Below are 63675 nucleotides of genomic sequence, written 5' to 3' on the forward strand. Positions count from 1 at the left end.
TAAACTCTCAGTTTGCTTAGATAATAATTAGATTTACCTTGTGCACATTAGAGAGTTACTTAGCTTGCTAAACTCTTCGTCCAACTCTCAACTCTTTCCTGTTTCAACACAAAAATTATAACATCTTAGTTTTCTAATCTTGTAATTAGCTACTAATTAGGGGTGAATTAGTAATTAGTCAGTGATTAGAAATCTAGATGATTAGTTGATAATTTGACTCCTTAGAATGTTGAATGGACAGATATGGGTGCAAAAATCGCCTTTTGAGACAAAGCATGTGTGTGCAGTGAGGATTTTCCTCACTATGCCGTGCGCCACGACACAAGGCAACGTATGGCACAGAAAATAACTACTTAAGTCATGAATTGGCATGTGAGTTCAGAGAGGAAAGAGAGAAAATCACAAAAGGGAAGAGAGAAGGAGGAGGGATTAGCTAGGGAAAGCTTTTGTTGGAGCTTAGAGGGCATTTTCAACTAGTGTCTTATTGAGTAAGCTTTATACGACCCTTACCTTCAATTCTACTATCATTTCTCTATGTATGAGTTATAGAGAAATTGAATCAGGAAAATTTAAGGAGTTAATTTCTTACCCTATAGTAATAAAAAGGTTCTCAAGAGTTGAATTAGAGCTTTACAACTGATTTAGAGTTTAATGATAGAGCTTTAAAGCTTTAAGCTCTATTTAGCCCTAAATTAAAGGTAAAATGGGGTGGAAATGGTATAAGGGTGACATTACTGTCGAATAGCATCAAAATTAATAAAACTAGATTTTGCAGTAAAGTGCAACCTAAGTCGTCTCCCTAAGAGTCAACAGAGTAACTATTTGAATTATGATTATGAAAAGGTAAATAATGGGGGGTTTTTTATGATGAAATTAATTTAAAAATAAATTAAAATTAAATAAAGGAAATTCAACTGAGAAAATTATCAAGAACAAGCAGCGCAATCAATCACAATTCAATCACCTAAACTTAATCTTCCTCATCTATAAATTAAACTAATTCTATTTAACTTTATTATTCTAGTTTTATTATATATTTCTCAAATTATCATTCAAGAATTAAACAAGAAATTAAGTTATAGATTAATTGAAATCTCCCTTAACCCACAACCTAACAATTGTTCTAAGTAAGCCACACCAGAAACAAAGCATGAGTAATTACTCAAGCCAAGCCAAATTACTCTTTAGTTACTATATCAATCGATTACAGTAAGTAAAACCTCAGGTAAAATTTATAACCCAAAAATTATGAAGTAAAGCTACTCTAATCAGCAATAACAATTAAAGCATAAAATTTAGAGGTAGAGAGAAAAAAGAGTAAATTGAAATAAAGCTAAAACAAAATCTTTCCTGAATATCAAAGACTCTGATTAAAGTTTAGAATCATGGTTGGTAATTGATCACACCAAAAATATTAGTTTTTCATAAAACTAAAAATCAAATAGCATAAGATGAGAAATTAACAAGCCATCACTGGAGAAATTGAAGAAAAAGATGAATTGCAATCGCTACTATCAAACTTTTGCGTCATATGTTCCTTCTTTTATATATGAAAGTGATGCATCTCCTGTGCATGTGCGGCTAGAAAACCTAATAATCTAATAAAATAGTAAAACTACCATAAATAACTCTAATTGAAAACTACACTAAATAACCTAAGATAAATTTAAACAAAATTTTAAATATTTAATTCTTGATTTAATCTTCAAGTATGCCCATATTCTTCTTATCTAAAATAATCTTTATTAATATCTTTCAAATTGAATCTAAAAAAATATGCACAAATAAGATAAAATTAAATAACAACTGTGCAAAAATATTAAAGATATTATTTATATTCTAAAATTAAATATTTAGTTAGTTAAAATCCAAAAAAAGAAGATTGGCTAGTAAAATCAAATATTATCTAATTAAACTTAATTAGCCTCAAATAAATATAAAGTCTAAATTAAAAAGATAAAAATATATAAAATTATCATTTTATCAAAGGGTGAAATAGGATTATTTGAAGTGATGTAAAGTAATAATTGGGTAGTACTTAACTTAGATAGACTAAGTGAAAAGTAATAGACTGCTAAATATAGCTGTAATAGCAATTAAGTATTTTTGGTCAATTGTATTAATTGATATTGTACCAAATGTGTGTAGATAGGCATATTCCATGCTTAGAGTGAGAAAAGAGCTTAGTAGAGATGAGTTAGTGATTGAGGAAGTACCAGGGGTAATCGTTTTAGTGACAGAAGGGTTAAAGTAATTGAATAAGTTTCTCTATTTGACTATTTATTGTAACTGTGTCAAAGTATGTTATTTAGTATATAAAAATTATTTTAAACTAAGCATGTTTTATGGCATTGTGTGAATGTTACATGAAAAGGGCTTTTGATCAAATAGACAAGTGAAAACATGAGATTTTATACTTTATATATATATATATATGGTTATATATACGCGGAGAGATGTGGATTGTATGAAAGCATGATCATAGAAGAGAAAGTTCACTTGTACGACGATGTAAATAAAGATCATATGGCATTATTCTCCTTAGTGCCTGACGAGATACGGTGTTAGAGAATTGTATCTCTTTAGTACCTTCAAAGTGTGGTGTTGGAGATTATCTCCTTAATACCTTTTGAGGTGCGATATTGATGATTGGACTCCTTAGTATCGATGTGATGTGGTGTTAGAGTCAATGACACCCTATTGTGTGTATTGGGAGAAACTATAGTCCAGAAGTAAGATAGAACACCTTTATCCAGGCGATTCTACTACTAAAGGTGAGCTCAAGGCTAATGAGAGTTTTTATTAGTCTAAGGCAAGTCTAGGTTTTCAAGTCGGGTGATTTAGAGATTCAGTCAGTAGTGATCATGCTATACATTAGAAAAGTGGTGAAAAATAGTGAATTATGGTGAATAAAGTTGTAAAAGAGGAAAAATGATATGTTGATGTGATTTAAAGTAAAACATATGTTATATGCTAAGCTTACCTATATATAATGCTATACTTGTGTACGGTTACATGTCATAGTTGATAGTATAGAGTTATTCTATTACTGATATTATATCTCACCCCGTAATTACTTTTTTATAGGTCAGAGTAGTGATCAAGGCAACGAAAAAGAGTCAAGATCAGCATAGTGGTGCCATAGTTGTGAAATCTTTGAGTTTTGTGTAATAAACATTACTCTTGTGTATGTTATATATATATATATATATATATAAGTTGCCATAGAGATTGCATGCATGTTTAAGTTGAGATTTGTGGAAATTTGTAGTTATTTTGTGAATCTTAGCCTATATGTAAAAATATGTAGTGAAGTGATTAATTGGGGCTAAATTTAGTTATAAATATGTTGTAAATGGGTAAATTTGAGATATTGTGATGAAAAAGGCCAAGTGGGCCAGTTTATGCTAAATAGTGCAAAGTATGTGTTTGTGAAAATAGCTAAATTGTGATATATGTGTGTATATATGATATAGAATGTGGTTAATCAGGTGTATTAGGTTCTTTTGGACTAAGGACCTGGTTCAAAGCTTAAAATGGTCTAATGAGATAATGTGGTTGAATTGAGCGCTTAAGTATGCTAAATTTTTATAAAAAGTAACTTTTTACACTCGAGTATTTAAATTTTGATCTGACCGTTAGATTGTATTCAAATCTATTTCATTAGTTTGCTTAAGAGTTAAGCTTTATGTGGGCAATTGAATTACTCCATCAGTGTCGTATGTGGAAATGGCATACGTTGGAAGTTTATCTTGTGTGTTGTCAAATGACAACTGCAGAAACTAGCATGTATGTCATGACACATGGCACAGAAAAGGTCAGAGCTCATGGCTTTGTACCACAAGCCACGGCGCATGTGGTACATGCTGCGGTGCATGTCCCAAAATCGGACCTTATTTCTTTATTTTAAAGGTGCAATGATTGATATGAATGTATATAATTTGTTCTCGCTATGTATAGCTTTGCTATGTTAAGATTTTGATAATTTTGTAAAATAAATCTTGGGCCTAAGCTTTTCAAACATATATTTGAATGTACGGTTTGGTACATATGAGTGGTGATTTTATTAATCCTTTTCTATATTTAATGGATATAGGAAGGGTTACAAAAATGGTGGATGGCAACCTTAATCAATGCTTAAAAAAAAATTTTGAACCTAAACTCTAATTAGGATGGACGAATTTTGAGATCTACGTACCTCACAGGTTACTCCTCACTATCGGAGCTGAGAAACCTGCAACTCTTAGAGGTTAGAAACCTTCCCTCATTTGTCTTTACTCTTCCAACTCTTAGATCATTTCTTTCATTTTGATTAAAGGTAAAATTATACTTTTACTCCTAACAAAAATTACAACAAGGTCCCTAAGCCTATAGTGCATTATCAGAATTTATTGAGCCCGAAGTGCAATTTTTTGTATTTTAAGGGCCTTTAGTGCAATTCTCCTTAAATAAAAAGAGTTCTGGTAACTTCCATATGCTGTACTGGAACAAACATTACAATTATTTAAAAAAGTAATAAATATTTAATGATAAAGTGAATAATCATCTTCTTGACTTGATGAATGTTGCAATTTATGGAATGGAAGAACGTCTCATTTTCTAACACAACCATGCAAGTTTGCACCAAGCAATAGAAGATGAAGATGGATAAAGAATGGCTTTATGGCTATCAAATCAAACATCATAAAGAATTCACAATCAAAGTTCCACTGGGGTGGTTAGTTATATTAGTTTAATATAACAAACAAGATCGAGTCACAACATGTAAAAAAAATTAAATATTATAGTTTTAATCATATCATTCTTTTACTTTATCACAAAATTAGCAAGTAGTACATCATTTTAACCCTAATGATTATGTTGACTACAAAGTACATAAAAGCCTGCAAGCATGTAACATCCTGATTTTTATATAATAAAGAAATTGTGGAATTTAGGTTTTGAGGAAAAAAATGATAATAATAGGAATTTATATTATTTGAGGTTATTTAGAAATGATATTATGGTTAGGTATTTATTATAAATTTAAAAATTTAAATTTAAAATCACATAAACAATATTTAGTTAATATAATATATAAATAATTTTTTTTATTGTGTGTTAAAAAAAAAGAGAAGGTAGAAGGAACAAAAAAAAGGGGGGGTGGAAGGTTGTTGTTTCTAAGTCCCACATTGGTTAGATGAGGGAAGAGAAGAGGTGCCTTCATGTATAAAAAGGAGGGGGTGTGTGCATTAGGAAGCATGAGAGGCTAAGATACAATTTAGAGGAAATTGCAACTTTTGGCCTAAAGGTTTTGAATAATTAAATTCGAACCTATAGTTTTTTTTAATATAATTTTGGGACTTACAATCCTATTTTTATATTATTTTTCTCTCTTCCTCTCACGTTGCTCGGCGTTTTCTCGCAAGGGGGGATTATTTTCTTTTTCTTCAGGTATGTTCTAGCTTTTCTGTTTAGATTAGCATTTAAAAATTTATTTAATTACAAAGTTAATTTTATAGTTATTTTCTAAATAATATTAGCTTTCTAGTGATATGATTATTTTGTAGGATAGAGTAAATATTTTGATTAGGATTTTTTTATAGGATAGTTAATCTGATGATATGATGGATTAAAAATATAGGTTAAAACTCTTAGGGATATAATAAATATTATAGAATATTTTCTTGAGGTTGAAACTCATGTTTAAGAATTTTTGAGTTAAAATCTAGATCTATATGGTTGAATTTATGTGGAATCTGAGATGCAGGGATAAACCTATGATTATTAAATATTTATTTAAGTATGAATAGGTACTTTTGAGGTTATAGAAAGGTGATTTGAGGCTTCAGGATAGTTGACATAAATCTTAAATTAGTGTTAATATGGATTATAGATCTAAGACTTTCTAACTCTTTAAATTAGAGTTATTTATTTTAATGTAAAATTCATATATAGTATTGTGAAATATTATGTAGATTATATTGACAAAGATAGTGGTGAAAAAGGAGTTGTGAAGGGGAACTTGTTATTCAGACACAAGGTAACCATTATTAATGTGTTTGATGGGTGTGTTTGTGAATGGTTATGTGTTGTTTTGTTGTTTAGAGAAATTATGAATTATGAAAATAAATATTATATATACTTGTTTGAAATTATTGCCAAGTGGGTTAAAAATTTATTTTTGTTTTATCATGATGAGATATTATTGTTCGGATATATTCCTGTTTGGATATTTGAATGATGCATGACTTGTCAGGGTATTTTAATGTATGGTGTTAATGGGAATTTTTGTTCGGTTAATTATTACCACGTGGTAAGCTCTCATTGGACCCAATGAGTGGCGTATCGCTTGGTCCAACTCACCTATGGCCGGGTGATTTGGCGTCCGAGCATGGCGAAAGGAGGATATAAGGTGCAGTCATGCAAATTAAATACTTTTTGGTTTGTTTGAAAGTATTGTTCGGTTAAATGTTTTGTGTGTGCCCACTTAGCAATCGCATGATTAGTTACATCCGCATGCATCATTACATATTAATTTTTAGTTACTGGGACTTTTAAGTCTGCATTCCCCGTGGTTAATGTAACACCCCCTCAATTTACAAACCGATTTTTCACAAATTATTAAAACATTATCATGGTAGAAAATTTTCTTACCATAATACATTCAAGACATAACACAAGTCTTAAAATATCCAAAAAGGTAATTAAAACCATGAGGGACAGACATAATCCTCATGGCATGATATTTCAGAATAAAAAAGATAGATCTTAATCTTCTTGGTCATAAATACTTTTTAATAAAAAGGATTAGAGTTTACATGCTTCACAAAGAAGATATGTCCTAAGTTGGCACAAGATACATTGTATAATTCAAAATAAGAGGCAACGTAAAAGATGGTGTCTCATACACCATAGTTACACCTCTGGTGCTGTCTCGGCCAGACTCGATCCTGTAAAAAAATATTAACCACGGGGAATGAGACTTAAAAGTCCCAGTAATCAGAAATTAATATGTAATGATGCATGCGGATGTAACTAATCATGCGATTGCTAAGTGGGCACACAAAACATTTAACCGAACAATACTTTCAAACAAACCGAACAAGTATTTAATTTGCATGACTGCACCTTATATCCTCCTTTCGCCATGCTCGGACTCCAAATCACCCGACCAAAGGTGAGTTGGACCAAGCGACACGCCACTCATTGGGTCCAATGAGGGCTTACCACGTGGTAATAATTAACCGAACAGAAATTCTCATTAACACCATACATTAAAATACCCTGACAAGTCATGCATCATTCAAATATCCACACAGAAATATATCCGAACAATAATATCTCATCATGATAAACAAAAAATAAATTTTTAACCCACTTGGCAATGATTTCACAGAAGTATATAACAGTATTTATTTTCAATAATTCATAATTTTTTCAAACAACAAAACAACACATAACCATTCACAAACACACCCATCACAACACATTAATAATGGTTACCTTGAGTCTTGAATAACAAGTTCCCCTTCACAACTCCTTTTTCACCACTATCTTTGTCAATATAATCTACATAATTATTTCACAATACTATATATCAATTTTACATTAAAATAAATAACTCTAATTTAAATAGTTAGAAAGTCTTAGATCTATAATCCATATTAACACTAATTTAAGATTTATGCCTCATTTAACTTCTCAAATTCTTTTCTAAAATTCTTGTATCCTAATAAACTATTTTTTTAATCCTCAAATCACTTCTAGTATCATGATTTCATCCTTCTATATTCTAAAAATTTGTCCAAAAATAAATTAAAAATTTTAAAATTATCCTAAAGCCTCAAATCTGCTTTTTATAACCTCAAAAATACCTATTCATACTTAATAAATATTTAATAATCATAGGTTTATCCCTACATCTCAGATTCCACATAAATTCAACCATATAGATCTAGATTTTAACTCAAAAATTCTTAAACATGAGTTTCAACCTCAAGAAAATATTCTATAATATTTATTATATCCCTAAGAGTTTTAACCTATATTTTTAATCCATCATATCATCAGATTAACTATCCTATAAAAAAATCCTAATCAAAATATTTACTCTATCCTACAAAATAATCATATCACTAGAAAGCTAATATTATTTAGAAAATAACTATAAAATTAATTTTGTAATTAAATAAATTTTTAAATGCTAATCTAAACAGGAAAGTTAGAACATACCTGAAGAAAAAGAAAATAATCCCCCCTTGCGAGAAAACGCCGAGCAACGTGGGAGGAAGAGAGAAAAATAATATAAAAATAGGATTGTGAGTCCCAAAATTATATTAAAAAAAAACTATAGGTTTGAATTTAATTATTCAAACCTTTGGGCCAAAAGTTGCAATTTCTTCTAAATTGCATTTTAGCCTCTCATGCTTCCTAATGCACACACCCCCTCCTTTTTATACATGAAGGCACCTCTTCTCTTCCCTCATCTAACCAATGTGGGACTTAGAAACAACAACCTTCCACCCCCCTTTTTTTTGTTCCTTCTACCTTCTCTTTTTTTTTTAACACACACATAAAAAAATTATTTATGTATTATATCTTAACTAAGTATTGCTTATGTGGTTTTAAATTTAAATTTTAAATTCATAATTAAATACCTAATCATAATATTATTTCTAAATAACCTCAAATAATATAAATTCCTATTATTATCATTTTTTTCTCAAAACCTAAATTCCACAATTTCTTTATTATATAAAAATCAGGATGTTACAGTTAATATTTTTACAGGAGCGAGTCCGGCCGAGAAAGCACCAGAGGTGTAATTATGGTGTATGAGACACCATCTTTTACGTTGCCTCTTATTTTGGATTATACAATGTATCTTGTGCCAACTTAGGACATATCTTCTTTGTGGAGCATGTAAACTCTAATCCTTTTTATTAAATGCATTTATATGTCCAAGAGGATTATGTCTGTCCCTTTTGATTCATGATCTGATTTGAATAACATGCTATGAGGATCATGTCTGTCCCTCATGGGTCTAATTACTTTTTGAGATATTTTAAGACCTGTGGTATATTGTCTTGGATATATCATGGTAGAAATTTTTCTACCATGATAAGGGTTCAATGAAAAAAAAAGAAAAAAATGATTTGTTGAATTAATGATTTGCGAAAAAATCAGTCTGTAAATTTGAGGGTGTTACAAAGCATCCATCTTAAATTTCACTCTTTTACATTACTGTTCTTAACGAATAAAATGCAGTAATTATATATAGATTATCATCTTAAAACTTAGACCTTATTTTTTAACAAAATGGAAATAATATAGCTGCTACTACTTGGGAGTCAGAATAACGAAATAGCCAACAGACAATCTCCTCAAAGCATGCCTTGAAAAAATATTTTGTTTTTGATTGAGCATGTTTTAATTTCTAGCAGGTTTCTTAATTCTTATGCTTTGCTAGCATTTCTACTCAAATACAACCTGGTCAACATTTTATTCATTAATTTGTAAACTCCATAAATCGTCAAGGTTTTAAAAACTGGACCGGCCAGTTCAACCAGTTGAACTGAGAACTGGCTCTTGGTCTGGTTTGGTTGACCCCTAAAAATCAATTTTTATGGAACTGGCCAACAATCGATAAAACTGGATAAAAACCAGACCAGTTTCCATGAGAAAACCGAACAAATTTTAAAAAAATAAAAAAATAAATTAAAATTAAAATTAAAATACATCTTTCTTGATATTTAAATGAAAAGCTTTACTTATAACTAATATTAATTATGTATTTATCAATAATAAATTATATTACCAAGCATCTGTAATATATTTTAAAAAAAAATCCATATTTAAATGTATTTTTTATTTAATTATGATACATAAATTAAAAATATATTAATTTAATGTTAGCCGATTTGACTTCGGTTAGACCACAGTTCGACCAATGAACCGTGAACTAATGCCTCATCTGGTTCAATGACCGGTCCAATTTTTAAAACCTTGCAAATCATTAGACCATCATTATTACATGTTCACCATGATCAACTAGAACAAAAATGTTCATAAGCACCACCAAAAGTGAATCCTATTTCAAACATTCACAGCAACACATCTTTCAAGCTACCTAGCACTGCCATGCCTCACTCTTCCCCTTAAGAATTTTGTAGCACCATCTACCTTCTTTCACTAGAAGCCACCTTTTTTAGAATAGATCGCTTACACTCTTTCTCATTAAGCCAATGCCTTCTAGCTTGGCCTTCCTCAATAATTATTGGCTCTTCTACTTCTTTTCATCTTCGATCATACAAATCAGATAAAGAGGGTCGATGAGATCAAAAGCGAGTTCTTTGTTTTGCCCTTCATGTTTCAGGTTCGAACGTTCTCAACTTTAAATCCATAGAGGGATTTAAGGACACACTTGATTTCAATATTAGGAAGCTGAGTGAATAGTTTGGGAAGTGAACTACCCTGCTTCCCAAGATAATACTCTTCATATATGTTACTCTAAGGTTTGCCTTTCATTAAAAAAAAAATCATTGTACTATTATGTGTTAAAAAAAAGGTCATCATTTTTGTCAAGAAAAAAAATGAATTTAAAGGGGTTATGATTGAGGTTGAGATTAATATTGGGATTAAGATTAAGAATAGAAATAAGGCTCTAAGATTATATTTGATAGATTAATAATTGCAAGGAATAATTTATTTTATTTTATAATTAAACATAAATTATGAAAACACCATGATATACTATGTAATTAATAAAAAAATCATAACCTTAAAACCCGTCTTCTCTATCGTGATCGAACTAGCCCTCCTTCCCCTTATCTCCAGCTTGTTCCTCCGTTGCCACTATCACTCTATTGCAAACAATTGTTGCCTTGCTAGCTCCAAGTCACTAGCATCAATCTTGTTCGAGAATGCTGACTTCAAGTTTGCACATGGGGTGTGCTTCTTTGCTCGCTATCGCTTTTTGCTTGTTTGCCACTATCACTCTCAACTCCAAAGATGAAGGTTTGAGATGTCATGCAACTGATGGAGTCATAGAGATGAGTGATTGTGATGAGATCAATAAAGGAAATGGTGAAGAGCGCTTTGTGAGGGTGATGGTGATGAGGACTCTACTAGGCATGTTTAAGGCAAAATTCACAGGGACACTTTTGTCCAAAAATTATTATAAACAAGGATAGTTTTGTCCCTAAATTTTTCAAACCCAAGATTAGTTTTCTAATACCATAAGGAGTAGGTTTGAATAATCTCACATAGGTAGGTTTAAGCAATCCCAAGTTAGACCCAATCTCTCATAACAAACACATGAAATTGATCCTTTCCCAATACCAAGATCAGGCCTAGACCCAGACCCAACTCTTCATTTCTTCCTACCAAATAGGGCTTATTGTGGTGTTCTTATGGTGGTAGGTTGATGATTTGGCTGATCATTTTTAAGCACTAAATATTTGACATGGATGATAATGATGACATGGATGATAATAAGATGATAAATAAGACGATAATGATGACATGTTTGAAGATAGGGTGTGCTTTGGATAAACAATTTTTGGTTTTCATAAAGTATTTTTGTATTTTTCTAAAAGCCAAAAGTTGTGTGGGTAAATTTTTTTTTTAAATGAAATTACATTTCAAAAACAATGTGAGAAAGTGAGTGAAGGTAGATTTGCTTAATATGACTTGGGGACGATTTAGGAATATGCATTTGTGCTAAGATATTGATTATAAAACTCTTTATATTAGTATCTTCAAGGGTAGTTTATTTTATCAAAATAATTTAAATTATTTGGTTAAACACACCTAAACTTTATACATTTTTAATATATCTTATATATTTTATGTGAGAGTTATTTCTTATCTCAAACATTTTCTCCACTACCTTTTCTTCTTTTTACTTAGGCTTGTATATTTTTTTTTTAGTTTAAGAGGCCTTATGTCTATTCAATTTTTTCTTTTTCTCTTTTTCTTTTTTAATCTCTTGTTTTTTTTTCCTTTTTTTGATCCTTGAATGGCTCATGGTACTATATTAAATTATCTTTACATTAAACATGCTTGATGGTAATTTACTTCAAAAAATAGTTTAAATTATTTAATTATATATACACCCTAACCTTTATACATTAATATTAACGAGGGAGTTAAAATATGTATCAATTGTGCTGACATGTATGATGAACTTGAATGATGAGTGGATGTGATACATATTGATGTGGATAATGACGTGGTGCTGAGTCGAATGTTAACTGGGTGGACTATGACAATGGGGAGGAGGATGGTGAATCAGATAATTGTGGCGATGTGACATGATTGATGACAGTGATGGGAGAGATCCGAGTGTTAAAATAGGTGTGGTTGTCCTCTTGGGTAACGTTTGTCCTCACTTTTTCGTTTGAAGAAATAACAATAAAATCTTACTAAAATATGTAAATAATAATTTAATTTTTTAAAATTTCATAATTTTTATAAATTTTTAAATATTTTTATGTTATTAATAAAATTATATAAATTATTAAGATATTCTTGTTAAAAATAAATGATTCATTCTTCTTATATTCGTAACAATGCAATGATAAATAAAAATTTAATATACGAAGTTATAATTTGATGTTGCATTGATATAAATTTAATAAAAAAATTGTGAATCATTTATTTTTAATAAAGGTAATTTAATAATTTATATAAATCATTAATGATAGAAAAGTCCCTAAAGATTTCAGAAAAATTATGATATTTTAAGAGACTAAATTATCATTTATATATTCTAAAGAGATTTTATTATCATTTTTTCTTTTCATTTTGACAATTTTTGGCCACAACAGCCTGCTCCATCGAAAGGGTTTAGTTTTTGTACTATACTCGATTCAATCTCATTTATAAGTTAGATTTTAAAAAGATTTATTTAATCTCATTTATAAATCATAGTATAATTTTTTAGATAATATTTAAAAAAAATATTCTTCATGAGAAAGAAAAATAACATGACATCACTTTTTTATATTTATTATATAACAACATATTTAAAATTCTACATATTTTTATTTTTTGTATTTTTTTATATTAATATTAATGAGATTGATAGAAATAAATTAAAAAAAGATCGGAGGAGTATTTTTCTTTCTCTCTCTCTTTTCTCTTACTTAAAAATACTTTTTTTTACATGTAAGTTTTATTAATTTTTTATTACTAAATGAGGTATGCAGCAACTTACAATTTAAATAAGGATTAGAGATTTAAGATAAAAGATTAGCCTAAGAAATTTAAGGAAAAAGATTCAGACCCAAGTTTCGCAACAAAATTTTCACTAGTTAACCAAGGAAAAGAAGACTTAAAAGAAGGGAGAATGACCGAGAGAATTTAATTTAGGTCTCAAGTGTTAAATTTTAAAAATTTATAAGTTTAACTTTCAATTTTATAACTTTGTAGTGATGGATTTACAACTTGTGTTCTAAATTTTAATAACAAAAATAAATTTATTTATTTTTCAATCATGTTTAAATTTTTAAAAAAATTCTAAATTTATCACAATAAAATCACAAAATTGATAAACAAACTTACAAATTTTTAAAATTTAACACTTAAAATTTAATTTAAATTAATCAATCTTTTTGAAACTTATCTTTTTAAAAATGATCTGTAGTTCTCTTGAAAAAAAAAAGGTGAGTGGAAGGTGCAGGGATTGTCCGTCGCATTATGCAATGCATTTGCCAAGCACGAATGAAGGTGCTTCCGCCTGTGTTGTTAGAGTTGAAAAAACGAGTTGAACCTACAGATTAGCTCATTTAACCTGCACAATTTAATAGGTTGGGTTGAAAAAATTAATTCATTTTTAAAAATGAGCTGAGTTAGCCCAACTCGCAAAAATAGCGAACTAAAACGGACTAGCCCGCGAGCTAGCATATTTTAAAAAAATATTTTTTTATTTTTTAATTACATTATATTTTTTTTATAAATCTACAATAATGATAACATTTCTTAAATATATAATTTATAACTTTTAAATATATTCTTTACATTTAAAATATAATGTAAATTCTTTTTATAATTTACAAATAAAATTTTTGTTATAGTTTGTGAAGATGATTTATTAGTTTTTATTGAAATATTTTGAATATATATTATTTATTAATCTCATAAGATCTATTAATTGAAATTATAAATATGAATTCATTGAAAAAATAATATGGGTTTATATTCAAATTTTTTTTTCTTAGTAACAAAGATAGCACACCTAGATGAGAAGATGATTAGTAGTAAAAATCTAGCAAAATAAATTTGCTTGGTTAAATTTTATGTTTATTTTATTTATTTACAAATTTTTTAATTGCTAATTTGCTTTAAAATATGAAATAAATAAATATATTTATATTATGTAAATTTTAAATTATTAAAAAAATTTGATAATTTTTTGTAGGCCAGTTCACGGGTTGGCTAGCCCACTAGAAATGGGTTGGGTTAGATTTTCTAGCCCGTTTTATCTAGTGGGCTGGCCTAACTCAACCCGCAAAAATGCCAGCCCATGCGAGCTGGCCCGTAACCTGTTTTTTCAGTACTATGTGTTGTGTACCTTGGTGAAAGACTAGCGCACTACAATAAAAGTGTTTGACATGAGCATGACAGCTATATAAAATGTCAAATTTTAAAACTTTTGGAACCCAAATTTTAAACTACAAACTTTCAATTTTAGTGATTTAACTTGAAATTTAAGAGAAGACCTTTCTAATAAATAACAATGGAACTGGTTTTCCTTTTCTACAGAGCAGAAAAGGGGTTATTCCAAATTTGTATTGTTAAATTTGATTATTTAAATTTGAAAATTTTTAAAAGCATAAATCTAATTTAAATGGTTTAAATTTATAATCAAAAGATAATAGAGAGAAACATACCCAAAATAACAACTCCTTATTCCATGTTTCGATAAAGAATTTGAAACCTAAAACTCATACTAAGTATAACTTAACACTTTAAAAACTTGACCTCTCATTTAAGACCAAAACGTAAGTTCTTACAACTAGTGATGAATCCAAGGGAGGATGAGCAGGGGCTGTGGCCCCACGTTTCAAAATTTTCTTTGTAGTTGGTGAGTTAATCTTTATAAAAAAAAAAAAAATGCTAACATCACCTTTAGTTTCCTTACTTATAAATAAAATTTCAGTTACCACCCCCCATAAAACAATTTATGGATTCGTCCCTGCTTACTACCAAGATCACACAATTATCAATTAAGCATGAAGGATCTATCTATAAGATTTCAACCTCTTAGTTTCCTGACTCCTCAAAACGACAATATAATTTTGAAAAACATTATGGAGTCAATCAAGTTGAGGTGACTAACCTCAAGGCAATCCATGCCAAGTTGCTAACATCAAAGAAAGGAGCACATTAACCTTTCACCCCCAATTTCTGGAGAATCAGAAGTCAGGTGTTACATAGCATAAGGCACAAGCAGAACAATACTATGCTTAATCATTGGGAAGTATATATAAAAACACTTACGCTCGTTTGGTTATTAAAATAAAATAAAATAGAATATATTAAAAAATCAAAATAAAAATGAATTAAATTTTCCTTCCCCCTATGATAAATATAATAAAACTTATTAATATATATTACAAATGTAAGAATCATCACACTATTCAAAAATTTCATAAATCATGATTCTCAACCTCATGAACTAAATTACTCATTTCTCTTATGAATATGCTCACATATCACCCTTGATCATCTATACTTCCTTCACAATCTGCTCACTAGTGCTTTTCACTTGTGAAATGATAAACCATAGGGGTGAGTGAGACTCACTAATCTAGCAAACCAATCATCAAAATTAAGGATATGTACATGCAAGTGGTTCTTAACAACACATCAAAAATTATAACTTGCATATATAGCCATATGCAGGGACAAATCCAGGATTAGATACAGGGGGAAGAATTACAAAATAAGAGAGGGATGAAGGGGCTAAAAAGTCTTAAGCACTTTTATGCGAGTAAAATACATATAAATTAAAGCAAATTTGTCCACATATACTAGACTAGAGTTTTAAAATCGATCTGCTTAGAGAGATGCGCAATCTCCTTGGTCGTGCCAATCCCAAACTTAATATAACCCGACGATTAATTAAATGGCCAACACACAATTATGAGACATACATGCCATCAACCTATTTCAAATTAAAATAGCTAGCACACAACTGCGAGGTATACATACTATTCAGTCGGGGTCACATGTGGCAGCCAAACAAAAACACAAGGTATAGGGCCATTGACAACTTTTTAAATAGTAATATGTTGTAATTAATATTAATTAACAACCAATTATACTATTCATAATTTGTGCTTGGTAAAACTTGTGTAAAATTTTATGCGGTTACAAAAAAATTGATCTTATTTTATATATTATACTTCCTTTACGTTTTATTAACACATTAGTCAAAAGTACAATTGATATTAAAATTCTTTATGAATTTAATAGTCTTCCCTTAATTTATTTAATTGATTCCATCCATAATTTTTTTCTCTTCATGATTAAAGTGAATGAAAACAAAGGTATAATTGTTGGCAAGGAAAAAAAAATTAGGGTATAATTAAAAAATAGTAATTAATGTTGCCCTCAACTTTTCAAATAATAATCTACTGAAGTAGCAAATGACATGTCTCATGGAGATTATTAGGAACTACATCAAATGGATTACTGATTCGGAGCAATTTGGAGCTCTTGGATTCTGTGATGTTACAATGGTTTTTATTAAAAAAAGACAAGCTAAATTGTTCATGCAATCTACCAAGAAAAATGCTGCTCCAAAAATAATAGGTCATGATATTAATTGTGTCTTGTATTATTATAGTAATGTTTTCTTGGAACTTTTACCTTCTTTAAGTTTAGGTGCTTGGAATAGGTCTTTTGTAGGTGCTTATTCTCCCAGACTAGCTGATCTTGTTTCTCTTAATTAGGTTTCTTTCAGCATCTTTGTTTCTTATAATAACAATAAGAACAACTTTTCAAATAAAGGGTATATTGAGTATTGGCATAGTGTTGGCATGACAAGAGATGAATGTCAACATAATTTAATTGATATAAATTTAATTGCAATTGGCCAAAAAAATAAGATTAGATTTGCTAGCAAATGAGTCGTATCAAATAATGCTTTTTTTCTGAATGAATTTCATTATCATGTCCTCGTGTGTTACAAAATGAAGAGGCCAAAATATATACCCCTCCAGGAAAGTTCGAAGAGAAATCTGGATAACAACCTAATTCCATTGACTAGCAGTCCAGGTCTATTTTGAGAAGAATTCATGCTTTCTATCATATACAAGATGCAAACATTTTGAACATAAAAAAAGAACCAATTTCATGCCTTCCACATCCTCTGGCAGTTAGACTTTATGACACCTTCTTCTTAAGCTGGTAGGGGTATTTCTGGTATATTGAAATGCTACTAACCACAAGTGGAAGAGCCGCAAGGCAACATATGGAAGGTGGCTTTCCTTCAAAAATAAACTGCAATAATGCGGTAACTAGAAGAGCAGAAACAATGACAAATCCCTGTAACCACATCAGAACCAGAGCCACGGCATAAGTACCTTCATACAATAGTAAGTATTAATTTGTTCTGCCAATTACTAAGCTTCTCAATTGTTTAATTGTTTTTATAAGTTATCTAGCAGCAATGTTACACGTTTAAACCTGCATTACATAAGAAAGCATAGATATGCAGTTTAATAATTTCAACTTTATGCAACTGCTTCACCAGTAAGGTCCAGCAAAAACATCATTAAAACAGTAATCATGGACACAAAATTAAAAACCTCATAATATGATTCCTCCAAAATAACCAATTTATTACCTTTCTAACACCACCAGCATAGGTTGTAATTAAGCCTACAAGAATTCCACCAAGAGCATTGGAAATTACTGGGATCTGAAATGAATAAATAACAATATGTAACATAAATAACATAAAGTTAGATAGCATCAACAGAAACCTTGACAGTCATAAAACACATCCTGGACATTGCATTGCAGCTGAATGCAAATGCTTAACCAAGGGGACCAAGATTTGAACTTTTCAAGTCTTCTAGACCTATACCAGGGTTGTATTGACTTTAATACATGCACAAGCATGACTCAAATATAAATGCTTAGAAACACAGAAAGAATGTTACCAAAGTTAAAGGAGTCCAACCATAAAAGAACCCCTTTTGCCTCATGGCTTTGCCATCTGGAGATTTCAAAGTACTGATAGACAAGCACAGACTCCCAACAATAGACATCTCTATAGTCATCAAGTATGACGAGTGTCTTTTAACCTGTGATCAAATGAATGAATACTACAAGTATAAACAAAAAACATATAAATAAAAAATCTGAAACTACAAAGTTCTTGTAACCTGAGAGGCCCATTGACACAATGCAGAAGCCAACCCAGATAGCACTGAAGCAGCTAATACTGGAACAATTCCATAAAATAAAATCTGATCAGGATTACCACCAGTAGAACCTTTGTTAGAGCTTTCGCCAATGCTTAAAAGAACAGCCGCAACTATCAGCAAGAATAGAGCTCCAAGTTGTTGAATTGATTGTTTCTGCCTGTATAAGCTATTATAAGATGCCTTGAACACCCATAAGATCTCATTTAATACCATGTGAAGCACTTCTTATCTAAATTTTCATGCCTTTGCTAAAATCTACTAACAAGTATAATCCACATTAACTGTGTGTAAAAACACTTTAATGTCCTCTCTCACTACAAAAAGAAGCAAGTGTTTTCTATAAAAAAAAAAAAATTACAATAAGTCGTTAACCGATCCAGGCCATAAGCACAAATCACTTTTATATAGAAGCCCACAGGTCACAAAAAGATGGCCGGGAAAAAAATTAGATGAAACAATGGAACAAAAAGGCATCCTTACTAAAACTACCTTAGGCATATAACAAATCCCTATCTACCCCAGCTCCCTCCACCAAAAGAAACAGGGAAAGGAAGAGAAAAGGCAGACAAATAACTCTGGCTTTACCATCCCTTAGTACTTCCTATCCTTAGAAATGGAACTGTCCTTCAACCAATCCAGACTTACTGAGCTAAGGCCATATTGTATGAACTGAACCCAAATTAAGATAAGAACCAAGATACTAAGCATAAATAAAATACACAGGAGGTCACTAAACACCCAAAAGTCCAAAACATTATATGAATTTATGGTTTATAAAGAGGGCAATAAAGCAATCCTATAAATGAAATACATGTCTGGATGCCAATCCAGCAAATATCTCAAAAACCATATATTCTCTTCTTTGGCAAAAAACCAGTTACCCATTTCAAAGAGAGATTACCATTGTCTGCCTCAAAAATCCTTATCTTATAGCAACCAATGAGAAAATATGCTGTTATGAAAGTATACAACCATAATTATATGCTTATCACAACTTATAGTGACTGATAAACAATATGTCACTTCCAATATGCAAGCACTATTCAATCAAACCATATACCAAACTAACATAGATGACAATTAGTGTTCCTTCTTATGCACATTTGAACATATGGGCTAGGTCTAGAAAAGCATAAATATTAAGGATGTTAATCCCAATGACATGCCTTAATATTAAGTAAGTAAATAATGCAGTGAAAAGTATCTTTGTCTGATTCAGCATTGTGAATGTGAGTGAATCAAGATTCCTGTAAGAAATTTGCAACAAGCTATTTTGAAGAGCATAGATAGCTGCAGGAAGTCCTGATGCAGTCAATGCACCAATCAAAGTCCATTCTTTGCATGCTCTCTTTAAAGTACCCTCTTTTGCCATGAAAATTACTGCACATATAACCTAAAAAGCATAATAAAAGAATACTTGAGTAATGAGAGAAGCAATGCACAGTACATGTGTTCTCATCAAAGACAAATTTGATTAATGGTTACCTTTACAACCTCACATGCCAAAACTGATGAAGTTACAATGACTTCATTTCTGTGAAAAGGGAAAAATGAAGTTAAAAAGACATGTTTATATGACCATTTACAATAAAATGTTCCTGCTTCATGCACAAGGATATGACTAGAAAATTAATTCCATAGTTAACACATTAATTCCCCTCAAGAATCAAGTAAGAAGCATATGCTAATGAGTAAACCCCAATCAAAATGATTTTGATACAAAAACAAACTAATCATTCTCATAGAAACCAATAGCACTTACCATGCGTATAGCTATAAGATACAAAGAAGGTAAGGATAATGGCATGAACTAAAAATTTCAATACACTTACATGAAATAGCACAACTCTATGGATAAACCCAAGGGAATTCCTTCCATTGTGAAGAAACAGACTAGTAGACAAGAATACACAAGTGGGGTATTGGTTTCTCAGTCAAACTCTGAGAGGCCTTGATTTCAGATAGTTTCTCATCCAAGTAATCATATGGCCATCTACATAAATATTTTAGGATATCATACACTCAATATAAGGAATATGAATGCAGCTAATATGGCTTTCTAAATCCAACTTTTGGGGGAAAAAAACTCGATCTGGACCTTACTAGGCCTTCTTCAAGTCAACAAATAAAAGAAAGAAAGCAATGTTTCAACTTCTAAAACCCCCTTTGTTTTTCTACAATTTTGCTTAAAATTTAACCATTGGAAATTGAGAAATACACCTATAGCTGTCTAGTAATCCTTTTATACTTTTTAGTAGATTACTAATTCAACTGATTAAGTCGATCTTGTCTTTCCAATGCCCCAGATTAATCTTGCCAACAACTACTAAACTAAATGACCTGCAAGATACTTAATCTGTTAACATAAGGGAGAGTCAATAAGCCTAACGGGAACATCATTATAGATATAAAACCCGTCTCTATCATTATTGGATAGGCATCGAAAATACCATCTTAATATGTCAGACAGAAAAAAATAACGAATAAACCATCATGTTCAGGATAAACTGAATATGCATTAATTGGCGTCCGTGTATAATCAACAGAAATGCATAGTAACCCATATTCTCGTTGGATGGAGGAATCCAGAACCAAATAGTAAATTACAGAAAAGTAATCAAGGCAATTGAATTCTTAGAAGTAACTTGGTAAAGAGACCTGATAAACCATTTGGAAATCAAAGGTTGAGCTCCATATTGCAGGGTGAGAAGGATCGAATAGAGCCAAACCCTTGTACTCATCCCGCGCGAGCCTTGTTGAGCGGTACCTCTGGACTTAGGTGCCGCCATTGCTGGCGACGACAAATACTAAGGTTGACTACTTCTCTCAACTTCGAATTTCTTTTCTTTTCTTGACCCTCCGGTTTTGATCTGATGCGATGCCAATCTCGTTCCCTTGACGAAACGCTTTCTTACCACGTGTGAAATCTAACGAGGCTTATAAAACGGCGTCGTTGACAATCCGCAGGTCGAGTTTGAGGAATGTTACTGGCTCGTCTTGTCGTCATGCAAAAACAAATTATAATTAAATAAATTAAAAAGAAAACAGATCCAGTTGGCAGCCGAAAAAGTCTCAAAAAAAAAAAAGAAAAAGAAAAAGCAGATTAAACGCGTGACGTTGCTAATTTCTTGACGCTGGTTGGAGCCTAACTAATGGGAACTTGTGAAGATATTTTGCTCTCACGCCTCACGGAGGCGGCAGAGTCGGTTGGTACAACGCAATCGTTGAGGTAGATTCAACTTGAACAGGATTTTAAGTTTTAGCCTTCGGTTTGTTTATTTTTTCGACCAGAGGACAAAAAATATACTAAACAAAGTAACAAACCAATTTTTTCTGTTGGCGCAAATATTGCAAAACATCTGAAATGTGATGTCCGGAAGAAATTGGAGAGACACTGGAGAATCTACAACGGAACGGAGCGTTTGATGTCGTGGCATCGTTGAGGAGGTAGAGGACAGGGTAGAATAAAAAGCTTCTGTGCCACCGGATCTTGATTGAACTGGTAATGAAATTCTTAAATTCAAACTTTAAGAATGTACGAACATTGATGATAGAATTTTCACTAAAAAAAAAACCCTGACCTAACTCAATCTAAATTAGTCTAACATGTTTGGATTAGTTTTTAACTTAAATTAGAACAGACAAAACTGAGGTTAGAACATAAAAAGCTTAAAAAATATTATTTGGATGAGCAAAAAATTTCAACTGCAGTTAGGATATAAATGAGCATTTTTTCCCACGCTATGATACATAGCTTCTCCATTCATGTTGGCATTCAATGCTTTCTCTCGCTTCTCATCTACTAACTCCAGCTCCTGTTTTGCTTCATTTATTATTTTCTATTCATTTATTATTTTTATTTTCTGTTCATTTATCTATCCACCTGAGCTCCAGTGTTAAATGCCAAAAAGTATAAAACATTAACACTTATTTTTATTTTATGTTTATTTATTATTTAGATTTTCCATTATATCATTTTCCCTCAACTTTATAGACGTATTTTATTTAAATTTAAGTTGTACAAAACTAGAGTGCATTTTTTTTTCAAAAAAGTCTTGCTTTCAATGAATATATATATATATATATATAATAACTACTTGTGTATATATAACATAAAACTAAAATTGTATACAACTTTATTTTTAAGTTTAATATTTTTTATTTATTAATTAGTCAAAGAATATATACAAAAAAATTCATGTTTACTTTTGTTATTAAATATTTCAATTGAATTTTAAATAAATTTATCCAAACAAATTTCAGTTTATCTATCTGACTTCTAAAAAGAAAATATCTAAACATAAATCACATTATATTAATTGATTTTTTTTTAATCTCAATTGTTAACTTTAGTTAAATTCTAATTTTAGTAATAAATTTTTTAAGTCAAACACACACTAAATCTTATCAAAATATAATTATAAGAAGGTTGTAGTTTTTTATCAGAAGTGAACGGTCATTCAATGATATTGTACATATCCCCGTGTACAATTTAACTAGAAAATCCCCCATGTTATGCATGTGGTTAAAAAATACTTTATATTAAAAAGAGAGAATATAATAAAAAATATAATGTTTAAAAAATATTATTAAAAAAAATTTTTTTATTAAAATATCTTAAGTTTTGAGGTGCTGAATTTTTCTCAAATATATTTTATAAATTGAAATAGAGGTTTTACTTTGATCTATGAAGAGGATTATAAATTATATTCTTACAGATACACACAATTATAATTTTTTATGTTATAATAATTATTAAAAAAACATATAATAAAACATTAAATATTAAATAATCTTTTATATTGTAGAAAAACAGTATTTTCACTGTACGAGGAACATTAATTTTAATGCAGTTTACAAAAGGTAAGATTTCGAAACATCCAGATTAAAGTAAAATGCTTAGTATTCTACGAGAAGTACATGTATTTAAAAACTATGTTTAAATTAAAGAATTTTAATGCGACTCCATCTAAATTGAGAATAGTGCTGAAAGGAAAGTGGAGCCTCAGGAAGCAGTGTGAAGGTTGAAGGAGAGCAAAATCACATTCATTTTCCTCCTGCATCAGATTCGAGGAATGTATTTTCCTCATGTTTAATTTGATTTTTTCTAGATTTAATCTCTTTTTTCAAGCTTAGCCTTGCCGCTTGTAATAAAAATGATGATGATCATGATCATGATGATGACGTTCATCACATGGGCACGGCAGGCAGGTTTGGTCATTTCAAGTGGACCGTGGACGAGGAGAATCTACGGGATTGTTTGAAATTATTTTTATTTTATTATTTTAAAAATTAATATTTTATAAAATATATTTTGAAAATAAAAAATAATAAAAATAAGTATTTTTTTATTATTCCTTATTTTTTAAAATAATAATTACAGAATATTTAAAAGTTGTTTTCATTTTTTTATTCTTTAAAATAATATTTTATTTTTTTGTTCTCTAAAATATTTTTTAAAATACATTATCAAATATATTTTTCTTGTTTTAAAAAAAATTATTTTTAAAATAGGTTTTTAAACAGGCCCCACGTAACCGGTCTGGTCCCACTGCCCCTGTGTTTCATGGTTCTTAGTGTTTTAGCATGTATAACAAAGGACTTGGTTTGGTTGAGAGAGATTGAATGAAATAAAATGAGCCCCCGTCCATTTAAAAAAAAAAAAAAAACAGAGACAGTCCACTGGAGAATAAAATGAACTATATTAAAATCACCAAAAACAAAAAAAACTCTTCATTCACTCAAAAAAAGCTTTCCGTTTACCGAACAAAAAATAAATAAATAAATAACCCTTCACATGTGGTTAGGATGAAATTATAAATATATAAAAAAAATGAAATTATATCAGCTTAATTAAAAATCTTGAATTCGAGCTTTGAGAATGTAGAAACATTGATGATAAAACTTTTACCTAAAAAAACCCTAACTTAGCTCAATCTAAATTAGTCGAAATCCCATTAAAATTAGATGAAGCATGACATTGCTATAAATAAACAAGAAATGAAATTATATCAGCTTAATTAGAAGTATTGAATTCGAGCTTTAAGAATGTAGGAATATTGATGATAGAGCTTTCACTTAAAAAGATTTTGATTCAGCTCAATCTAAATTAGTATAAATCTTGTTAAAATTTTCTCAGCTCGACATGGGACATACCTAAGATACTGAATATCAATGGTAAAGAAAAAGGCTTTGGTGAGATCATCCCTTGAGTTATCGATTCATTTTTGTATGTCACATAATTGTCTTTCCTCAAATATTTCCACTTAACATTGTTTATCACAAGAAGTGATCCATTGAGTAATTGATTGATATTTGCATGTAACATAATTGTCTTCTCTCAAAAATTTTCCGCTTAACATTGTTTATCATAAGAAATTATTAGCTCTCTTATAGTTAATATCCCTTCTCTTATATATTTCATCCTAAAAAAGGTTTTTCAATAAAAGAACTTGTGACGTTTATTGACCAGAATTTAATCTAAAAAAAAAAAGTTAGTTCCTTATGACACAATGAATTAAAGTTGAATCTTTATTAAAAAAAGTGTCTACATTTAATATCTAATTATTTTAAATAAAAATATTTTAATGTTTAGTGATGATAAGCAGCATCAATCCCTTCTTCCTTAGAGATAGAAAGAATGCTGTCCAATTTTTTCTTGTACCTTTTTTCACCAAATTTTTTTTTTGGGGTAACTTCATCAAAAAAAATATTTAATGTAATACTATACATTTTTCTGTGCATTTTACAATATCTAATAAATGAGTCACATTATTCAAAATTTGTAGATAATATGACATGTTAGATATTTTATATTGATTAAAATTTATAACTAATTGGAGTATTTATAAAAAAGTTAAACAATATAATTTATGTTCAGTAAAAAAATAATTTATTTTTTCATAAATACACAATCCCACCTATTTTGAGTGATGATAGCATGTTTTCAAAAATCATATTGAGATTGAGTCTGGACTAATTTGAATTGAGTTGAGTCCCGTGCATAGAAGTTTTCATTGGGGTAACTTTTTATGTGTATGACTTGGACTCAAGGTTTTCCTTAAGGTTCAAGGTAAAAAAGAAAAAAATGGTTTTGCTTAATGAAAATAGGCAATTAGGCATCAAAATAGTTGTTGCTAAATTTTGGAACAAAACAATAACTAAAATATTCACGATAACACCAACGTTGAAGACTATAACAACAATGTTTTCTGAAATTGTTCATTTTGGCAAAATTTTTCCTTCAGGCCGGCCCATTAAATTTTTGAAAGTTTTCGCCTGAAAATCCTCAAAAAAGTGGGCTATAATGATCCGTAAAGTTTTCTCCTCCAAATTCTGTCAGAAGATCCAAACCCAAGGCCCAAAAAGTTTAAGAAAATAATTTTAAAAAATTAATCATTTATTTCCTATAATTTTAACTTAATTATAATTTAATTTTTAAATTTTGATTTGTTGTAAGTCAATCATTATAATTTTAACTCAATTATAATTCAATTCCTAAACTTTATCTTTTGTAATTTAATCTTTATAATTCAACCACTTAAATATTAATCACATATTTTAAAAAAATAAAATTATAAAGATTAAAAATATTTTAAGCCTTTAATATTTGTTTAAAGATTAAAAATTTAATATTTATAATATTTTAAAATTTTAATATTTATAACATTAGTAATAACATTATAAAAATTAAAATTATGTTAAAATTTATTACTGATATTTAAATTATTAAACCCTTTTAATCTTTATAATTTTATTTTTTAAAATATAGGGATTAATATTTAAGTAGTTGAAATTATAGAGATTAAATTAGAATCGATAATTCATGCCAACTTAAACTTTTCTAAAAAAATAATTTTTAATGTTTAAGCCTATTTAGACTACCTAAATAGGCCTGAAAAAATTTAAACTAAGATCAATCAGGTTTGGGCTTGACTCAAACACCCGAATATTTTTTAAAAAATATAAAAATATAATAAATATTAATTAATTCTTTAAATTTTATGTTATTTATACTAAAATACCATATATTTGAGTGTATTACTATAGTTTTTTTAAAAATAACAATATTTATTTTTTCATATTTTTAATTAATAAAATATATCAAAATAATATTTAAAATATATTTTAATATTAATTTTTATATTTTAAGACCCATTTTTTTAAAAAATGTTTCGAATCCTATGAATTATTTGCACATCTAAAAGAATATATTTTTTATTTTTTATAAAATAATATAATTAATTTTAAATTAAAAATAAATTTAAAATAATTTTAAAAATAAATTTAGGGCATATATGAATTCTCAGCTCTACTAGATAAATATAATCAATAGAAAAATATTTTTAAATAATTATTTAATTATTGTCTACATCAAAATTTTTAAAAATTAAAAATAAACTAAAATAAATACTCTTTGTATGTAGGAGTTAAACAATATAAAAAATTAAAAAAATAATTTCATAAAAATAGTATTCTATGCATAATTAAATGATTTTTTTATATAATGTAATGATAGCTATTTTTTCATATTCTTAAAAAATAAAAAGTATAACTTATCTAAAAGTTATTAAAAAATTTGAAATAATCAAGACAATGATTTTAAATTAGTGATCTAACCATGAATTGAGATCAACTTGATTATAATTAAAATAATTTAATTTAATTTAAATATATAAAATATTTATATATGACTATGATAAGAGTAATATTTAAACAACTAAGATATTAATTTACAAGTAAAGAAAATATTTATGAATAAATTTCACATGATAATAGAGCTACTTAAGTACAAAGTTGATAAGTTATTATTTTTTATTTTATTATTTTAAAGTTAAAAAAATATCTTATACTTAATAGAATTATTTAAAAATTAAACTTAATTAAAAAAAATAAAAAAATATTTTTAAAAAGTTTTGGGTATTCCAACCAACCCAAATAAGCCTGAAGCCTGAAAGTGTTACGGTCGAATTTAGTTATATGAGCTTTTTAGAAAGGGTTTGATACTTTAAGCCTGATCCAAATAAGCCTTGCTCGAATAAGCTTAGCCTGCCCAAATTATCAGCTCTAGATTAAATTACAAGAGGTAAAGTTTAGAAATTAATTTACAACTTAGTTAAAATGATAAGAATTAAATTACAATGAGTTGAAATTTAAGAACTAGATTATAAGTAGGAGTATACATGGGCTAGGTCAGGTTGAGCTCCACCCTAGCCCGACGCTTAACCCTATGTACACATTAGGGTATCGGGCTATCCTAACACTGAGGTCGGGTTTTGGCCCAATGCTTGAAATTTTTTAAAAAAATAAATACAAAAAATATATTAAACAATACAAAATATAGTTGAAATTATTTAAAATGGATTATTTATAAAAAAATGTTAGAATTTAAAGTAATAATTTTTTAAATTATATATAATTAAAAATTATTTATCATTTTCATATGATATAAATAAAAAATCAATTTTAAATATTTAAATGATTAAAAAATTGAAATTATAAAAGATATTCATGATGAATATAAAAAATAATATAATACATATGAAAATTAAATAAAATAACATTATAAAATAATTAAGTTTTGACAAAAATAATAAAAAAATAAAATAAAATAAATATTTTGGGCCAGGCTAGGGTTGATCCCAACCCAATGTCTGGCCCAACTAGCCCAATTAGCTTGGGAAGGACCAAGCTGACCAAGCTTTCAAACCATTTGAACTGCCCTAGTTATAAGTGGGTTAATATTACATAGATTAAATGATTAATTTTTTTTACAAAAAAACAAAGCTTAATCAAATGATTTTTTTTTAAGTAAAGGAGATACTATTATTCAACAGAATGAAAAAACAAACAAAACAAGATCACTCATATCTAACGAGGAGCACATCTTTCACCAACCAATGCCTAATAGAAGAATGGTACGGTTAGTCAAACATATAAAAATTAAAATGGAGATCATGGCCTTTTCTAACAAAACGATCAATAGTACAATTCAAATGCCTGTACTCAAAGCTAAGAGAAGCGTTGCATTTAGAAAACATCTCACGAGTTTGAAGAGTAATGTCCTGAAATAGGTAGTTAAGCAAGTTGTACCTTGTAATAAGGTTGATAGCATGACAGACTCCATTTTTACAGCCAAGGTTCCAACAAAGTTCGAACCCAAAAATAAAATCACAAATTTCAGCAATAACAGCAGGATAGTTAGGCAATTTGCTACAATAGTCTCTTGCCCAATAACTTGCATCATCTCTTATTACTCCTCTGCAAGCAGCAACTTGATTATCTAGAACTGAACCATCCATTTCAACTTTAAACTCCAAAATCTCACAAAGCCTCTCAGTGGATTCTTCCATGTGTATTTCTCCTCCAGAGTGTATTCTGTCAGTTAAAGCTCTATTCATGGAGACCTTGAAGATGTGAGAGGGTAGAGGCATTATCTTTATAATATATTTTTTTTTTATAGATATCCTCTTATTGAAAGTAGTTTGATATACAATTAGGTATTAAATATGAATGATTCTTTTAAAAAATATTTAAATATTAATTTATCAATGCCAGAACTTAACCCTTCTTCCAGACTGAATCTCCATTCATTAGTTATCATTACAATTCCCAAACAATTCGATACATAACACAACCCCACTTGATTTGTTTATAAAAAAGAAGGGTAAAGAGGTAAAAATACTTACAAAATGGTCAACCACAGACATCCAATATCCTAAAGTAAAGAAAATAGCAAAAATACCTATAATGTTACATGAATGGGTGTAAAAGTCACCAAACCATTAACTATAATCTAACGCTGTTAACTTTGATCATTAAATGCTAACTGTATATGTCACGTGTCAGTCTTTGCTGATGTGAACTGATAAAGGGAAAAAAATATCTACGAAATCGTTGGCCAAGAGCAAAAATACTTATAAAATTATCAAAGTTGGTACAAAAGTGACCAATCCATCAAATCTCTTAAATATTAACCGTTTAACTAACACCTAGGAAAAAGCTGATCAATTTTTTTTCCTAATATGGATAACAAAATTCACAAATAAATTTTTACAGATGTTGATCAATCATTATATGAGTACTTATAATATTATTTTAGTAAGTGCAATAGTGATCAATCTGTCAAAATCAATACCACATGGTTTCTTTCCATCACCATGTATCTTGGCCCTTTCTTTCTCCCTCTCCACTCATTTTTTTTATCTACAAAACTTGAGATTCAATATAGTGAAATAGATTGTACAAAATTGATGATCGAGACTAAACACACTTAGCTTAAGAATATTGTCACAATTTTAAGCAATTGCATTTATGATAGGTTCAAAATTTTCAAATAGTTTTTGCCATTTCTATAAAGAAACAAGCGATTTAATTTGATATTTGGTTAAAATGACATTTTTTCACATAATATTCATACAATGACCGATTAACTTTCAGAGAATTTTATCTGAAAATATTTTTTATCCATATCAATGAAACAATGGTCAACTTCTGCTTAAATGCCAACTAAACATTCAACATTTAAGGGATTTAATAGATTGATCACTTTTACACTAACTCTGATGATGTTATTGGTATTTTGCTCCTAGCCAACAACTTTGGGGGTATTTTTGCCCTTTTATTAGTCCATATTAGCAAAGGCTGACATGTGACATGCACAATCAGCATCTAACGGTTAAAGCTAATGGTGTTAGATCAAAGTTAATGGTTCGATCACTTTTGCACCCATCTACATAACATTAAAGGCATTTTTAACTTTTTTTTATTTTAAGATATGTGATGCTCGTGATAACTTTATGGATATTTTTGTCTATTTATCCTAAAAAGAAAACCTTTTTTTTTAAGCGAAAAGGGCACCATATTATTCAAAGAAAACAGTTTTTCAATGTGAAAGACAGATTTTTAATTAACCAAATGTTCATGTTTATTATCAACTTTCTTTTTTTGGGGACAAAAACAATTTTTTTTATGTTTTCTCCCACCGAAATTCAAATCTCCCACCGTATGGTAAGATTCTCCCTTTTTTAGATCCAATAAAAAGTAAGATTCTTGGCAAAAGAAAAGAACAAGAGAATCTGGAATGAAATTGGCTTCTGACAAAACTGAAAAACCCTAAAGAGAAGATTCCGTCACTCATTTTATTTAAATATTTAAATAAATATCATAATGCTCCCGCGATAAAATTATTAATTATGAAGGGACCAATTATTAATATAGAATCTTCTGACTAAAGTCAGAATCTAGGCCTCTGTAAAATATAAAAACAATTATCGAAATTCCTTGCATGTCCAGTCTTTTTTGTAAGCCGCCATTTACCCATCCTCTCCAGTCTCCTCCACCTCCTCCCTCCCAGAGAAGCCGCCATGTGTGGAATACTTGCAGTTTTGGGATGCATTGACAACTCTCAGGCCAAGCGTTCTCGTATAATCGAATTGTCTAGGAGGTGATTTTTTTCTAGTCGTATATTTCATTTCTCAAAATCTGTGCTTGGATTTCTGAGTTGAAGTAATGAGTTTCTCTTGCTAGCAAATATCTGTTGTTGATCCATGGCTCCGAGTCCTGCGATGCATACATTAAGATTTGTTGTTCTTGTTTTTGAAGGATGTATGCTTTTCTTCTTTCTGGCTGGACGTCTTAACTCCATTTGTTTCTTAATTAATTATTTTACGATGAGATGGTCGGCTTTCTAAATTGTCGCTTGAAACTGCAGATTACGGCATCGGGGTCCTGACTGGAGTGGTTTGCATTTCCACGAAAACTGTTATCTTGCCCATCAACGGTTGGCCATTGTCGATCCTACCTCAGGGGATCAACCTCTATACAATGAAGACAAGACTGTTGTTGTTACTGTAAGTTTATTTACCCGATTATGTTCATGTACTTCTGTATTTTTTTTATTCATAATAAAATGCATGGATTTCTCATTCGGTGCATTTTATCCATTTCATAGACTTTAAAGATCCTTACGTATACATCCATGCCATTACTTCAGTGATTACAATGGTCTGCTTATAGATGAATCCTATTTACACGCTTATATCATCTGTATGGTCTAATGTAAGGTCTGTACTTTGGAAAATGGGATTGTTTCTTAATTTTTATGCTGAGAGTTGGTGGTCTTTTTTCTGTACAAGAGCCATGAGAAGATTTCTCTAAAAGTCATCTTTTCAGAATGTTTAAGGTTATCAAACACAACAAAAGCATTTGTTTTGTTTTTGACACCTCCAATCCTCCATTCTTGTTCTTGTTCTTGTTCTTGCTCTTACTCTTTCTTAGATAGTTAACTAATCCATGGATCTTTGTTTTGCCTTAACCTTTCCTGTCTGAATTTTTTAATTAGGTAAATGGGGAGATATACAACCATAAAGAATTGAGAAAAAAACTGACTTCTCATCAATTTCGCACTGGAAGTGACTGTGAAGTGATTGCTCACCTTGTAAGTGTTCAAGACTTCAGGAAATCTAGTGATCCTCATGTTATGTCCTATAAATAATGAATGAAGATGCTTTGTTTAATGCGGCTTGTCTTACTATCTTCCCCCTTGTTTACTTGTGACAACCTGTAATCATCTCAGTATGAAGAATATGGTGAAGACTTTGTTGACATGTTGGATGGCATGTTCTCTTTTGTCCTTCTAGACACTAGAGACAATCGCTTCATTGCAGCTCGTGATGGTATTGGGATTACCCCTCTTTACATGGGCTGGGGTCTTGATGGTATGTGGCTTTACTTTGTTATAGAATGAATAGATGCTTTAGTAACCTTGATCATCAATATTGTAAGGCCATATATGGGAAATTCCGAAATTTTAATAAAACAGTCATGTTAGTGTTACAACTAAGATGTCATTATTAAACAGACAGAAGTAATATTATATAGGACAAGAAAATGGCCCTAATTTGAGGTGGATTCATCTAATAGGTTGCATATTTTTACTTTGACTCGTATTTGAACAATTAAAGCAAAAGTTCAGTAAATGAAATTGACATTTTGGCTTTTCACTTTAATCTGGTTGGTATATCCACTCTCTAGGTCTTCAACTTCCCTACAGTTCAATGTGGGCTAATTCAACAGCTAACTGAGAAATTGTTTGCAATGGGTTCAGATAATGAGCATAATAACTATATTTTCAGAGACTAAATTGAAGTAAATCATAAATATGTGCCATGACCATCTCAATCTCCCCATCAATTGAGCTCTTGGCTCTATACAGTAACTCGCCCAGAAATTTTACAGTTTAAGTGCTGCACTTATTTGCAAGAAAATCTCTATACACATGTTTGTGTAGTACCATTTGAGTATTTCATTCTATATTAAAATACTCTGTGTTATCTTCCCTAGTCTTTTAAGACTGGTGTTTTGTTTTTTATACTTGAGAAAGTAGTTAAACTGACATGATTGCCCTAAGTTCATAATGAATTCTCTTATATTTTAGTTCAATGTTAATATTGAGATGACCTCAAAATATCCACAAGGACTCCTTAGTCCTCACATTTTGAAAGATTTGATTTTTCTTCCAAGGCATGTAACTGAAGCATCTCTATCACCCTCCCCCCCTCTCGCTATATTATTCTTTATGAATAGTACTTCTGGAATAATATCTATTCACCTTGCCCAAATACTACTTCTGGATGGAGGATAATGATGTACCTAACACAACTAGTTTGACGAAGCTTCTTCACTGTAAATTGGCAAGTTGGTTTATATTTTTTATAATTTGAAGTTTGAACAAAGCATGTGTCTTGTATACTGAAGGCTTAATTTAATTTCAGGATCTATATGGTTTGCATCTGAAATGAAAGCTTTGAGTGATGATTGTGAGAGATTCATATCTTTTCCTCCTGGGCATTTATATTCCAGCAAACAGGGTACTCAAAACTCCTACGTCGTCAGCTATGTTGATGAATCTTGTTATTCTCATCCTTTTCTTGTTTTCGCTTTGATTTTTGAGATACTATTTCATTTATATATCCTTTCAAAATTGTTGCCTTCTCAGGAGACCTAAGAAGGTGGTATAACCCACCCTGGTTCCCCGAGAACATTCCATTAACTCCATACAATCCTATGGTTTTACGTGAGGCATTTGAGAAGGTAAGCTACCATGTTCTGTTGTACTCAATTTGCCTAAGAAATGCTTTATACTGTTTTGATTCCCTGAAATTTTGACATTTTAAAAATTATACCTACATGTATTGACAGTGGCTTGCCATTTTCGCTAGAACCTGAATCCACTAAATTTCCTGGGGCAACAATTTAAGTGGAGGACCTTGAGATTGAATCAAGGAAAAACTGAATAGTCATGCAGAATCACTGTTTAATAAGCAATAAATGCATTCTCAATGAAACTTTGTTGTGCCCTTTTGAGAAAATATAATTGATATCTACAAAATATTTGAAGATTTACCTATGAATTTATTATCACTATCTTCTTATACCAGCACTGGAACTCAAATCCCCTGGATTTCAACTTTAGGGGCTCACTAGGACCAAATATGCTAGCTTATTTATTATTGGTATCTGTTGCATATGATAATCCCAGGACCAAGTAGGGTGGTTATTAATGGGAGGAATTTTTGGCTTACATGCGGTAAAATTGTTTGTTAAAGTGATTGTTACAATGGTGTAGTACAGGGTGTTGGGCGATAATAGTTCTGAAAGTGGGGATAGTGTTTAAAAATTATATGTGCGGCTTTGTGAAGGAGAATAGTCTTTCCTGGTTCCTTTTGCTGGTGCATATGATCATCCCAGGACCAATAGGGTGGTTATTAATGGGGGAATTTTTGGCTTACATGTGGTAAAATTGTTTGTTAAAATGATTTTGTTACAATGGTGTAGTACAGGGTGTTGGGCGATAATAGTTCTGAAAGTGGGGATAGTATTTAAAAATTATACATGTGGCTTTGTGAAGGAGAATAGTCTTTTCTGGTTCCTTTTGCTGGTTCATGTTTAATGACTTTTTATCTTGGTTTTACTTTTATTCCATACAGGCCGTTGTTAAGAGACTTATGACTGATGTACCATTTGGAGTTCTATTGTCTGGAGGACTGGATTCATCACTGGTTGCTGCTGTTGCCAACCGTCATTTGGCTGAATCTGAAGCTGCTCGTCAGTGGGGATCACAGTTACATACCTTTTCTGTTGGTTTGGAGGTTTGAATACTTTACTCATGTTTGTTGAAAAAGAGTGGTGTGTTGATAATGTTTTCTGACAACTCATATGCTTGAAGTTTTAACTTTAACTAATATTCAGGGTTCACCAGATTTGAAAGCTGCCAGAGAGGTTGCAGATTATATTGGGACTCGTCACCATGAATTTCATTTCACTGTTCAGGTGGTGAATGTCTTCATTATTTTTTTCAGTATAAGGACGAAAAACTATTTTATTTGATTTTGTCCTTTTGACATAAGGCATTTCTTTTACTTAGAGGAGTAAAATATACTCATGCTATGGCAGGAAGGAATAGATGCGCTTGAGGAAGTCATTTACCATATAGAAACATATGATGTAACAACCATCAGAGCAAGCACTCCTATGTTCCTTATGTCTCGAAAAATTAAATCCTTGGGAGTGAAGATGGTCCTTTCTGGGGAAGGTTCAGATGAAATATTTGGAGGTTACCTGTACTTCCACAAGGCACCTAACAAGGAAGAGTTTCACCAAGAAACATGTAGAAAAGTACAGATATTGTTTCCTCTTTTTGCTTGAGAACCAAAATTAGTGCTTATATAGTTAAATTCTTATTCATTTCCCTCTTATGACTTTGATGATTTGAAATTTTGATGGCTTTGATGGTTTGATAGATTAAAGCACTACATCTTTATGACTGCCTGAGAGCCAACAAAGCAACTTCAGCATGGGGTTTAGAGGCGCGTGTACCATTCCTAGATAAAGAATTCATTAACATAGCCATGAGCATAGATCCAGAGTGGAAAATGGTATGTAAACTTTAGTTTTACAATATGTTCCTTTGTTCAAGCGTAAAAAAATGAAGCTGTCTTTGTATTGCTGGTTTTATTGACAAATGAAATTAAATTCACGTCACACAGGTAAGGGCTGATCTTGGAAGGATAGAGAAGTGGGTTCTACGCAACGCATTTGATGATGATCAAAAACCATATTTACCAAAGGTTGGTATCAACTATTGCGGTATGCTTTTTTACTTTGCTTGTTCACTTGAATCCAAGTTGTTAAAATGTCTTGTTTTATTTGAAGTCCTTGCCTCTGTGATTTGTGAATTTCTATATCTTTGTTGAATTTCTGACTTCTTTCCCTTTTTTTTTTTGGGGGGGGGGTTATTTTAGCACATATTATATAGGCAGAAGGAACAGTTCAGTGACGGTGTTGGGTACAGCTGGATTGATGGCTTGAAGGAGCATGCCAACAAACAAGTATGGTCTAGCTTAGGACACTGAGGTTCATTTTCTGATTTGATGCTCGTCAGTAAACTTCTTTGGCTATTTAATTTCTAATAGACCCACCCCTTGTTCTCTTTTGACGATTGATCAGGTCACGGATGCAATGTTGATGAATGCAAGTTTTGTTTACCCAGAAAACACTCCTAACACGAAAGAAGCATACTTCTACAGAACAATTTTTGAAAAGTTCTTCCCCAAGGTAGATGTGATAATTTTCATAGATTTGCTCAAATTGAACGTCAGTTGCTTACAAAATTAACATTCTTCCCACCTTATCATTATGTTCAACCATTGAAACAGAACGCTGCTAGGTCAACAGTTCCAGGAGGCCCCAGTGTGGCATGTAGTACTGCAAAAGCTGTGGAATGGGATGCATCTTGGTCAAAAAATCTAGACCCGTCTGGTCGTGCCGCACTTGGCGTTCATGAAGCAGCATACGAGGAAGCAAGAGTTGCCAAACCTATCAATGGTGCCCACTGAATTGCTTTTGGGGGAAGTTGAATTCTGTATATTTAAGTATGGGTTAACAAAAGAGTAGTAGATGTGTTGTTTCTAGATTATATTTCAGAACTCTACTATGTAACGGGCACAAGTCTTCTCTTTTTTATTTCTTTGGAGAATTTCTGTATTGATGTGGGTTGTTCGTTCATCTGATAAAGTAAGCAAACGCTTGTGGAATGTTAATCTTGTGTCCGTATTCTTCATAAAAATCGAAATTTAGTCCTACTAATCAATTTCGTATTTACAACTGGAGTAAATGTATACACATCATGCTCATACATTGTGTTATTTGTAACGTAGTTGGATGAGCGAAATTTGTCATGTTGTCTGGACATGGCATTTCTTACAACGTTTATATTTATATTGTCAGGATTCTAACTCTGACCTATATACAGAAACAGGCTGCAAGGCACTAAATCTCACGCCTGATGTACATATCCAAGGTTAACTACCATCGACAGATCCCAGGTGCCTCTGTTCTGCTTAATGCTAGAACTTCTTCATATTTCGAAGGATATACAAAGCCCCACAGCTGCAAGAATGAACAAGTACTTAATAATGCTCGAGGGATGCGAGTAGAGAGGTCAAAGATTGAGACCCTTCTGACGTAACAAAAAGAAAATAAAAAGGTGTGACTGTGTGGGTGACGCGCGCGCACAGAGTTTAGTGTATGTACCTCTACTTCCTTGACTTCAAAGTCCTGAGAATGTGCAAGGCAAGGATTTCCATAAGTTTCTGATACTGAACTAGACCCGTTCAATCTGAAGTAGATATGACAGAAGTTTGAAAAAATAATAAACCACTCAGGTAAATGATATAAATAAAAGGCATACCCATGAATTAGAGGAAAATATAAGACATCATAATGTAAGGACAGAATTCTTACAGATCACCATCCAAATAAAGCGCAAAATGACCTCCCCCACCAATTGCCAGAAAATCAGGGGAGCAGAGTGTGAAATAGCGGTTTACCCCTGGAAAAATTGAGGTTAACTTGCTCATAACTAGTTGTTGGCCCCCCAAAAAAAAAAAAAAAACACACACACACACACACACACACACACACACAACTAGTCAATAGCAGCTCTAGAACCCAATCCAGGGCATAACCCCTTATCCTTAATTCACTTCAGGCTTTCGCTTATCAGGTGGATCAAAGCAGTAGTGTCACATTTATTGCATTTTTTAACTTAAGAAAACCAAGCATTTCTTCATGGAAATTGGTTCCATTTGTCCAAATGCAATGTTACAAAAAAACCAAACAGGACAGCTGTTCCAACCCAAAAAAAAAAAAAAGGCCCATAAACTGGTCATGGAACCAGTCTGAGCAACCCCAAAAGCCGTCCAACATAAAAATAGACTAAACCGGACAAATGTGCAGGTACATTCTATTGTTTTCTACTCACCTCATCTTGCCCCAAAATTTATTAAAAAATGTTTGTATTCTCATGAAACTTTCAAATCAATCTATTTGTTCATCTATTGTCAATAGTTAGTTAGAAACAACCCTCTTTAATCTTACATCTGAATCACACAATTGATAGAGCACAATAGCGTTATGCAATTCATATAACCAACCTCACTTAGTGAGACAAAGCTTCTTGTTGTTTTTGTTGTTGTTGTATATTACATAAGAATATGGGGCAGAGTTTGGATGGGACACAAATCAGAGACTATCTAGCCCTGACCCTGTCCCAAATTGAAACCATAGAAGATTGGATTTTACCTAAATCCTCAAACTCAGTTCAAACATTGACTTACCCAATACCCAAGGAAGGTGGGGTTCCGATGCACATGGATCAGTCTAAATTGCCATTTGTTGTTCTTCTAAGCCATAACACTATAATAGTACATGTCCTATAATCCCTCAGTCTAATCTTGAGGTAGAACGACTTCCAGAGTGCCCAGACCAAATTAATCTGATCTTATTTGCTCAAGAAAGAGTATAATCATTTTAACCAAAAAAAGAGTATAATCATGATGCAGGGAAGAAAAAAAGAAAAAAAAAAAGCGTACTGTTGATACCTGTTGGGCGATATACTGTAGGATAGCCAGAGGTGCTAGTGAAGACAAAAGTATTGCTTGATCCCTGGACAAAATCTAATGCTATAAATATATAACATATGATAATAGCGCAAATAAAATGTAGAACAGTATAACATAGTCAATAGTCAGTAGGGAAAAGAGTCTAGGATGACCTGATATTTTTTGTTTGATGGCTTTAGTGGTGCTTCAACCAAGCCACCAAAAACTGCACCTTTACGATCTCCAACAACCTGGAGAGAATTAGTTATGAGATAAGTGCAGAAATTATCCTTCCAATTTAAAGGACTATACAATGCAACATCTTCATTAAATTACAAAACAATAGTGTATCAATCTGTACTAAGAACTGCAATCCACAGGTCAAATTAAAAATGTGGGATGTCTTTAAACTCAACAGCGTGGAACTTCAAACCAGAAAGCTTATAAGCATAGGACATCAACAAGTACAGTAAACTACTGCAAACTACTCTAAACCATCTTCAACCATAACTACTACCATACAGTGATCATTGGACAACAATGAAACAAGACAGTTATTGGAATAGCTGGTAATGGTATAAGGTTTCAACTCAGATAAGTATTAACAAGAAGTCATCAAGAAGAGTAGGAAATGACATATATATTGATATATGATAGAGTCAACATAAAATGAAAAAAAAAAGTAAAAATAAAATCAAATATCAAAATAATTATGGCATATGGAGGAGGACATTGGAGTCGAAAGGTTTTCGTCTGAGTAGAAGTAAGACGGAATATTTATATTGTAAATTTGGTAAAGGACTATTCGACAATAATTTGAAAGTGAAATTGGGAGATCAAATTATACCTCAAGTGGAAAAGTTTAGATATTTGGGAGCCATTATTCAAAATGATGGCGAAATTAGTGGAGATATTTTACATAGAATTCAAGCTGGGTGGTTTAATTGGAAAAAAGCTAAAGAAGTTATTTGCGACCGTAAAGTGCCTAATAAACTTAAAGGAAAGTTTTATCGCACTGCTATCAGACCGGCAATGTTATATAGTAGTGAATGCTGGGCTCTAACGGGACAGCAAGAGCATCAAGTTGGAGTAGCAGAGATGAGAATGTTACGATGGATGCGCGGACATACACGTAAAGATAAAATTCGAAATGAGCACGTACACGAAAAAGTGAGGGTGGCACCTGTTGAGGAAAAAATGGTAGAAAATCAGTTGAGATGGTTTGGGCATGTACAAAGAAGATCAAGGGAGGCACCAGTGAGAAGAGTGGAACATATAACTTTGAGTCCGATTAAGAGAGGTAGCGGAAGGCCTAAGAGAACACTCTTGGAAGTTGTTGAACGTGATCTCTTAATTAATAATATTTCTAAAAGCTTGATAAATGATAGAGCATAATGACGTCTTGCAATCCATGTAGCCGACCCCGCCTAATGGGATAAAGGCTTGTTGTTATTGTTATTGTTGTTGTTGTTGTATAAAAGTCTCATACATTTATATTTGTCATCCATCGTTAAGTAAAAGAACTCTATTAAAGTAATCAGAAACAATTTGGAAAAAAAAAAAAAAATCGGTAAACAGAAACTACTGGGTCAGTATCTTCTTGTCCTGCAAGAATCTCAATAAAGAAAGCTTCTAAAACCAAGCCTCATTATCATTTCCATTTGTTAGTTGTTCTAGCATCAAATCTGTAACTTATGGCTACTGGTGTAATGGTATGGTACCTAATGATAGTTAAAATGATTAAATAATAATTTGAAATAAAATTCTCTAATAAAGTAACAGTTGAGCATTAACTATGATGCAGGACTTCTGTGTGATGCTCAATTTGCATATATAATCCAGTCTAAGCCTTTCCTTGGAATGGAAAGAAAAAAGAGAGGAGAAAATTATGGGAGAAAACTAGAGGAAAAAAATCATTGTCCACCTTTGTTTTCCCCAATTTCCCCCTAGAGCAAGGGAAAAAGTGAAAAACTATGGAAAATTGTATACTGGGTAGGGAAAATTGTATCCTATTTTCTTCTGCTTGCAAAAAGAGAGTAAGTAAATATGGCACTCTCAACTCAGTAAAGATAATTTTTGTTTTTCATTTCTAAAGTTGAGCAGAATTAATTCATATGATCTATATTACTCAAGGGTTACTAAACTGTACCAGCAAACTCAAGCCAGGCCAAAGCAAGCTTCTCCTGTACAGTGTCAAAAGTGATATCCCATGCCTCTGTGTACTGCAGGAAATGACGAATAGCCATAAAAGGGCTTATAATCATTTTTTTTTATATCATGGTGACCAAACTTAAAAATACAAAAATTCAAGTCTGTGCCACATAAATTTTCATCCTTATATACCTGTATAGCAGCATCCATTTCCTCCCATGAATAAGAGCTGGAAGAGAAGCATAAAGAACATTTCTCATTTTCTCTGAAAGAAGAACTGAAGGTTCTGAAGCTTCTGGTAGATCAATCAAAGATATAGTCGCTTCCTCAGGCTTAATATGCCTCATCTCTACACCAGATAAATTAGAACCACGCCCATTGTCCAATTTCACTTCAGTCTCATCCTTCCTCTCTTGAGAGCGGAGTCCTGTGATTCTTGTTGCTTGGTTGATAGCTCTACCAAGAGATTGCTTACCCCTAGAAAACAAACTTTTCTTTCCACTATTTTCCTTCATGGCTGAGTCTGATGGAGGGGTATCAGTTCGACTTCTAGTGTCATTTTGCCTATCAGAGTTTGCATTGTCTCCAGAATCTGAAGAAGACAAGAACGAATAGAGGAATGCAGTGAAAGACGAAGTATCAGGTCCGTCAGTTAAATTCTGGTTACCATCTCGATTAGTTGACTCCAAATCAGGTACATTTGATATGTCCCCTTCTTCCTAAAGTGAACAACAGCCAGATGGATTTTAGAAGGAGATACCCTCTTAATTCCAGTTTAGAACCAAACTTCCAAATCCAATGAAACTAAAAGTCACATAATTAAAGAAGGAGAAACATAAGGACCCGACCCGCACACAAAAAATTGTATTGCAAGATGTACAAAGCTTATCGTGCAATTAAAGGCTAATTCACAAACGAAAACGATATGCCTTATCTATAACTCAATGAAGGGTAAGATAGGGTAGACGAAAGCCGAGGAAAAACAACTTCCACAACCAACATATGTCGGATACGCCATCTAAATTCATAAATAAGTAACCAAAAAGGAAATTACACTATACAGAAACGTAGAAGATTACGACTAATTTGGATTAAAAAGACAAATGAATTGATTCAGGGAAGGAACAAGCAGATTCTTCAAGTTACATGGTATAAGAATTAGCCAGAAAAATGGAACGCAAGAACTTACAGAAGGAGGGGGAGGGGCTTTAGAGGGTTTGTCAGAGATTGGATTGAGTAGGACAGTGGTGAGATCCGATACAAAATGAGCTGCTTTGCTCCGCAGTGATTGCTTTCGTCCCATTTCTATATACTACTAGAGACCATAACTTCCACCTCAGAATTTTCTATGGTGAGCGAGCACACCGTCTTTGGACAAAGATTCCTATGTTTTATCTTCCATTTCTGCTTCATTGACAAATTTGATGACAAATTAGAAATATCTCCTCCTCCTTTTATTCTCTGGATTATCTATTCCGAATATATGAAAAAGATTATGGTTGAAGTAATAGATTTCTTGGTGGTGTCACAGAGCTTTCCAAATGTTGCCCCCAACTTCGTCAACTCTTGCAGCTCGTAATAGTCGGTTCGGTTAGTCCGCCGATTGTCTTGGTTGTCTGCTTCGCCCAGTGAACTCAAAAAAAAAAAAAAAAAAAAAGCACGCACACACGCACACAAAAATAGAAAAAACAAAAAAAAAATGAAAAGAATGAGGCCAATAATTCGATTTCTTCCCCTTACCTTCTAAGGCACATGAGGAAGTAACTTTAAGATGGTGGTAACAGGGGTGTTTATAAGATGGGATGATATCGAGACATCTCTATCTCATGTCCCGTTTTTAAAAAATAATTGATACTCATTTTTTATCTCATATCTTGTTTTGCTTCGAAAGTTATCTTATCTCATTAAAAATTGGACAAGATTGAAACATTACACTATCATAATAAAGCGGATAATGTAAAATAAAGACATAAATAATAATATTTATTAAAATTTTAAATAACATAACTTATTATGGTTAAAATCAAAATAACATAAATAGATAAATTATAACAATTTAAAATTAATTATTGAATTACATCAATCACAACTCTAAATATATAGTACATTATAATAGTAATTATAAGTAATCTCTAAACTATAAAAGCAACAACAACAGACAAGTGAGGCATAACATTAAATTATTATTCTTTTTTTTTAGTTGAGATATGTTAAACTAACTATTCTTTCAAAAATAAAGCAAGAAATATGATATAAAAAAATTTATTAAATAGATAGATATACGAATAAATTACATTAATATAAGTGTTATAAAAAAAGATATTACCTTGTACTACTTACTCTATGTCATTAAAATATAAATATAAAAAAATCTAATTTTAAATAAGAATTGCACATATTGAAATTATAATTAGTATAATTAATATAAATATACATTATATTAATATAATCAATATATTTAATGTATAATTCTAAAATAAAATAATATATATATATATATACTCCCTTCAGTCTTATTTATAAAATACCTTCTAGAAGTAATTTTTTGTCTAAAATATAAGATATCTTGTAATATTTAAATTATTTTTTTAATTTTATTCTTTCTTGATTATCGTGAAAGTATTTAATATAGTTGTATTATTATTTAAAGTCAAGAATAAAAATGATAGTACCTTTCACTTTTTTATGATATAGTTGTATTTAATATAAGTGTTATAAAAAAAGATGTTACCTTGTACTACTTACTCTATGTCATTAAAATATAAATATAAAAAAATATAATTTTAAATAAGAATTGCATATATTGAAATTATAATTAGTATAATTAATATAAATATACATTAGATTAATATAATCAATATATTTAATGTATAATTCTAAAATAAAATAATATATATATATATATACTCCCTTCAATCTTATTTATAAAATACCTTTTAGAAGTAATTTTTTGTCTAAAATATAAGATATCTTGTAATATTTAAATTATTTTTTTAATTTTATCCTTTCTTGATTATCATGAAAGTATTTAATATAGTTGTATTATTATTTAAAGTCAAGAATAAAAATGATAGTACCTTTCACTTTTTTATGATATTGAGAAAAAAAGCTCACTTTTTTTAACATGCATGAAACAGTTGAAAGTGTCATATAGTAAAGATTGGAGGGAAGATAAAATATTTGGAATGTCCTGAGGACAATCTCATGTCTCATCCTATCCCAAACCACTTTCATATCCTATCTTATCTCATAAAGTTTCAGCCTGATTGTTTTGGGTCAAGATGAGATTCGTCTCGACATGATCAAGACAAAATCAAGCCCATTGAAAAGTAGTCAATCTTTGAAAAAAGAACCACACTTGCTAGTTGGACCTATAACATCCTAGTCTTTAATTCCCTAATTTTCTAAGTTTAATTAAGATAATTAAGTAAGTTGACATGGTGTGTAGTCAGAGGAAAATAATAAGCGTTTTCAATTAGAATTTCAAGTATAATTTAAGTCCAAAATGAAATTAAGTCACTTACAGATCAAAAAGAAAAAAAAAGCTAAACAACCTCTGTGCTATATGCCGCGACATGTGGGGACACGTGCCACGGTGCACAATACAAATTCTACAATTATCAGTCGTGAAAATGAGACAAAAAAAGAGAGAAGAGGAAAAAGGAAATGGAGAGACGCACCAAGCTCTACATTAGAGGTTACCAATACCCAAGGTAAGTATTATACTCATTAATCTCTCTATTTCTTCCACATTTATGAGTTTAAAGTTAGGGTTTGATAATGGAAGTAGATTTTCGGTCATATAGTTATGAGTTGGAATTTATTGACTCAAATAAAGTTAATGAGAGTATATTAGAGTATCTAAACCTAAGTATAATGAATTTTAGTATCTTGGGTTGTTAGGCACCATTAATCTAAAAATTTCATTTATTATGGGTGATTGGAAGATTGAGATGCCTAATGAGAATTTAATGATTCATTATTGTTATTGGGGACTAAAGGTAATTAATAAATTTAAGAGATAGGATCAAACTCTTGTGGAGTCAATTTAGACGATTTAGAAGTGGAGATTAAGGGTTTAATGTTTGAGTTAGTAATATTGATAAAATTTAACTTGATTGATTGTAGTTTTGGCTCTTGGTCACCTATTTGATTGGGAATTCAAGCTTGGAAATGCTTATAGTGAGGGGTAAATCTTTATCCTCTCAAAGGTTTAAAGTAATTGAGAAAACCCTATCTTGAATAGTTATATGTTAATTAATTGTTAATTGTAAATGTTGCATGTATGGATTGATTTTCAATGTGAAAGTATGCATTATTTTTAATAAGTGTATGAAAATTGAATGAGCATAATGTTATTTTTGATTTGAAATGTAAATGCAAAATTAAGATGTTTTTGAACTATAAATATGCATAACTATTTGAAAAAAAATAAATGTGATGTTATGTTGAGATACATGTGTGTTAATGAGAAATGAATTTTGAGATAAGTGAGAATAATGTTGAGAAAATGATGAGAATGCATACTTGAATAGTGCACAATTGTGAGCCCAATGTGATTATTGTGATAATGAGTAAATAAAAATAAAAACGTGAAAATAATTGAGTATCATATATGGCATTATCAGTAGGCGGGAGTTCACCTAGAGATTGAGAGTAGAGAAAAATTTATATGATATTTAGGCTACTCTCAAGTGCACGGGGGTATAGCCTTGTCTTATAGTTTATCAAGAGACTGTCCCATAGTTTGTCGAGGGACTAAAACCTAGCTATCTCTACCAGTTCTATAGGGAGAATAGTTTAGGGTATGAGACACCACAGAGATTTGAGAATGAGGTAAGCTATAGTCTAAGAGTAAGTCATATGATCTTTAGTCGTGTCACACTTCACGATTGATGAGTTTGGATAGTCCAGTCATACAGACGGAGCCTTATTCAGTGTTATAGCTTATAGTTTCAGTATGAGAAAATAAGGAGAATATAAGGTTGGTTGATCATTGCCTATATAAATATATGATGCGTTGTAAGTGTGAAGTTGTGGCAAGTCGCGTGAATAATGAGTCATGGTCATATATCTAAAAGGATTGTCACAATGCACCTAGTATAAGTAAGATAAATATGTTATAAAATGAGTAATGATGTGTTATGATATGTGTGAGTATGTTTTAAGTGATTGATTTCATATACATGTGCTTGTTTTATAATTGATATATAACTGTATATAATAGGTTTTATCTTAGTTATTGAGTGGCTAGACTCAGCCTTTTCATTTAATATTTTTTTAAGCTCTAACTTTAGTGCAGAGAGGGAGAAGGCTCAAGAGGTTAGAAATTAATGTATGCCTCTAGCTTAAATTTATTTTTTGTAATAGAATTTGAATGCCAATTCTAGGTTGCATGTTATTACACTTGCACTATTTTGTTGTGACAACCTTTTAAGTTGTATTTTGAGCCTTGAGAATTTGTGTATGATTACATATATATATATATATATATATTGATAGGGTCAAAATACTAGTGCAAGTGTAAAAATGATGATTTAAACATGTTTTGATTGGTTTGGGCATAATGCAATGGAAATTTACCTCCCCCTCTGTTTTTTTTTTTTTTGTAAAAAGGAGTTGAGGAGTAAAATCATGTTATACTATTGTTTAAGTGAGTATGACATGTTGTATTAATAGTCCTAGGTCTAATAGACATGGTCCAAGTATTAGACAAAGCTTTTGGCACTTGTTGAGGGTTTTAGACACCCTTTTATGTGAAAGTTGTGAAAAGTGATTAAAATATATTTGGGTGTCTAAATTTCTGGTGTGACTTATTATGAAAGTAAAACTCATGCCATTAGCTAACTCATGTAAAAAGCTTTTTGTAGATACCTAAATCATGTCATTTGGATGTCAGACGGAGAATAGGGGCGAGTCAGAAGTTTCTTGATTCTACTATCAAATGATAGCATAATTGCTGATATTTTCGTGTAATACATCGCGACGCATGGCGCCTGAGCCATGACGCGTGGTACAGAGAGCAACATGCCGCAGCATAGCGTGCACAAGACATGACACATTGCTCTATTACATATTAAAAAATTATTTTTTACTTGTTTTCGATTTCTTTTACTCTTTTAAGATATCCTATATTTCTGTAACTTATTTTTACTTTGATACAAGTGACTTCGATTGTTTTGAATTCTTTATAATTATAAAAAACTTGAAATCTCTTGCTTTTAAATTTAACCTTGATAATCACTCTAAATTAATCCTTTGATTCTCATAAATTATATTAATTAATTGTGTTTAGTGAACTGAAATATTATTGGACTGATCCAACCGGGATTGTTGTATTAATATATTTCGGGTAAAATTGAGACCATCAGAAAACCGTTCGACAAATATAAGAAACATAAAAAAGGAATAAACATAACATCAATATATAAGAACCGTTCAATAAATATCGTAAAAAGGAATAAATATTAAAAAAAAAAAAGCTAGTAGTCAATGTTTAAGGTGTGGACTATGCTAGCCTCGGCGACTTGTTCAATTAGACCAATAATTTGGGATCAATTCAAACAGGTCCAAAAAAAACAACAATTAAAATCAAGTTTAGCAAAATAACACATCCTTTATGTTTGGGCCAAGTCCAAGCCCGATAGAACTTGGTTCATTTATCCCAACAACACTTAATATTTAAAAATAGGAAAAATTAATCTTTTAGTCCTTCAACTTTTAACTTACTTGTAACTCAGTCCCTCAACTATGACTCACTGTGACTCAGTCCTTCAACTATAACTCGCTGCAACTCAGTCCCTCAACTTTTGATTTACCTATAACTCGGTCATTATTTTTTAATTTTTTTAAATTTTTTATCAAATAAAAGGGGTAAAAAAATGCTCATATATTATTTTAAAATACCCTCTTCTTATTCATTAATGTGAGATAGAAGTTAACATGAAAAAAAAAATTAACAAAAGTTAAGGAACTAATTTGTAAGTGATTCAAAAATTGAGGGACTGAGTCATAGGCGAGTTATAATTGGAGGACTGAGTCACAGTGAGTCATAGTTGAGGGACTGAGTTACAAGTGACTTAAAAGTTGGAGGACTAAAAGATTAATTTTTCCTTAAAAATATATTTAATGCATTAAATATTAATTAACCTTTTAAGTTTTGATTCATTTTATAAGAAAAAAATTATATATTTAAGTACATTATTTTAGATACTTTTCTTTAGTAAATTAAAAATATTAATGTTATTATATTTTTATTATTTTTAAGCTAAGTATTCTAAAAATATATTTTATAATAATAAAAATAATTAATTTTAAACTAAAGATTGAATTTTTTTTAAATGATAATTCGTGTATATGGACAGGATCCAATAAGCCCAATGGTGTTGGAGCCAAATTTGCCTATGTAATCCCTTTTATATATTCGGGCTGGTTCAAATTGAGAAATTGTTACTTTACTCCTATAAATCTTCAAAACAGCCGTAGGGAACCATTGTCCTCCCATTGCAAATCCCTCTGTAACTGGAAGAAAAGAATTAGAGTATATATACATATTGGATAAATTGGCTCACTGGCAAAAAAAAAAAATCTTGTAATTAAAAAATATTAACCAAATTCTTAAAAATTTAGAAGTACAACAGGTTTACATTAATATTCAAGGGATTTATTATTAAAAATTTATAAGAGATTTATTATTAATATACAATCGTATATCATTAACAAATAAAATAAATTAGCCATAATATAATTATAATAAATGTTGGACTGTTTATTAACTTGATTCTATAGTATAAATTATATCTGCAAAAGTCCCTACATATATCAAGGAAAGAAGAAAGGAAAAATTCTTGAGTTATCTGTTTTGTTGTCTTTCAACATTTGAATAGAGGAGGGACTTAGAATCCTATTTTACGGTAATGGAAAGGAATAAAAAGGAATGTAAGAAAACATGTATATATTATTGTTAAAAATTGAATCTCAACTTATAAGTTTTATCAGGTTTCCTTAGAAATATACCATGTTAAGGTTCAAATTTTAATAATATATATATATATATATATCAGAAGACAATATGATATACAAAATTGATGAGCTTTTATTGTGATAAATTACTTGAAATAGCCTTAAATATCATTTTTCCTGTTTCTGTATCCTGAAACCACAATGTTTCTGTAGATACAATGTTTGACATTTTTTGATAATAAAGTTTCACGATACTTTCAAAGCAAGCTGCCTCACATCACATGGGAATTATACTATTTGTCATGAGCCATCAACTGCTTAGGCCATTGCGTATAATGCTCTCCATTTTTCAGTGCATAAAAGTTCACTCATGGCCCAATCATGCGATCATGTGGGTCTCACTAGGTGCTGAAGCAATGTTTGCAAATCTTGGTCATTTTATTGTTGTGTCAATAAAAAAAAAAAAAGCATGACCATGAATCACAAATTAGATTAATTTAGGTCAAAAAACTTAATATATCAAAACGAAAGCATGATCAACGTACATCATGCCCATGGGTACACCGGTGTCGTTTTATGCGTCAAAGACCAGTGGACGGAGAGAGTAATTATTTAATTATTTTTATTTTTTTAAAAAAATACATAATTTTTATTCAAAAAATAATAATTACATGCTGTCTTGGTCAATTGATTGGGCCCAATAGAATCATTACCTGTTGCTTCCTTCCTTTTTGTTTTTTGTTTTTTTTGGTACGTGGCGTTTGGGCAGATCCGAAAGTGATTCACGTAATCACAAAGACAGTCGCACTAATAATTTTTGCCTGAACAAGAACTCCATCCACTTATTACATATCTGTTTTATGCGTCACATTGATTTCGATTTCCTCCACCGCATTGCAGGTTCAGATCGATTGACGAAAAGTGACTATGGCGACTCTGAAGGTGCCTGCTCAAGTTCCTTCTCCGTCCGAGGATGCCGAGCAATTGCGGAAAGCTTTTGAAGGTCCTGAGTTCGTTTTAAAGATCACTGGACCGACATGACTAACTTTTTGAATTTACATTTTCTTTGCGCTAGCTATTTGGATTTCCTTTGTGTTACTTGATCATTGATCTGTTCTCATTTATCAATGCTCATGTTTTTTTTTTTTTTAAATCGGTCTGGAATTTCTTGTGATCGTGATCTGATCGTGTGTACTGATGATGCTGAAATTTTACTTAAATCGTAATTTTTGTTCTGCATCTGATCACTGTTACTGGTTCTTGTGTTTGATGATATGTGATCTTGCTACGTGCGCCCGTGATACGTCCCTTTGGTTTATGCATCTCGTGGAATTCACTTTTGAAAAGCGATCACTTCGATTTTAAAGCACTGCAGCGGTGTGGATACATCTGTAAAGCTGTTCCTCGTGATAAATCCCTACGCTTACTTTTTCCAAGCACAATATTCCTTTCAGGAGCCTTGCTTTTAAGCATGATTCAGATCTTTAAAGTTTTGTATTCTTATTCCTAGTGATTTGTTTCATTTTATTGCTTGACAATGATAATACTCTTATTAGAGATTTCATTTTATTCCTTTGATTGCACCCTTCATGAGCCGTGTGGTAGTTCTTTTCCTTGCAGTAAAGAGAAGGCATATACAGTTCTCCATTTCTAGAGTTATCCCCTCTCTCCATTGTTTGCGAAAATTTGGATTAAAACAAAGCGTGAAAAAGTTTGTGGCAGCTTGAATTATGTGTTTTTCTTATTCTAGGAACTAAGTAATCAGTCTCATTCATCTAGTGTTACTTACTTGTCAATTATTGCTCGTTGTGAAATATATCTGCAGGTTGGGGAACAAATGAAGCCTTGATAATCTCGATCCTGGCTCATAGAAATGCATCTCAGCGTAAGTTGATTTCTGAAACATATGCTGCTACTTATGGAGAAGATATTCTTAAATCCTTAGACAAGGAGCTTTCAAGTGACTTTGAGGTTAGTTTGAATCTTTCGACATTTGTTCTCTGTTCTTCTCAATTTGATGGCTATTTTATTTGTCAGAATTTCAATGTTATTGTTAGTGCTTTAATTTTCCTTCATCAAAGTATGCAGTTTCGGTCTTCCCCAAGAATAACCCTGAGAAAAGTCAACAGGCATGCGCTGTTATGAAGCTATTAATTCATTATGCTGCTAATGTATGCTGTTGTGTATATATAACAGCGTGTTGTGTTGTTGTGGGCTTTGGGTCCCGCTGAGCGTGATGCATTTTTAGCCAACGAAGCTACTAAGAAGATGACTTCAAACAATTGGGTTCTTATGGAAATTGCCAGCACCAGATCTTCACTTGATCTGTTTAAGGTAAAGCAAGCTTATCAAGCCCGTTTTAAGGGATCCCTTGAAGAGGACGTTGCCTACCATACATCTGGGGACTTCCGCAAGGTAGAACCTTACTACTTTCGAAATGCTTATAGTTTTCTTGCTTTGAAAATGTTACTCATTAATCTGGTAATTTTGTAGGGGTTATTCCTTTGATTGATGTGATTTATTAAGTCAAAATGTTCCAAAATTTACACCTTTTTGCTTTGAGGAGCGCTTTATTATGGTCAGTGGTGCCAAAATACAAGTATGTTACAAAAAATAGAGCATTCAAATTACAATTCACTTCAACAACAACAAACCTTATCTCATTAGGTGGGCAAATTATTTAGCATGGATCTTCTTCTGCAATGCATGCCATTTTGTTAGAAAAGAATGAGTAATACAAGACGGAAAAAAAAAATGCATATAGTTAACTCTCTGTTTTTTCTTTTTTTAAATCCGCTGTCTTTTTCTTTCTCTCTCTTCGATAAAGGATAGCGTGCTGCAGGCAAGCAAGAGAGGATATCTGGATTATGAATTGCCAGGCTTGGCATTTGATGATGACACATCCCTGTGTTTTTGCATCATCATGCTTAGAAAATAGCAAGTCGATCAAATTAGGACTCTTTTCTTTCACTTTCTTTCTCGTCAAGTCTTTATGCATTTTTGACAAATCTTATCCGAGTGCTCCCGCGACAGCTGTTGGTTCCTCTTGTGAGTACATTCCGTTATGAGGGAGAAGAGGTGGACATGACATTGGCAAAATCAGAGGCAAAATTGCTTCATGAGAAGATTTCGGAGAAGGCTTACAATCATGAGGAACTGATCAGGATTATAACAACAAGAAGCAAAGTACAGTTAAACGCAACACTCAATCAGTACAACAATGATTTTGGGAATGCTATAAACAAGGTATAACCTTCATGTGAAACTAATCAAAACTTGTTTGAAACACTGTCAATTATTGAAACTCTTGTACCTGTGCTTTCAACTTGCTGACCATTAAAACTATTGGAATAGTTTGGCTTATTGATATCAAATTATGGATTAACCTCGTACAATTTAATTAAACGGACAATGCTTTAGTTTTGGTGAAAGAGGTTAAAAATTGTCACTAAACAATGCTAGGTCAATTTCTTTCTTAGCATCTAACGGCTAGCTCTAGAAGTTATCCCCGTGTCATGTATTAATTAGCATAATAGATATTAGTCTGTAATTAGTTGTTTATTTGTTATCGAGCTTCTGTATATATACATTACTTAATCGAAGTAATAAAGCAATTCAGTTTTATCTCAGATATTTTCCCCTACTTCGTGCTTCCGCTGTTCAATCTGTTTCATTCTTTGCAAAGCTGGACTGACAAAAATCTCCTTGCTGCAGGATCTGAAAGCCAATCCGGAAGACGAATATCTGAAACTCTTGAGATCTACAATTAAGTGTCTAACCTTCCCTAAGAAGTATTTTGAGAAAGTTCTGAGGATGGCTATAAACAAGGTGGGAACTGATGAATGGTCGCTTACTAGAGTGGTGACCACTAGAGCTGAGGTTGACATGGAGCGAATTAAGGAGGAATACCAAAGAAGAAATAGCATTCCTCTGGACCAAGCAATATCCAAGGACACTTATGGAGACTACGAGAAAATGCTTCTTGCGTTGATTGGTCATGGTGATGATTGACAATACTTCATCTGTTCAGTAGTCATAGAACGGCTGATCAGGTTATCTGCCTTCGTTCTCGTCCTGTATTACTGAGTTTTGATGTGGATGTCTGAGCTTCGGTATGATTTGGTCATTCCTGTTTATTAAGTGCTGTGCTCCTGACATTTGCGTGTTGGCCTCTTGTCTGTTCTTGATATGCCATGGTTGGTTTTGGAGGTTTGGGTATGAATAAGCAAACCTTGAAGAAATTTTCCAATATTTTATACGCATGGCTTTATATTATCTATTAATCTATTACTATTGTCCGTGAATACCATCGTGCCAAGAATTAAAGATTTCTAATTAGGACATGCTAAATCACAATTTCACCAAATCGTTAGATTACTTCACAGTAGGTTTTCTTCTGCCTTGGCAACTTGAAGTGTTAAAAAATCCCTAGCCTATGTGTATTGTTTTATGTTTCCATTTCCAAGCTGGATGCGTGCAAGCAGATTCCAATGTGATGCTACTTAGCTCATATTTGATGCAAAGGAATCTTTCCCTGAAACTCTATTGCCAGGTGAGGATCAGAAACATTTAAACAGATCAAAGAGCCACCTAGTACCATCTACCAAGTAACAACTGCATCACGCTTTGTCTTCGAATTCTGAAAAAGTTATGATAAGTTAAGATGGTCACAAGTCCCTTCCAGTCAAAACATGAAGTCCTTACGAATTACTAACATGCCTACGTATCTCTAAATGTGACTAAAACATTATTATTGATGTTGTTATCGTTATAACTTAGACCAAGGTGATGCTGCTTTCCCCGCCGGGAGGTCTGCGAGCACCGCGTAACGGGTCTCTGTTTTCGGCCTTTCCATCAGCAAATATATTGCTGCCTGTCATTTCTCTCAGTTTAGCCCTACTCAGAGGCTTGTCCGCCGATCCCGTTGAAGCTTCAACATTGAAAATGTTGTTGCCTGTTAACTCCGCGAACTTCTGGTCATGTATTTTCTTTGATGCCTTGGGCGGTTCTTCTCCAATTAAGATCTTGCTTTGGCCACCCGCAGGCTACAGAAAACGAAAAATGAAGGAAAATAAACACTGGTCAAGATGCGATTGTAACCATATAGAGCACATAGAGACTCTTTAATCAGATCAAAACAGAAAAACATATGAATGAACATAAAACTAGAATTATCAAGTTCAATGCAGTACAATTGCTTGCGATAGGAATATGCAAAAAAGCAAGTGATAAAACAGCATAACTTGAAACAAACTGCCATGCCACAAAAAAGCGTCTCCTATTTCAGTCACAGAAGATAAAGCAAAAGATCCAGGGGAAGGGAAGTTTATGATGGAAAACGAGTAAACAACAGAGAAACTTACATTGGAAACTTTAACTGATGTGCGCACATTGCGTGGAGCTGGTTCTCCCATATCTTTACTTTCCTTTGATTCGAGAGTGCGTGCGGCAGCCAATGAACGAGGTGTAATTTCAGGAGGAGGGCCAAATATGTCATGCCCACTGAGTTCCTTGGACTTGGCATTGGATATTTTCTTAGCCTTTGCGTCTGATTCACTTTTCAATGTCCCACTCAGTTCACGCTGCTTAGCTACCTCAGGTAACGAGGTAGGCTTCTTAGGTGAAATACTTTCTTCAGTACTGAAGGATATCTGACTAACTCCATTCATTACTTGCTGAGATGCAATACACACGAAGTTTGATATTTGAGAAATATTTATATGGTTTATAGACATGCCGCACCAAGGAATTCATCCAACATACCTGATACATTCGCAGGCCGGTCTTGTTATTTGAAGCAGATTTGGCTTCTGATGCATTGTCTTCAGCTTTAGCTGAAAATATGCCACTTCCAGTCATCTCTTTCATTTTATACCCTGAGCATGGTTTTCTGAGAAGAGTACATATATAAAAGGTTACCAGCAAGAACAGATTGAAATGACGTTTCCAACTTAACCAGAGGCAATGTATTCTAGTTTACATAATGATTTTCATAACTATAAAATTTCAGCATCTGATATACATACATACACACACACACACCATATATATATATATATGATGTACAATGCATGCACAAGAAAAACACTTGTGTTGTGTTTGGATTAATGGGGTCCAAACTAATTATACAGTGAAAACTATGGATTTTGATTTGACTCAAATTCAAATATATTTTTTAATTTTAATTTAAAATTCTCTCTACACCCTAGTTATCATTTAAAATTTTAATCATTTCAAACCACTAGTTTTCTTCGTGTTATTACTATTGATGTCTCAATCACTCTCACATCTTCTCTCATCTCTCATTATCATCTCTCATCAGTTAAAAAATAAAAATAAGCTCATCACTCACAATTTTCTGTTTTCGATTCAAATTTCAACTAATCTCTTTTCTTCCTTTGAAATTTTTTAAGTTACCCAAATAAAGAATTTTAAATGTGAGATATGAGATGTGAGATTTTAAATCTAAAATCCAAATCCAAATCTACGAATTCAAATGCTACCTTTACCTTGATGATTAAGGTTAGTGATGTTTAACAATGCAATGTGAAAGAAAATAACAGTAATTTCAAACAAGAAAAAATGGGAATCACTACCATCTTGTGTCATATTGCTTTTTTATTTTTGTCATCTATTTCTGGGGAGGTTTTGGGAGCAGGGAGGGAGGGTGATAGGCATAGTAGGAATCAAATCCTTCTGCATCGGTAATATATGACCCAAAGCTGGCTGCTTTGACCCGTAGATCATATAATGTATTGAGCGAATCATATGTGAATTTCGTCTCGCATTTCTTTCGCAGGGATTTACGAACTTTCATTTGACGCAGATTCCAACAGCCTATGGAGTATTTTACCCGTCCATCTTCAAAGCTAAAAATTTACAACTTGAACCCATAAAAGAAAAGGGCATGAACATCAAAGCTGCAATGTCAACTTAAATATAAATTCTGCGCATGATTTCAACAGAAAATCCCAGAATTTACGGTGTTTTACCACTATACTTGGAAGTTGAGAACTTCACTTAGTTATCTTAACAGAAGACATTGAATTAGCCATTTACGAAGATCGCACAACAGATCGGTACAGTCAAAGAAGTTTTATGCAGTGACCATCAAAAACCAGGAACAATGAAGCCAAAAATAAAATCAGATCAAGGAGCAAACAAGCTGAAAATGAACCCAAAAAAATAACAGATCTGACTGTCCGTGCATACTTAACAAGAACGCAGACCCAAATTTTAAGGGGGGGAAATCCAAATACTAAACAAGTAAGAACTAGTTATGAATCTTACATCTTCTCGAGACTCCGTGCTTCTTCCTCAGTGACCTGGCCTCCATGAAGCACCTTGCTGATTTTATCGGCCGGCTGTGAATGAGATGAGGGAAGTTTAAAGAACAAAGTTAATCACTGCGTGAGACTGAACGTAAAGCAAAAAAAAAAGAATCACAGGTAAGGAGTTAAAGGTAACCTGATGAGATCGGCTGCCGGAGCCGGTGACGGTAGTGGAGGAACCGGTGGGAGGAGTTTCCGACCATGTAAGAAGATCTGAGGTGGAAGTGTTAGGCTTCCTCACCGGCGTGCTTCTATGCATTTTCTTCTCTTGGAGTGAATCTTGGGGCCGCGTGATATTTCTGAGGACTGCGAATGACCGAGTGACGAAGAATAGGAGAGAACGAGATGTTATATTGTGAAGATTTTGAAAATATTTAAACTTTAAACGATAAAGTTCCTTTTTTTTTTTTTTGAGAGAGAGAGAGAGGGAGAGAGAAGAACAGTAAAAGCCATAAGGCTTTGAATTTCGTTGCGCAGTGAAACAATGTCTGGAGAGTGTGTATATGCCTGGAATCTCAGTGCACATGGTGGACATGTGTCATTTGACAGTGCACACGGGCTAGAGCTGATCCTTGGAGCTTAAGCTAATAAGCTCAAAGAACTTTTAACAAATGTTAAATTTAAATTTTGAAATTACTTGAAAATAATAATAAAATTAAAAAAATCAAATTAATAAATATTAAGTCGTCACAAAAAATTCTTAAAAAATAAGTTACAAATATTAATTTCATGTGTAAAATAAAAATTATGTTTAAAATTTAAATAACTTATTTGTTATTAAAACTTTTGAATTATCAATTCTTTAAATTGAATTTTGCAACTTATTTATTCCCTTTTTATAATCAAGCTTTTTAGAGTTAATAATAATAGGCTCAAAACGACCAAGTCAGAACCATATATATCCAGTTTGGCCCAAAAAAAAAAAAAAATCGTATACATTCGTGCTAGTTTAAATATTCAATTTTTTTTTCGTGTGCATGTCGTTTCTCTTTTAATTTCAACCCTTTATAGTTACTTTTTTTTTTTAATTTTTAAAGCTATTAATATGAGCTAAGCATTGCATATAGATCCATAACAATTAATGAGCATCCAGCTCCGTTATAAGTTGGGATTTTTTGTATCAACACTAGAGTTGGTAGATAAAATTACACTATACTTAAATTAAGTATGTCAATAATTCCTCATAATATTTTATAGGTATTTTTGCATTGAAATCAAAATAAATAAAATAAGAAAGGAATAAAAATAACTTTTGTTTCTTTTTTCTCGGATGAAGAAAGTTTAATTATTGGATACATATAAAATTCAATTGGCCTAGTCATAAAGAAAAATCATTTCTTTTATGATATCTTTTAAAATCATAATTATACAAGTTGAAGACCAAATAAACCAAAAAATTCAAGTAGGAAAATTTGTTTAATCATTATTATATATATAATATGAACTTATGAAGATTATATTATTCAGAAGTTATAAATAACATGTTTCTTGATTTCCATAGAAATGGGTCTAATTATTGTCAATTAGCTTATCAAAGATAAGAAATGCTATTTTAAATATTGCATGTACCTTCCTACATATTTTCATTGGTTAGTGAATTCTGATTCTCTGTTACGTTACACAGCTCAATAGAAACTTAAAATATATATATATATATATATATATGAATAAGAATCCAATTTTTTGTAGTACGTGATCAACTTGTTCTAACGACTCTTTCGTGCAGAAAAAGATATCATAGCAAAATCATTTCGGTTATATCTTAATTTCATGTTAATCTTAGCGTATCTTTTAAGGATACACAACGTGTTCTTGGAAATCTTGATCACCGATAATTTTCATGAAGTTTCCTTCAGAAATTTGACCGACAAATAGTTGTCTTGTTCTTTTTTTTTTAAAAAAAAAAAAAAGCCAATGTTAGTTAGTTCCACAAATTTTTTTTTAGCGTCTATATGGGACCAAAAATATTAACATGAGGCTGAAAATTTAATTTCTTTTAGACAACAAGTGTAGCTCAGTTGATAAATTGTATTAGCTTAATAGTTCCATATATTTGACTTTTGAAAATGCAATTGTGTTAAAATTTATTGGAAGAGGTTGGCCAACAAAATTAGGTCTGTATTCTATGAATTTCCAAGCCCTTTCACTCAATAGCTCTCTATTCATATAAATTTGTTCCTGTAAGTAGGCGATACATATTCTAAATAAAATCTTTCCAACAAAATTAGGTTTATGTAATTTTGTTCTCATCCTTAAACAATGATGAGAATAATGAAGCCAACCATGCAATATCTCAGTTGTGGATATCATAACTGTGAGATTGCAATTGATAGGACCCACCTGCATGCTGTTCATATGATTATACGCATTGCTCTTTTTGTCCCCCTTCAATATTCTTAATCCTAATTATATTATAAAATATGTTGATTATTTCTATCATTTTGACTTCTTTGAAAAGTATAATGATTGCAGGTTCTGAGGGCAAAATGGGATTTCAAAAGGTGCAGATTTTGATACCAACACCACATTGTTTTGTGAAAAATATCATGTGAATATGATATTAAAAAAAAAAACTAATAATCATGCCAATAATCTGAAAATCCTGAAAACATCCTACCTGATCTTATATTTGTATTGCCACATTAATCTTAATAATCAATCTTCGGTTTATAACAGAATATATATATATATATATAAGTCAAACAGTTTATAAAGAAAAATTAATATGACTTCAATTTTCACACACAAATTAATATGACTTCAATTTTTACACAAGCATGCACGCGCGCGCGCACATACACACACATATATATGCTTCTTCCAATCCAACTTATAGGTTCTGTTTTAAAAAGGTGAATTGATCTTTTTTATAAATTGTTAGGGTAATAGAAATATTTTGTTTTAAATGAAATTCTCAAATTATCTTTCTCTTCACTTCACCTTTTTGAACCACCACAATTTCATTGTGTGTCTCGCTTTACTTCTAGTTGCTGGATATCTCTTTTTTGGTCGACGTTAGCTACAATCTTGTAGTTCCTCTTCCATTGACACTTCTTATTGTCATTTCTTGCAACCTCGTCATTCAAGTTATGCTTTGTGTTTGATGAAAAATGGTTTTGAGAGTCTATCACAGGATGAATTGATAAGGTGTACGGTCGATGATTGATCTTTTAATGGGGAAAAAAGTTTTCTTCCATTCAACCTCTTCGAAGAGGTAACCTCTCTAAATAAAAACTTTCACTTTTTCATCCCTTGGCTAAATTAGAAGAGGTTTGCTTTTCCATGTTTGTAAAGTAAGAGAGGGAGAGAGATAAAAAAATAATATTATATAATTTGCTTATTTTTTACTTTTTACTTTAAAGTTATGTTTGAAATTTTATTTACTTTTATTTCTTGTGTATTGTATTGGTATTGATAAGATTAGTAGAAGTGACTTATAAATAGGGACAAAATGAGTATGTATGTATATATATATATATATATATATTCAGTAGGGGTGTTCATGATGCTCGATTACCTGGTATGCCCGCCCGAACCCAGTTATTTTTTGCCCAACCCAATCCAAAAATAAGCCCGAAATGTTCTGTACATGTTTGGGCTGGGCAATGTGCGGGCAGGGTCAGACAGCGGGCAAGTCATGCAGCCCTGCCTGTTTAGCCCAGCTTGATTTTTTATGATTTTTTTGTTAATTTTTCTGTTAATTTTTCTATTAATTTCTTGCTAACTTTTCTATGATTTCTTGCTAATTTTTTTAGCAAACTTACATATTATTGTTTTTAATTCTCTCATATTTTGGTTCCCATTTTGCTTTAAATTTTCATGTATGTTCTTGCAATTTTTCTATTTAGTTATGACATATTTTTTCTCTTCCATTCATACAAGTTGGGAATTGGGAAAAGGCTTTTTGTGAATTTGAGCCTACTCTTTAAAATTGTTGTTTCTCATATGATGCTCCAAGCTTTTGTTATTTTGAATTATAGCTATTATTTTGGATTAAATTATGGATAATTTAATATTGTGTCAAGACTTATGGAAGTTTTAGATTTCAAGTTAAATGTTGAATTATGGATAATTGAATATTGTCTCTGTTATTGTGGATTTATGGTTTATGGATGCTATTTTGAGTTGATATATAGGGTTATTATTGTTGATTTGTGATAGTTTTATTTTAAAACGATGAAAAGAATTGTTATTTTATGAGCAGGGCAATTATTTGATGGGCTAGGCGGCCCAAAGCTGCCCAACTAGCCCTGCTCTGCCCAAACTAATAGGGTATTTTTACGGACAGAGCTGGGCATCAAGCTGCATTTTGCAGCCCATTCATTCTTCGGGCTGGGCATCGGGCAAGGTCCTACCTTGCCCATGTGCACCCCTAATATTCAGTACAATATACAAATCTAACGAATTAATTACTTTTTTAAAAAAGGGTGGTAAATCAATAAATCAACCCTTAAGCTATAAGTTTATAAGTATATGGGATCCTAAACTCATCTTTTATACAATATTCCCTTCAACTTTTGAAATGGTACATTATAACCCCTATCATTAATAAAAGTTAAATTTAATCATTAGTTAATTAAAAAATGATAAAAAAGAACATAAAAAATTACAGAAAAGAACAAAAAATTATAATGAAGGATCCAAAAATTACATATAAGGACTAATAATTTTTTTGATCATTTTCCGTAATTTTTAATGTCCTTTTCTATCCAACCAATAATTACAATTAACTTTTGTTAACCATAAGGGTTAGGTTATACTATTTTCAAAAGTTGAAAAGAAATATTATACAAAAAATGAGTTTAAAATTTTCAGATGCTTCTAGACCTATAGTTTAAGAGTCAATTTACTCATTTATCCAAAATAAAATATTTGGTTGCTTGAAAATGAAAAGATACAAGTTCTCAACATGAGGATTGAATAGGAACTTCATAATGAACCAAAACTTTGGGTTTAGTTAGAAATCAAAGATTACAACTAATAAAGGTTGGGTTTTGTAAAAGAAGTTAACTGGCTAGCTTCTTATAATATGACAAATTAATATTTAAATTTTTAGTGAGAGAGATATTCATATTTAACATCTGACCATAGGAGACTTGTGGGTAACAAAAATAAAATAAAATAAAAAATAAAAACACACGCACGCACACAAAGCGAAGCCTATAATCCGCATAGAATCAATTTAATCTTAATCTAGAAGAGAGGGCATGACCTCAAAATCTTAAAATGGGCTTACAACAATTTTCTCCTTTTCTATTCCTGCCCCGTACCCTAAAATGTCAAGCCCAACAAGCATTGCTTTGTTTTCATGCTTTTCCATTGATTACCGTCAACTTTTCCCCCTAATGACTGTTATTTGTTCATAACTGGTAGTAGCTCAAGTTTCTTGGACAATTAGTTGGATGTTTGAATTACAACCATTTTATATGCGACAAATTAGTTGGGTTAGTGGATTGTATTCCTATGCCTGAACAAAAGATAATTGATTAAGAAAGTATTAAATACTTGTAATAGAGAGATAATAAAACTTTCAATCTCTTAACTTTTTTTTAATTATCAATTTAGTTATTAGTTCAAGTTTAATTTTGTATCGCTTTTATCCTTTATATTTTCTTAAATTATCATATTAGTCTTTTTAAGTTTTAAAACACTAATAGATTTTTAAATTAATCTAACATTTAAAGTATATTAAAGACTTGACATGTATATATAGTTAAATAAAAATAAATTATTTTTACCTTTGATCATCCCCCGCTTTTATCACAAGACGTAGTAGATGATGAGAGTGATTTAATAAGTCATATATCGTTGATATAATCTCATTTTAATTATGAGTGCATTTCTTTAGTCAAAAGAAAAAAGAATAAATTACGTTTTTTTCATTAATTTACATATTTACTATTGATATTCCCTTATCCATGTTAGTAGATTATAGAGCCGGTAATTCGGGTGGGTCAGGCTCAATTCGGGTCGGGCTCAATTTGGGTCGGGATTATTCAGATCGGGTTTAAAAAATCCTACTCTTTCTAAAAAGCTCATATAGTCAAGCCCGGCTCTAATGCCTTCGGGCTTCGGGCTTATTCGAGCCGGCCCGAATATCCGAAACTTTTTTAAAATATTTTTTATTTTTTATTAATTTTAATTTTTAAATAATTTTATTAAGCGTAACATATTATTTTAACTTGAAATGAATAAAAAAATAATAACTTATTAACTTTATATTTAAGTATTTAAGTAGCTTTGTTACTGTTTTGTTGTATTATGTGCAATTTATTCATGAATATTTCCTTTACTTGTAAATTAATGTCTTATTTATTTAAATATTGCCCTTATCATAGTTATATAAAAATATTTATATATTTTAATTGAATCATATTATTTTAACTATGATCAAGTTAATCTCAATTCAACTACGGTTAAACTATTAATTTAAAATTATTGTCCTGATTAGTTTAAAGTTTTTAATAACTATTGGATAAACTATATTTTTTATTTTTAAGAATATGAAAAAAAATAGTCGTCATTATATTATATAAAACAAAATTATTTAATTATGAGCAAAATACTATTTTTTGAATTTTTTTTAAATATTTTACATTGTTTAAGTCCTATATACAAAAAGTATTTACTTTAATTCATTCTTAATTTTTAACTAAGTCTGGCATGGATAATAATTAAATAATTATCTAAAATTATTATTTTATTTATTATGTTTGTTTAGTAGTAGAAGCAAAAATTCGTACATGTCCAAATTTTATTTTTAAAATTATTTTTAATTTAAAATTAATTATCTTATTTTATAAAAAATATAAAATATAATTTTTTGGACAAGAAAATGGTTTATATGACTCAATTTTTTTCAAAAAAATTGAGTCTTAAAATATAAAAATTAATATTAAAATATATTTTATTTATTATTATGAGATATTTTATTTGATTAAAATAATAAAAATGGAAGAATATAAATATTTTTATTTTTTTAAAATAACTATAGTAATACACTCAAATATATGGTATTTTAAAATAAAATGATATAAAACTTGAAAAATAATTAATATTTATTATATTATATATTTTTTTAAAAAATTATTTTTTTCCTATTCGGGTATTCGTGCCAAGCCCAAACCCGATCGGGCTTGGCTCGAATTTTCTCGGGCCTATTCGGGCCGCCCGAATAGGCCCGAACAATAATTTTTTTTTGGGTTCGGGCTGGCCCATCGGGCTTGGCCCAAATTACCGGCTCTAGTAGATTATAGTGTAAAATACTCTGGCATCTCCTCTACTTTATTTTAATTACAAATATCCCTTTTATTCTTCAAACCTATATGAATTTCTCCTGATATAAATAGTTATAAAATACAAGTTATTTTTTTTATTTTTAATATTTTATTTTCACCTATCCAACTATTAGTTGACCTTTAAGTAACATATATTAGGATTAAAATACTCATTTTTAAATATATATATATATATATATATTGTCTAAAAATCATTCAAATTACTCAGAAAAATTAATGCATATTTTTTTAATTTTTTATTTTTATTTAAAAAAATTGTAGTCATGTGAACATATTTATTTTGTAATTTTTAAAAAACATAAATACATAAATTGTCGAAAATAATATTCAAACACGACGTAGTTAAGAAACTCAATGAAATAATGATTTAATATAATAAATTACTTAATATAATTTATATTTATTTATATTTAATCTCATTAATTTTGACACAAAATTTTTTAATCAGTCTTTTAAATATCGGCATGCTTAATTATTTGAAGTTTTTTAAATTTGGAGAAAGACAAGACATCCATGCACACACATAAAGTTTGTCATGGTCATCCTTCATTTATAGTTGGTTGAA

The 63675-nt window shown here is 31.0% G+C and overlaps 5 protein-coding genes across 5 annotated transcripts; 2 read left to right on the plus strand and 3 right to left on the minus strand.

The window, feature by feature from the left end:
* Window positions 1-17117: 17117 nt before the first annotated feature.
* LOC129307751 (UDP-N-acetylglucosamine transporter ROCK1) lies at window positions 17118-21299 on the minus strand. The gene is made up of 7 exons (XM_054948628.1): window positions 21084-21299; window positions 19911-19959; window positions 19588-19818; window positions 18384-18578; window positions 18159-18302; window positions 17840-17914; window positions 17118-17538 (listed from the first exon to the last, which is right to left on the minus strand). Exons 1-7 carry the CDS (start codon window positions 21212-21214, stop codon window positions 17377-17379), a joined length of 987 nt encoding a protein of 328 aa, XP_054804603.1. The 5' UTR covers window positions 21215-21299; the 3' UTR covers window positions 17118-17376.
* A 9398-nt stretch (window positions 21300-30697) lies between these two features.
* Window positions 30698-36526, plus strand: LOC129308349 (asparagine synthetase [glutamine-hydrolyzing] 2). Its single transcript, XM_054949426.1, has 14 exons — window positions 30698-30870; window positions 31138-31276; window positions 31768-31863; window positions 32002-32143; window positions 33200-33295; window positions 33424-33518; window positions 34415-34576; window positions 34677-34757; window positions 34881-35102; window positions 35228-35362; window positions 35474-35554; window positions 35729-35815; window positions 35934-36041; window positions 36143-36526. The coding sequence occupies exons 1-14, from the start codon at window positions 30791-30793 to the stop codon at window positions 36320-36322; spliced, it is 1704 nt and encodes a 567-aa protein (XP_054805401.1). The 5' UTR covers window positions 30698-30790; the 3' UTR covers window positions 36323-36526.
* Window positions 36527-36558: 32 nt separating this feature from the next.
* On the minus strand, window positions 36559-42107 carry LOC129308350 (uncharacterized). Its single transcript, XM_054949427.1, has 8 exons — window positions 41709-42107; window positions 40712-41238; window positions 40518-40590; window positions 38542-38619; window positions 38369-38432; window positions 37230-37317; window positions 37020-37104; window positions 36559-36875 (listed from the first exon to the last, which is right to left on the minus strand). Exons 1-8 carry the CDS (start codon window positions 41820-41822, stop codon window positions 36792-36794), a joined length of 1113 nt encoding a protein of 370 aa, XP_054805402.1. The 5' UTR covers window positions 41823-42107; the 3' UTR covers window positions 36559-36791.
* Window positions 42108-49283: 7176 nt separating this feature from the next.
* LOC129308689 (annexin D2) lies at window positions 49284-52756 on the plus strand. Its single transcript, XM_054949995.1, has 5 exons — window positions 49284-49484; window positions 50307-50452; window positions 50678-50896; window positions 51515-51727; window positions 52196-52756. The coding sequence occupies exons 1-5, from the start codon at window positions 49409-49411 to the stop codon at window positions 52490-52492; spliced, it is 951 nt and encodes a 316-aa protein (XP_054805970.1). The 5' UTR covers window positions 49284-49408; the 3' UTR covers window positions 52493-52756.
* A 237-nt stretch (window positions 52757-52993) lies between these two features.
* Window positions 52994-56212, minus strand: LOC129308690 (uncharacterized). Its single transcript, XM_054949996.1, has 5 exons — window positions 55949-56212; window positions 55772-55845; window positions 54245-54371; window positions 53845-54156; window positions 52994-53526 (listed from the first exon to the last, which is right to left on the minus strand). Exons 1-5 carry the CDS (start codon window positions 56069-56071, stop codon window positions 53257-53259), a joined length of 906 nt encoding a protein of 301 aa, XP_054805971.1. The 5' UTR covers window positions 56072-56212; the 3' UTR covers window positions 52994-53256.
* Window positions 56213-63675: the final 7463 nt, after the last annotated feature.

This window comes from Prosopis cineraria, unplaced genomic scaffold (assembly GCF_029017545.1).
Source record: "Prosopis cineraria cultivar Desert tree isolate PC_DT_omini unplaced genomic scaffold, ASM2901754v1 PC4, whole genome shotgun sequence".
NCBI classification, from domain to species: Eukaryota; Viridiplantae; Streptophyta; class Magnoliopsida; order Fabales; family Fabaceae; genus Prosopis; species Prosopis cineraria.

Excerpts from the sequence above, each read along its gene's own strand:
- LOC129307751 (XM_054948628.1), bottom strand. The coding sequence starts at position 21,214 with ATGGCGGCACCTAAGTCCAGAGGTACCGCTCAACAAGGCTCGCGCGGG. Across the intron at positions 19,960-21,083 it reads ATTTCCAAATGGTTTATCAG|AAATGAAGTCATTGTAACTT; the intron begins GTCTCTTTACCA and ends CCCTTTTCACAG. Across the intron at positions 17,539-17,839 it reads ATGCTGGTGGTGTTAGAAAG|GGATTTGTCATTGTTTCTGC; the intron begins GTAATAAATTGG and ends ATGTGGTTACAG.
- LOC129308689 (XM_054949995.1), top strand. The coding sequence starts at position 49,409 with ATGGCGACTCTGAAGGTGCCTGCTCAAGTTCCTTCTCCGTCCGAGGAT. Across the intron at positions 50,897-51,514 it reads CATCTGGGGACTTCCGCAAG|CTGTTGGTTCCTCTTGTGAG; the intron begins GTAGAACCTTAC and ends CTCCCGCGACAG. Across the intron at positions 51,728-52,195 it reads TTGGGAATGCTATAAACAAG|GATCTGAAAGCCAATCCGGA; the intron begins GTATAACCTTCA and ends TCCTTGCTGCAG.
- LOC129308350 (XM_054949427.1), bottom strand. The coding sequence starts at position 41,822 with ATGGGACGAAAGCAATCACTGCGGAGCAAAGCAGCTCATTTTGTATCG. Across the intron at positions 38,620-40,517 it reads GGCCTGGCTTGAGTTTGCTG|GTTGTTGGAGATCGTAAAGG; the intron begins GTACAGTTTAGT and ends AATTCTCTCCAG. Across the intron at positions 38,433-38,541 it reads CATCAAACAAAAAATATCAG|GGATCAAGCAATACTTTTGT; the intron begins GTCATCCTAGAC and ends GATTTTGTCCAG.
- LOC129308349 (XM_054949426.1), top strand. The coding sequence starts at position 30,791 with ATGTGTGGAATACTTGCAGTTTTGGGATGCATTGACAACTCTCAGGCC. Across the intron at positions 32,144-33,199 it reads CATGGGCTGGGGTCTTGATG|GATCTATATGGTTTGCATCT; the intron begins GTATGTGGCTTT and ends ATTTAATTTCAG. Across the intron at positions 35,555-35,728 it reads AAAAACCATATTTACCAAAG|CACATATTATATAGGCAGAA; the intron begins GTTGGTATCAAC and ends GGGTTATTTTAG.
- LOC129308690 (XM_054949996.1), bottom strand. The coding sequence starts at position 56,071 with ATGCATAGAAGCACGCCGGTGAGGAAGCCTAACACTTCCACCTCAGAT. Across the intron at positions 55,846-55,948 it reads CCGGCAGCCGATCTCATCAG|CCGGCCGATAAAATCAGCAA; the intron begins GTTACCTTTAAC and ends TCTCATTCACAG. Across the intron at positions 54,157-54,244 it reads CCGGCCTGCGAATGTATCAG|CAAGTAATGAATGGAGTTAG; the intron begins GTATGTTGGATG and ends ATTGCATCTCAG.